This window comes from Pinus tabuliformis, chromosome 2_1 (assembly GCF_031772625.1).
Source record: "Pinus tabuliformis cultivar Carrire ecotype Pingquan chromosome 2_1, CPIR1, whole genome shotgun sequence".
Lineage (NCBI taxonomy): Eukaryota > Viridiplantae > Streptophyta > Pinopsida > Pinales > Pinaceae > Pinus > Pinus tabuliformis.
Genome location: NC_142299.1, coordinates 502,917,890 through 502,989,978, shown reverse-complemented (window position 1 = coordinate 502,989,978; position 72,089 = coordinate 502,917,890).

Below are 72,089 nucleotides of genomic sequence, written 5' to 3'. Positions count from 1 at the left end.
GTGTATGACTGGTTACATGTCATTATATGTCGCTTACATGTATCATTCTTGTATGCTAGTTACATGTATCATTATTGTATGCTTGGTTACATATATCAGTCTTGTAAGCTTGGTTTCAATTATTGTCTGTTTATCCTTGATTTTATGTGTTTATGCGTGTGTGTGCTTGATTACACATTGCTTATTCATGTTAAGATTTACATGTGGTGAAGCATACAAGAGAGTTAAGGTGGTTGTCATGCATGAGGTCATGGTATCCATTCTTGATAAGGTCATGCATTAATGACGGGACCCTAGCTAGAACGATGGTTGCATGGTTATATGCTTAGGTGTTATGTTTCTATATGTTGTCATGATTATGTTATACATGTATCACGCTAATTTATTTCTCTTGTAGACAAGGTATCTTCCCCGAGTCGTGGCAAGGTAAGTTGGTTTATTATGAATTGGTTTAGCTGACATGATATACCTTACAGGAAGAATATCAAAGATGGCTAGCAAGATGGTAGGCTACAAAGACTCTCCCTATGAATCAAATGAGTAGTATAGTGTTGGGAAATATTTCGATTTGGTACATACACTAAGCATATTAAAGGAAGAAATAAGAAGTTCTAAGGCAGATAATGATAGAATCATACAAGCATAGGAAAAGCTAGGAGAGGTAAATGCAGTGATATTTAGAGTTTGTCAGATTTACAGTGACAAGGATCACATTGAATCAGCTATGAGCAAGAGGATAGAACTAATGGGGCATATGGTAGTAGGTCGAATGGTGTTCATAGGTCAAATAGATATGACATGGTTAGAGATGGAATATTGTTTGACACTCTGGATATGAGAGGGTATAGACACATATACTATTCTATTTTTGGTTCATATAGGCACTATGATCATCATTGTTATCATCCTTATAGGAGGAGTGATAGGGGATACTTATAGGAAGAGTTTAAGAAAGAAAAACTACCTATAGTTGATGAAGAGGTGAAGAAATCTCAGCATGCAAAGGCATGGTTTCTTGGTATGAGGAAGTTCTTTAGGCTGCATGACTATTCAGAGAACATGAAAGCTAGAGTAGATACATTTAGTCTCAAAGGTAAGGAAGACATTTGGTGGGAAGATGTGAATAATGTTAGAGGTATACATAAGGAAGACTTGACTTGGAGTGATTTTGAGCACCTACTCAAGAAGTATCTATCAGAGAGATACTTTGATGAAAAGGAAAAAGAATTATATGAGATAAATATGGGATCTATGATAGATGATGAGTACACTAGCAAGTTCTTGGAGCAACTGAGATATGTGCCTTAACTCAAGGAAGAGAATTCCAAGATTCATAGATTCATGAGTGGGTTACCAATGGCATTCAAAGATATAATTGAGTTCGATGAGCCTAGATCATTGGAGGAGGCCATCTGAAATATAAATCATTTTTATGAAAAATCGAAGCATAGATCCAAGACTAAACTAGACTGGAAAGGTAATGCAAAGAATAAAGGAAAATGGGACAAGAAGCGAGAAAGACCTCAGGGCATAGCTAATAAAGAGAATGCAACACCATCTAAGAAGTTCAATGCATCTAACAAAGGACATGGATTTTGATCAAAAGAACACAATAAGGATGCGGGATGGAAGCCTATAGAGTGTTGGACTTGTGGCAAAGATCATCACATGAGAGATTATCCATAGAATCAGGGCGGTAGGCCTCATATATATAGTGTGCAGGAGGCACAAACTATTGGGGATGTTGGTCAAAGTGTTCCTCGTATTTATACGACATTGGATAAAAAATAGGAAGACCATGAGGCTTCTATCATTGAGATGGATGGCAAGCTTTGTGATCAAATTATTTCTTTTGATTGACCCTAGATCTAATTATAGTTATGTTAGTCCTGACTTGGTGGATAAGTGTGGTTTGAGTAAGGAATTTCATGCGTAATATTGGTTAGTGCAGTTGTCTATAGGTACAAAGAAGGAGAGTTCACCATTGGGTAAGATCTTGTGCATTTGATTTGAATGGTATTCCTACTGTAGCACATTTGAATGTACTACCATTGGGATCATACAATATGTTTTTGGGCATGGATTGGTTGTACCTTCATAGAACCAAGGCAGATTGTTATGAAAAATCCATTGAGTGTGTTGATGACAATGGATAACCGAGAGTCTTGCAGGGAAAGAAGAAAACCACATCAGTTAGGATGGTAACATCTATGCAAGCAAAGTGCAGTTGCATGAAAGGGTGTATGTTATTTGTAGTGCACATTTCTAGTGACAAAGGTAAGGTAGTTAAGGATGCATATGTTTTGAGTAGGTACCCCATTCTACAGTAGTTTTAGGATGTATTTCCTGAGGACATTACATAGTTTCCACCTCATAGGGAACTAGAATTTTCTATTGAGTTAGTGTGATGGGTAGCTCTAGTGTCTAAGGCACATCACAGGATGAGCACACTTGAGTTGGTAGAGTTGAAGCTACAGTTGAAGGAAATGTTGGAAAAGAGATACATTAGGCCAATTGTATCACCATGGGGAGCACCGGTTTTGTTTTTCAAGAAGAAAGATGGTACTCTCACATTATTCATTGACTACATGAAGTTGAACAAAGTGACCATCAACAATAGGTATTCGTTTCCAAGGATTGATGACTTGTTCAATAAATTGAAGGGAGTAGCAGTGTTCTCAAAGATTCACTTGAGATCTACATATCATCATGTACGTATAAAAGAGGGTGATATTTACAAGACAACTTTCAAGCCCAGGTATGGGCATTATGAGTTTGTTGTAGTTCCATTTGGTTTAACTAATGCTCCAACTAAATTTATGTTCTTGATGAATAGTGTGTTGCATCTGTACTTGGATAATTTTTTTAATGTGTTCATTGATGACATAGAATTTTATTCTAAATATGAGGAAGATCATTCCAAGCATTTAGCAGTAGTGTTTAGGTTGTTCAGAGAGCATTAGCTGTATTCTAAGCTTAGTAAGTGTAGTTTCTTTTAGACTGAGGTACACTACTTTGGACATGTTGCCTCGAATGATGGAATTGCATTAGATCCAGATATGTTAGGGGCCATCATGGAGTGGGTGGCTCCTAGGAATGTAGGTAAGGTGAGATCCTTTATGGGATTGACAGGTTATTACGGGAGGTTCATTAAGAAGTTCTCATAGATTTCTTAACCTACCACATCATTGCATCGAAAATTTAAGGAGTTTGAATGGACAGAGGAGTGTAAGACTTGTCTTGAGCAATTTAAGAAATTGTTCACACATGCACTAGAATTAAATATTTCACATCTGGACAAAGAGTTTGTAGTATGCACAGATGCTTACAAGAAGGGACTTGGTGGATTCCTTATGTGGGATGGAAAGGTTGTATGCTATAAGTTGCGAAAATTGAATGGGAACGAGTAGAACTACCCCACCCATGATCTTGATTTGGCTGCAATAATACATGCATTGAAGTTGTGGAGGCACTACCTTCCAGACAAGATATTTTTGTTGATGAAAGATCATAGTGGGTTGCATTATCTATTCGACCAACCAAATCTAAATGGTAGGCACGCTCGGTGGTTGGGCCCAATCAATGAGTTCGATCATCAAACATAATGAGAACAAGGTGGTTTATGCACTTAGCAGGTGGATACATGTAAATCACTTAGTAGTTATGAGCTCTTATGGGACAAACTTATAGGATAGGAAATTGCAAGCAAGTCAGCAGGATGTCAAGAATATGGAGATTATGCACAAGTTTCAACAAAATACCGGTACAGGCACATCTGGTAGTACAGATACATATCTAGGTATACACATAGATGGTATTATAGGTATAGGTATAGGTATAGGTACATGTAGTGGTACATGTACAAGTACAAGTGCAAGTGCACAGGATGTGGATGATTGGCTTACACAAATGAATTGGTTAGATTCAGAGACAAGATATATGTACCATATAATAGTGAGCTCAAGAAGGTGATTTTGAGAGAGTTTCATTTCAAACCATATTCCATTCACCCAGGTTATCATAAGACATTGTCCAGTAAATAAGTTTTATTATTTTTCGAATCTGAAGAAAGATGTAGTAGATTTTTTGGCTAGGTGTTTTAGTAGTCATGATGTAAAGGTAGAGTGTAAACACCCAAGTGGAATGATACAGTTGATTGCGATTCTAGAATGGAAATTGGAGGTCATTTCCATGGACTTCAACACAGATTTTTCGACAGTGAGATAGCATGATTACATCGTGGTTGTTGTGGACAAGTTGACAAAGGTTGCACACTTCATTCCAGTGAAGTCTACATTCTCAGCTAGTGATGTAGAACAAGTATTCATTAGAGATATGGTTAGATTTCATGCAGTTTCGAAGAAGATCATGTAAGACAGGGATTGAAAGTTCACTTCCAAGTTTTGGAGGAGTTGTTTGTAGGTTTTGGCATAGAGTTGGCTTTTAGTACAACTTATCAGTCGCAGAAAAATGGATAAACAGAGAGGGTCAACAGGATATTGGAGGACATGTTGAGGATGCATATGTTGCATCAACATTGAAAGTGGGAAGAGAACCTTCCACTGGTAGAGTTCACTTACAACAAAGGGTATCATGAATCTTTGAGGATGAGTCCATTTGAGGCATTGTATGGGTGGAGTTGCAATCCTCCCATCAGTTGGAGTGATCTAGTTAACATGATGTTGATTGAATCGTACATGTTTGTAGACATGGAACATGAAATGCAAGTAATCAAGAAAATCTAAAGGAAGCATAGAATAAGTAGAAGAGTTATGTAGATTAGAACAAGTTTTTCAAGGAGTTCTAGGATGGGGAAGAGGTGTACTTACGTATGAAACGAAAGAAGAGATCCCTACGGATTGGATCATGTACCAAGATGGCACCATGGTTTTGTGGACCCTTCAGTCTTGTTGAGAAGATCGAGCCAGTAGCCTATCGACTTACACTTCCTCCAAAAGTGAATGTCCATGATGTTTTCCATGTGCAATTTCTTAAGAAGTATATTAAATATCTTGATCATGTGATTGACTAGTCTGTATTGCAGGTGCACTTAGATGAAGCCTCAGCGTATATTACAAAAAAAAGGTGCTCATTCTCTAGAACCGAGAAATTTAGCAAGTTAAATTGCAATGGAATCACTTTGGGCCTGATGAAGCTACATGGGAGATCACAGATTAAATGAGGGATATGTATCCTTCCTTATTTGTTGGTTGAGGCAAAGCAGTTTTGGTATGGTGTTTTGGTATATGTCTTGGCATATGTTTTGAGTACATGTTTTGGTGATTTTGGTATATGTGCATACGTATATCGATGTAAATACCATCATGAGCTATTTTATAAAGCTCCAATAATAGGTATGTGTGTCATGTCATTATGATGTTATGTTTGTTATGTTTTCATGTTGGTTTGCTTCCTAGTAGGTTGATCATTGTAAATACTGCAAGAAGATAAGTTATAAAGATCCATCGAAAGTATGTTTTGCTTACAATAGTCTTGTGGCTATAGGTGTTATTGAACATCGAGGATAGTTTTCCCTCAAGGGGGAGGGTTTTGTAACATCCCTGGTGAAAATTCCATATAATAAAAGTTAATAAAGGAAAAATAAGAACCATAGTTGATGGGACACTTATGCCAAACTGAATGTTGGGAAAGAAATCCTAGTGTGTATGTTCATTTGGTTATTAATGGCTAAGGAAATTGGCAAAGGAAATGTCTAAGGCTTTGGAAAGGAAAAATGGAATTTTTGGCACATTTATTTATGAAAATAATGGAAACTAGGAGAAAAGCATGTTGAAAGGTCATAGGTTGCATGTGAGGAGGGAAATGGAGGAAAATAATGGAAAATGAAGAAAATAGAGGCCTCATTCATAAAAAGGCTTCTAAAGATTAGTACACAAACTTTTGTCAGCTCAGTTTTGGAGCTCTCTCATTATTTTCTCTCTCATACACTTGGGTACTTAGATTTCTCTTGGAGCACTATTGGAGGGTGTGGCATACTTGTATTTTTGGAGCAAGAAGGAAAAGGAAGGGCAGGAAAGCATAAGAGGACATTAGGATCAACATCTACAACAATGTTTTCTTGTAGGTACTAAGTTGCATGTATGTTTTCGTCACTATTTTTTCATGAAGGTATATGCATGCAGTTTATTGGTAAGGATCTGTCACTAGCATGCACGATTGCTTGGATTGATAGTGGATTTCACCCTAGATAGGCATGGTGATTTTGGGTTTATTTCCTTGATTTGCATTGGTTGGTTCTCATTTTTCTTGATCTTGGGTTGAGTTACTAGTCCAGGAAGCCTTTGTTGGACAAATTCTTTGGACGCCTTGTAACAAGTTGGGTTGAGTTACTAGTCCTAGAAGCCTTGGTTGGAAAAACACTTTGGAAGCCCTTGGTGGGTTGAGTTACTAGTTCTGGAAGCTGTAGTTGGACAAACTCTCTAGAGGCCCGGAATAAGTTATGGGTTGAGTTACTAGTCCTAAAAGCCTTGGTTGGAAAAATGCTCTGGAATCCCTGGAAGGTTTGGATAGATACGAATCTAATGATGGTTTTGTGATGTCCGAGCATGAGGTGGAATCACTGTTTTGATGGGTTGAGGTGGATGTCCTCTGGAAGCTCTGGATGGTTTTGGATTGATGTGTTCCATGATATCCCACATTCATGCTTAGAATATAGCATGGGGGTGAATGGATGAAGAGAGATTTAGCTTAACCATTCTAAGGTCGGGTGGAACGTGGAAGCCCACCCCAGGTTTGGATTTTGCATCATAAATTTGAGGCTATTTATCCTTGTATTTCTATGAGTATTATAATATTTTGTATGTGGATCATATGGCTATGATTTCACTAGTATTTATGCTGCTATTATGTTGGTTATGTATATGTTTTATGACAGTAGATATGTGGCTCTCATCATGTTTTTGCTGGTAAATGAATGAAAAAATTATCTATGACCTAATGGATAAAATGGAAGTTAATGTGTCAAGGCATCAATGGTTCTTAGTAATTCTTAGATAAGTATGAGACCCCTATGCTCATATCTATTATTTACATGTGTAGATTACATTTTCGTGATACGGTTGATGAAATTCATGTCATGGATAGTAAGGGTCCAATTAAGGTCTCATTCAAGTAATTGCATTTGTACTTTAATTTCCTTATTATCTTACTATTATGAAGGTGACATTCTATTCTGGGTAGTGAACTGGAGTCTAGGCCTAAAAACAGTGTCTCAAATCCTGGGGATGTTGGCACAACACTGAGCAAAATAATCCATGGACGTTGGCATGCCCTTTCATGAGAGCATTCAGAGCCTCTTAGACACTGGATGGCCTATAACATGGGAGAGTTTAAGGTTCAAGTTGTCCAAAATGTTAGTGGGACCCAGGGGCTGGTTGGCAGAAATGTTGGGTTAGTTTTTGAGGGTCCTAATGTTGATGTTGAAGGTCTATATGGTGTATTTCAATTGGTTCCACTTCCTTAATGTGATTTAGGAGGTTGAATCATATCATAGTGGGATCTTGTTGCATGTTTACCCTTGTTGGTCAGCTGCTTAGGTAGATGCGAGAGGAGGGTGTTACAAACACTCTAACGCCCATGTTTACAAGCTCCAACCTGAAGGATTCTTCAACAACCCATTTACCAGGTTCTACTGGACGAATGCTCTAATGCCCTACACAAGCTCCAATCTACACTAATACCACCCTACCACCCTACTCAACAAGATGTCACTTGCCCTAAAGGCTCCAAAATTCAGCTCACCACAATAGACCATGTTTCACAATTTTCAGGATGGATCCACCTATGCTTAATACATAACGAATTGTAACACTACTTCTATTCAAGAGACAAATTGTCAAATCTTTCAATACATGCTTAAAAAATTCTAGTTGCATCAAATATTTTCTCAATGAGATTTACTTCATTGTTCAACATATTTCTTTTGTAGAATAAACCCTTGAATGTCGATAATGCACACCTTCAACAACTCATAAGCCTTGAGCACCAATAACACCACTTTGTCTGCAATATTCAATGAGGCTCATTGTGTTAAAATTGTCATTGTACTATTTCTGGTTTCTTATCAAAATATTCTCAATATATTTAGTTTCGCAATATTTTAGTAACATGGCCTCTAACATAGTTGTTCAAGCACTAGCTATATATCACTATCCCAAACAATACATAGACATTATGTTCCACTAAAAATTCACGTATTGATAGAGGTTGTTAATGTGGATAACCTTCAATTAGATTCAGACATAGTATGCCTATACATCAGAAATAACAATGTAGTTGTGCATCAAATAAAGGTGTACTTAAGTCTTCAAAACAGCATGTGACATTGTCAAGTCTATCAATCTATCTTTCTTTTGTCAAAAATCGATTCCAAATTATTGATGTTACTTCTTAAATGTAGGTGAATGAATTCTAAAACCTGATAATTTATTGATCTAAAGAGGCCTTCAGGAAACCCTACTACAGGTAGTTGAAAAAGAAAAATTACCTTAACATACCCTTTCTTTTGATGCTCACGAATGTGACATACACCACTAGTAGCCAACCTGATGCCCATGCACCAATCAGATTGTATTAACATGATAATTTATCAAGTATAAGATTTAGAATGCCATATCTTCTTCTCTATATCAGATACAAGAAGGGAAAAATTTTATTCTTTAGGACATACCAAAATCAAGCCACATACCTGCTCATGAAAACAGACATTTTCCTGCACCATTTTATTGATGTGTTTAACCACAAAGACATATTACTTCAAGGCTTGGAATTTCATGAAATTCCCTCAAAACGAATTAAAATTATGCCATAAATTACTCCAAGATAAAACTTCTATCCTATCAAGATCGACCATAGCGAATTTCAGACTTTACGCCACATAGTAGAATCTCAGTAACAAAAACATTTCTTAGCATGATCCCCTAAGAACTAGTTAAAAAGAAAATTTGTATTAAGACTAAAAGGAGGCCTCAAGACTTGTAGCTTTTCCGAAGTAATTATCCTCAGAAAGTATCTGAATCTTCCAAAAATTATGTGTACGGAGATGCCCTATCACAAGCCAAAATTCTCTTCTACAACACCTTCATCTAGTTTCAAGGGACACTTTGGATTTTTCAAGCCTGGAAATTCCAATGAATACCCACAACCCAAGGATGAGGCGTTAAACTCAAGAAATTTTAGAACATCAATGTTCCAGAAATGCAATTGGTTATTACACTCTAGACAAGATCTCAGAGACCACTGGACTTTTCACTTGCAATCAACTAATAAGATTAGTACATTGGTATATCACATCCTGCCTTTTTAAGGCATTTGAGTCAGTGTACTACTAAAGAGAATTCTCATCCGGCATAAAACATTAATACCTCATCGACCATTCCAATGATCCAATTTCAACCGAAGTGTCCTCTGCCCAATTTCATATTCTGGAATTAAATAAATATGGAGCTACCATACACTCACGGCCTTGAACTATTGTTCTTTCAGCTTTCAGTGGTAACAAAGTAGCACACATTCCATTCTTAATTGTGTTAGGAAATTATATATTACAAAGAAATGGAACACATAAAATATTCGTGAAACACAAACATAGAAAATGAAAAAAAATGAGAGAGACAAAAATATATGTCATTCACCCGATTTGGGCTACGTCCACCGAGAAACAACCAGTCCTTCCTTTTATATTATCCAAAAAAATGAAGAGATACAACCTAAAGTCGATCTGCTGTAATTTCTTCTTTGCTCTCACACATTATCCTCTCTCTTTTTCTCTCAGAATACACATATTTTCAGCCACAATACAATTCCCTCATATATAGCGAGGGTTTCCTTCTAGGGAAAAAAACCCTAAATTAAACATAACTTTTACCGTCAGATCATCTGCCTAATGAACAACCCATATTGACTACGAAATTAGAATATTTTATCAGGGAATTTTACATCTATTTTTGTTTCGGGCGGTTGCCCCTGAACCCCCACTAGCGGGCTCATAAAAATCGTGGTTTCCCCCCTCGCAGTGAAAAAATGGCCTGTGTTTTCGCCCCATTATGAATTGGGGTCCAATGTAGTGATACCTCTAAATAAGGAAGATAATAAGGCTCCACACCTAACAAATCGAGTCAAACAAAAGTAAAATCATGCCTTCCAACCAGGCATCTCTTCCATGCTTTATACTTCTCGCAATTCATAATTTTGATAATTCTCTAACAAAGAAAATAGAGTTAGCCAAGTCATGTCTGGTTTCGAGGATTTGAAAAGGCCACATCTAATGAGAATCCCCTTGCATGCATTTCAAACATTAAATTGTGTATCTTTTCACATGGCTGATCTATGTTTTCTTTGCTTTATGAAGGGATGACACTCTAAACAGCCACCAGTTTGTGCCCAACAAAAACATAACAATTATTCTAGGAATTTCTAAATTCGACCCTACAAAGAATAATCTTGGAATCTAAAGAAGACCATTTAAAAACCCAAAAGAAAGTATTAAAATGATTCCCTTATCCCTTCTTTCACTTCAGTGAGAAACTTTAATCAAGATACAAATCAATGTCGTGCCACCATTAGGATATTCTGCTACTCCACATGGTTGAAATATTTCAAAGACAATTCTTCTTCATTTTTCATCTACTTTGAAGGGCTACTTTTCCTTTATATACATTTGGAAAGGCATTCATGAGGTCCATTGATTTTGAGGGAGAACAAATAAATTCAAATTTTGAATTTTCAAATTTGGAGCCAAAACCTCGTTAAATTAGGGTTGAAACAAAAAAATAATCGTAATTAAATTCCTTTGATGCCTTGGCCAAAATAAGGCTGCCACATACTATTTGATTTTTTCATTCGTGAAAAATCCATTTTCTCTACTTAAGGTTCCAGCTAATGATATATTTTTAAGTCGCTTTTTTTTTTGGGGGGGGGGGCCGGGGGGTGTGCAGGTTTGACAACGAGATGGAGCCACCAATTCTAATTCAACATAAATCTCAAACTATGAGGGCTCTCGTGGCATGCCATATATCATGAGAATAAACATGACAAGGAGAATCCAATGATGATAGTTTAGAAGGAAAATTCATTTATCCGCATCTTCAAATTCCTCAATAAATCTAGGCCTTCTACGACTTTCCAGGGCGTCTTGTCCTTTGGAGTTTCCAATTGATGCGAACTAGAGGAATATTAACAACATTGATTGTATCAATATTCACATCAATGGAAACACCATTCAACACTAGCTTAATCGATTATGATTTTCAATCTCACGTAATCCTATATAATATATTGTAAATGGTGAATTTAATACAATGAAAGCTAGTGTTAGGGCACTATACTAGCCCCATTATTTGGATTGTATATTAATGTATAAGGACACCTTCATTAAATAAGACTCATTAAATAGTTACTTAATAGTCATTCATTGTTTTGGATTTGAGGCATTTGTGGTTCATTTCTTTCAAGTTGAATCCCGGAGTATCCATAGTAATAATCGTACTTGTCAACGTTTCAAATCCCATTAGGGATCCATCATCAAGATAATTTCTGAATGATAATAGAAGAAGAGTTATAGTGAGAGGATAAATAGTGAAAGGATAATTTGATTTTAAGGAGAAGAGGTCGGCTTTAAAAAAATTATTTTCATTATTAATTATTAATTTTTATTTAATAATTATTTAATCATGTTTTTCAAGTTATATTATAATCTTAAATTGTATTTTATATTATTATTAAAAGATCCTTTAATGAATAGTTTTTTATTAATTATTAATAAGTTTCTTATTATTCGAATGTTATTATAATATGACTGATTTCTGTTATTAAGTTATAATTCATTATTATCCTTAAATTCTAATTAGTTTAATTAATTAATTAATTACTAAATATTATAATGATAAATTCATATTTGATAAAGATAATTAATCCTTTTGATTTTGTTATTAGTGAAAATTATTTTATTTATTATAATAATATAACTAATTTTATTGGATTTAACTAATTAATAGATATTATGATTAAATACTAATTGTTATTGTAGATGTCTTATTTTATTATAATTAATATAACTAGTTTGCTTAGATTAATACCCTTTTATTTAACTAGAATAATAATTAATTAATTCCTTAATAGTTATTGTAGTGACTAATTATTGTTATGTGTTAATTTTTTATTTTGTTTATTTAACTAAATGATTAATAAAATTATATAATAATTAATTCATGTTATAAATAATCAATGATACTAATTCATTATTATAGTTAAATTCCAATTAGTTTAATTAATTAATTAATTACTAAATATTATAATGATATAATTAATTCTTCTTAATTTTGTTATTAACCAAAGATAAATAATATAACTAATTTTATTGGATTTTAATTAATTACTAGATATTATAATTAAATACTAAATGGTATTGTAAATGACTTATTTTATTATAATTAATATAACTAATTTAATTAGATTAATACACTTTTATGTAATTAGAATAATTAATCGATTAATTAATTACTTACTAGGTATTGTTGTAACCAATTATTGTTAAGTGTTAAATTTTGTTTCTTATTTAACTAAATGACCAATAAAATTTTATAATAATTAATTCTTGTTATAAATAATTAATGATACTAATAATAACACTTATTATTATTAATTATTCTTATGAATACCTCATATTAGTCATGATAATTATTATTAAGAGTTATAATTAATAACTATTTTTATTACCCCACGGGGGTAGGCGAGTTGGTAATCGCAATGTGATGAAGTTCCTTAGAAAGGCGGGCTCCGTACTGAAGGTCACAAGTTCAATTCCCCGGGACTAACCCGACACTATGGAGGGGGGTAGGCGCAGCTCCCAGTGGTTATAGAGGTAGCGGTCAGAATCGACCCCATGTAACGCGAGTCGTGACGCTACCCCTATTGCCGATTCCACTGCATAAAATAAAATAAATAAATAAATAAAAATAAAAATAAAAATAAAATAAAAAACTATTTTTATTAATCTCTTCGGGTGTATTACTACTTTTATTTTTATTTTATTTTTATATAAGATTAGAAAGTTATAATAGGAGAGGAGCAGTTACCTGATTACCTGAGATGTGCTGGTGGTCCTAATCTCTTTTATTAAAGGAAGCCAACTTCCATTGATCTCTATACCATTGTCCCTGTTGAGATTTTGTGGATGTTTCATAATTTCAAGAGCTTCCCTAATCTTTCGTCTTTGATAATGTTCTTCTCTTGTGATAATTGCGGCGCTCTCCAAGCATACCTGATGTTTCGTCTTTGAGGAATGCTCTGCAAGGGCCAACGTATGAGACCTTCCATTCTTAATATCTACTCCATGTTGTTTTAGTATTTTCTATGAAGAGTGACCTGTTTCACTATTGTAACTTTTGTTGGGTGTGGAGCCTAATTATCTTTTGTATTCAAAGGTCTTAGCTGGATGTATACCCTAAGAAGATTGTACATCCCTCCACGTGAGGGGGTGCGAGGGGGACAAGGTGTTCAAGGGGGCCAATCCCCCCCAGCTAGGGGTCTGGGGGCCAACGGTCCCCTCGAGGGGGCTTGTGGGCAGTGCCCTCGAAGCTAAAAGTAGATGTAAAATTTGCCTTGTAAAGGTCTAGTAATTTCTAGTCAATCTGGGCCGTTCATTAGGCGAATGATCTGACGGTAGAAGTTATGTTTAGTTTAGGGTTTTTTTCCCTAGAAGGTAACCCCTCACTATAAATGACGGAATTGTATTGCGTCTATATATATCAGATTTGTATTCTGAGTGAGGGAAAGAGAGGAGATTGAGAGCAAAGAGGGAGTTACAATAGATCTGCTATAGGTTGTATCTCTTTAGTTTGCTGGATAATATAATAAAAAAAGGACTGGCTGTTTCTTCGTAGATGTAGCCCAGACTAGGTGAACAATGTATATCTGTGTCTCTCTTATTTTATGTCTTTTTTGTGTTTATATTTCTGCAATATTTTATGTGTTCCATTGCTCTGTAATATATAATTTTCTAACAACTTTATCCACAGGAACAATCAATTTTGTGAACTCTCTTGAGCTGATGTCTATCAATATCATCCTTGACAGACCTCATACCTTTTTTAATGGTTTTAGGTGCTGAGAATTGTGTGACTATGTCTTTCCTTTTAGGATTTTGGCAATCTTATCTATCACCCCTTGAATATAAGGTAGGAAAACCCTACCACACTAAGATAGGTCCTAGGCCTTAGGTTCATGAGATAACACCCTCCTTTCTGCTCTTGCTATAGCTTTCCTAATTTCTTTTTCTATATAGCCTATACCCTTAAATATTGAGGATAAATGATTTATCTCTTCCTCAAGATGCCAAAATTAGAAATTCAAAGGGCCCTAATGGCAAGAGTGTTAAGGACATCAAGCTTTTGGGACAGTTGATGGTAGGATTCAGCGTGGAGGTAGCTTTCTATGAGTTGACTTCCTAAAAAATTTATGTCCTAAAGAGCCATCCTCCTTTCTAATCATAAGAATGTCTAAGAATGAGATACTGTTGTTCTCCTCTAGCTCCATAGTAAATTTTATATTGGGAGAGATAGAGTTAAGGTGCATAAAGAAATTATCAAGCTCTGCTCTACCATGAGTTAATTTCAGGTTGGTATCATCTACGAATCATTTCCACCAAGATGGCTTCAAAGGGTAAGATTCAAGGGCTTTCTTTTCAAAGTATTCCATGTATAAGTTGGCCATAATTGACGAGATGGGTGATCCCATTGCCACCTCCGATGTTTGCTCATAATAACCTCCTTGGAATGTGAAAATTGTTGACTGCAAACAAATCTCAACAAGTTTTGCAGTTTTTGGGTCAGTAACCTCATTTATAACCAGAATGGCTTCATCCAAGGGGATCTTGGTGAATAACGATACCACATCAAAACTTACTATGGCCCAAATTAGTGAGTATGCTCTAATTATAAGTGGGCCCGTAGGAAATTAATATTCTCTATGGATAGTTATATATTGTTTAAAATATTATGTAATGTCTTGTCAAGAATTGTGAGTGTATTAGGAGTCTTTATTTTGGAGATTTCCCCCTTCAAGATGTAAGTGAACATGGCTATCTATTTTTTACTATCAATGAGTCTAGAAGGTGGATATATATTTGATTTAAAATCAACATTTTTATTAGTTTTTTTTTTAGAAAGGCCAAAGGTTTTGCATATTATATATATTTGCATATACCGCATAAAGTTTATTCTAACGAGTTTAATGTATCTAGAGAAGCTATTGCATTCCATTATTTTGTATGTCATAGCCAAACTAAGAATGATAGCATAGGTTTTATCATTTTATATTTTCATCATTAAATTGAACCTTTCACAACTAATTCTCTAGTGATTTTAAGATATTTTTTTGGGGTTCACAATCTTACTTTTTATTTTTTTTAACAAATGTGCTCCAACGTCTTTAAATAACACAGTGATATATGATTTAGCAGGTAAAATTGTAGTAGATGAAAAATAAAAGTTGTAAATACAAGTGGAGTCATGTTGTTGGAAACCCTTGTAATCTTTGTTGGCACCCCTTCAAAAAATACTTCTATGTAGAATCTCATTTCATCATACCTTTAAGTATATAAGAAGTCCCCTTTGTGTGTTATAAAGTAACCTTAGATAAGTTAATCGGCCATGTTGTTACTATAGTACAGTAATAACATAACTTAGGGACTCTCTAGTACCTGGGTAGTCAAGTAGTATACGTAACAAAAAGGATGAGCATCCTTACTCAATGGCTTATGATATTGGACGAAGTACTAATGTTGGATCCCACATATATAGTAGAGAACTATAGGACTTAACACTCCCTTTTTTTAAGAGCAATAATGCTCATGAAGGATAATCCCTATAAACCACCTCATACTTCCCTATACAACATGAATAATCTTTATTTAGATATATTAAATATCCTTGAAAATTAGGATAAGAAGCTGTAGGAGAATTTTTAAAACAAGTTTGATGAGAAGTAATGGTAGCATAAAAAGAAGAAAAACAAGATGTTGAAAAAGAACATTGATAATATGCTAAGCAAGAATTTTTCAAGCATGTTACCTCAAAGCATAAGAAGAGAAAAACATTAAATTGCACAACACATTAAGCCACACCATTAAACTGCACAACACATTAAGCCACACCAGGGAGAAAATTCTAACTTGGGACTATGTAACCACCCATAACCCTCTTCAGCTATACACATTAATAGAAAAATACATAATACTATATGATACCATCAACCTAAGATGGACTTGAAAATTTTGATGGATTTGATATGTCATTATGGGTCACTTAGATGGAAATTGGTTTTCTTTCTATTGCATTATCGATGTTGCACATAGCGTAGTCATTGATAAAAACCATTTTTAATGATGTTAGAGCAGATGCCTAAGGAAGAAACAATGTCCTAAAGGAAGTGGTATGATGGCCTGATCTCTTGCATATCCTTATAAGGTGAAGTCAAAGAGGTTAGAAGTTTATTGTTATATAGCCAGATCACAAAGAAAAATAAAAGATAGTTCAACGACTTAGAAATTATCCACTTCAAGGGGGAAACCTCCTTCACATTACATAAATGAACAATTCTTGGATGAGACAAATGATAATACCTCCTTAGTATATATATGAGTCTAAGGGGTTACAATATAATCAGAACCTATGTAAGAATAATAATGTAAGGGAACAACAATAACAATATGGGGCTACACTAACCTAAGTCACATGTTTGGGGTTCGAGTATGGGTTCAACAATCATTATGCTCGGCCTGTGTTCAAATATTTTGATGAAGCTTAGATGAGGTTCTCCATTAGGTTTGTTTATATATATATATATATATATATATATATATATATATATATATATATATATATATATATATATATATATATATATATATATATATATATATATATAGGATAAAATAGTAAGATATCAACATCAATAAACACAAAAAAATGCTATCACGAACATGGAAATGGCAAGGATAGATTACAAGCTTGAGTTGTCACATGAGGTTTTGAGTTTTGATCTATGGACTTGGTAAACAACTATGAGATTCGATGAGGTTCACTGAAGCTCAAAAAAAAGTTAAGGTTCACCAAAATTCAAACCTAAAGGTTGAAGTCTGTCAAACCTTGTGACATAGGTGGAATTTGACCACCAAAATTTAATATAGTAATAATTTATTATACAAATTATTAATGATTTAATAATTTTAAATATATGTAGATGAAAGACTCATTAAACACTTTAACAATAGTTTAAATATAGTAAATAATTATATGAAAATGTCCATTTATAACTAAAATTTATAAATCAAGTGCCTAAAAGTATATTTTAAACAACAAGAAATCACAATCTTGCTAGAAATTTTATTGCCATATTCCAATAGAAAAATCATCTTGTCGATTAGTTAAACTGCACCAAATTAAATTTAGGATAATAACAATTTTTTATTAACTAACAAATTTAAATTTCATCAATTAAAAATTAATAATGTAAAGAAATAATAAATGAATATTAATTACTTTCTTTCAAAAGGAGTATTAATATATTATAATTTATATTAATTTATAAAAATAGCATTTAACAAACAAAACAACAATAGTTAATATACTTAAATATATTTCAGATATGGAATGGAAACTAATTATATTATTTTTAAAACCACCCTAGATTGATCTTAACTTCGTATCTACCAAGCACTGAGAGGGAACCAATCTGTTTTCACTTTAAATGAGGTTTTTATCAAAATATATTTGATCCCTCTTGACGCTTGGTAGATCTGGAGTTAAGATGGGTCTACACTGGTGTAACATCGTCGCTAAAAGCTATGAATGTATTGCTTTATCGCAATGCAAATGACTCGGTAAATTGTGGGCCAAATAAATATCAAGCTGGATGGTAAATCATAAATGTAATTTTATGTAAACGAAATTATTTTTATAAATAATATAAGCCATGGACATCCATAAAATCAATGGAAAAAAGCTAAAAGAGAGTTTCATTTACCAAACATTTATAAGACAATTATTCCTCTCCTTAGAGATAAATAATGTTAGTTGGGATAAGGGAGCAAAGAGAGGGTGAGAGGGAAGAAACCCTAGGCAATCTTGAAGACTTGGTAGCTCATTGGAGGGCATCCAAGAGAGGAGTTGAAGTTTTGGCAAGAAGGTGCCAGTTAGGGTATTCTTGAGTTGGTTGGTTGCTAATGGAAGCCCTAAGATAGACCTGTGAGTGTGTGAGTTCTTTGGCTGGACTTGTACAATCTTGATGCCTTTGAACAAAACTTGTTGGGTCACTGTCAAGAAATTGGTATGGGAAGAAACTAGCTCGATCGAAGAATCTAAATTACTATACTACTTTTTGTTTGTCCTTGAATGGATATACATTGAATAATTTAATAGAAAATGTTGTTCTACAGTCGGTGTAAGACTATGTAACTTGTTGAGTAATTTTTTTGTACGATTCTGAGTATAACAAAGAGATATGTTGAAGAATTTTTTTTCTGCAATATCATGTAAGCCTGTGTAGCTTGTTTGAGAAATCATGTTGTATCTATGCAAGAATAGGAACGAAGTTTTAGTCTAGCTTCTAGGCTAGGATGGGTGAGAACCAACAGCCTAGAGGAAGCTCTAAGCTCTGCAAGAAATACTGGAGAAGTTAGATAGGTTTCTTTCCAGAATGACACAAATTACCCCATAATGGGGAAGAAAACATAAATTGGACTTATCTCCAATTTGAGACTAAAAGATAATGAAGGGATGTTATTGTATTGATATAGATATCAAAGAAAATAAGGATGGTTTTTTTTATGGCTCTTATATATAAATAAGTACTAACTAAAAAAATAGGTTAATTTAGTGGTTGATTTAGCAAAGTATTTATAGGACTCACATCTTAGAAAATTATGCACATTATTAAAGATAAATAGAATTGTTACAGATCTTAAGTCACTATGAGCCAAATTAGTTTCCTTGGCCAGTTGAATGGTGCAAGCAGCAGGACAACAATTATAAGCCCTTTTTCTTATAATCTTAAGGAGTAAGGCAGGTTGGTGTAGGCTCGTTTCGAATCTCCTAAACAATTAACAACCACTGAAACTTCAATGAGTTGTACGAAAGACAATATAACTATATAAAGTCTATAAGGACAAAGAATATATATATATGTAAACTAAAACACTTGTTAAACAAAAACTAATAATAGCATTAAAATAAATAAACAAAGTACTATATATATGAAATATGTAAAATATGTGTAAAACAACCGCATGGAATTATGGACCACACAGTCTAATAGCAATAATTGTTACAATTTAAATAATTGTTGAAACTATAATATAAAGTGGAAAACTGGAGTATTTAGGATAGTTGAAAATCTCACAAACCTAATGGTGTGCAAAAAGATATCATAGAAAATTATTTAAAACCAAGAAGAAAATATCAGTATAAGAAGTCATGACGTGTCGTCCGAAAGGGGTTTCTTAAAATCTGAGCAACTGATATCTCTAAATTTTGTTTTAGAATTAAAGAGCCTATTAATATAGATTCGAAGTAAAAGCCTCACAAAAGGTAATACATAATATAATGCCAAACACATTATTCTTCCATAAGACTACACTTAAAAGCGGATTGTTATATGATTGTTGAACCCTACAAGGTTCAACTCAATTTCATTAAATCATAAGTGAACTTAGGGTCGAATGCATTTACAGACCTCGAAAACACAGAAAACCATTTGACGAATCCTATATATTCCAGTAGGAATTATGAAAGGAAAAGTAACCCAAATAAGAACCTGGTCCTCCAAATAGTGGAAACTCCAGCAAAATGAAAGACGCAAATATTTTAAACCTACCGTTGGAAGTAACGAAACCTTCACCTGTATCAAGATAGAAAACAATTAAGTTAACATTATAACTCGATTTGTATGACAGTAAACAAAATTTCTAAGGAGTGCATATAACTCATAGGTTCCTAGTTAAGTTCTGGCACCACACTAGAAAATAATATTAAAAATTATTAATTATTCACTAAATTTTGTAGTGGGTTCATAGTAAACTTGAAAATTATACCTTTGATAATGAACTGAGAAAGTTGGTAGGGTTTCACTATGACCATGACTAAAGAGGGGGAAAAACCCCAATTTTGTTTCATTTCCAACCTGCATTGAATCTATCATGGTCCACTAAATAATGGAACCAAAAGGAATTAGTAGAAACAAGGTTTTTCTTTAACTTGAAAAAAAGAAGATGTAAGATTTTAATTTCTGAGTTTTCCTAATTACTTTAAACTCTTAACCAAGATCTACTCCTTTGTAAGAAATTAAAAATAATGCACAGCGGAACTTACTTTCCATGTTCAAATGCTCCTGGTCTTTGCTTGAGTTGTTGGCTCTTGAATCCTTCCAAGAGCTTGCAATCCTTCCAGTCTTCAATGGAGCAGACAATCTTTATGAGTTGATTGCAAGCCTTGGAGACTCAGCCCTTTTATAGCACTGCAAAACCCCAATCCTAGGGCAGCCTAAAATTTAGCTGAAACAAGTCTGTCTGAAATTTCAGATTGATTGAAATCAATCAATCAATCAATCAGATTTTGATTTCCTTATTCAGCTCAAATTTAATATTGCTATTTATTTTAATCAACTATAATCGGTCCATTAACAATCATAATTGATTAACATTAATCTACATGTATTTGAATCCAAATCCTTATTTTTAAATACGTTTAATGCCATGACTTAATTAATCACATTATTTGGCATATGAATGTAATCTTATTGACAGTAATTGACATTATAATCATGATGCACTATATGTCCAACTTAATTATTGCAATTAGACGTCTCTAAATCCAACAATCTCCCACATGGACAAGTGCAACCTTTTGATTATATGTCCTTAACTTTATTGCATGCAACTTTTCTGTCTTTACTTATCGTATTTCTTAAACAATTCCGTCCATCAATTATGCTAACAAAGGACTTAAGCGGCATTTGTCACATTTATTCGCAACTAAACTGACATAAATCACGCTGCCAACATAACTGAATGACATGAATCTGATTTGGACATATAGTTTAGAAATTACACGCAAGTGTGATTAGACGTGCCTATTTCTAATTGAGTCACCTTTACTTTACTGTATGAGGCCAAAAACTTAAACTTTAAAGAAAGAAATAATGAAACTGAAACTGAATGCAACTTGTATATATCATCAAAATTGTTTACAATTGCATTACATAGAACATCAAAAAAAAAACAGAACTTAAAACATATTCAGACTCCCACATTTTTCTAATTATCCTAAACAGATATTACACCCATACAAGCAACATGTTGGTGAAACTTCTTGGGTGGTAATCCTTTAGTAAGAGGATCCGCAATCATGGAGTCTGTACCTATGTGTTTTATACATAATTCATTATTCTGCACTCTCTCTTTTACAACCAAAAACTTAATGTCAATGTACTTCGACTTTGACGAACTTTGGTTGTTGGATGCGTATAACACTGCTGAATTGTTGTCACATAATAATTTGAGTGGTTTCTGAATAGAATCCACAATTTTCAGACTTGTGACGAAGTTCTTCAGCCATACGCCATGATTAGATGCTTCAAAACATGCAACAAATTCAGCTGCCATAGTGGAGGAGGCTACCAATGACTGTTTAGCGCTCTTCCATGACACAGCACCACCTGCCATCATGAAGATGTATGCTGATGTTGATTTCATGCTGTCGACACATCCTCCAAAATCAGAATCGGTGTATCCAATGACCTCGAGCTGTTCCGATCTCTGATACGTGAGCATATAGTCCCTTGTTCTCTTTAGGTATCTCAACACTCGCTTGGCTGCCTTCCAGTGTTCCATACCTGGGTTACTCAAATATCTCCCTAGCATTCCGGTAATGAACGCAGTATCCGGACGCGTGCATACTTGTGCATACATGATGCTACCCACGGCTGAGGCATAGGGAATATCTTTCATGAGGTTTTTATCTAAGTCAGTTTGGGGACATTGTTTCAGACTAAACTTATCTCCTTTTGATATAGGGGTATCTCCTGGTTTGCTGTTTTGCATGCCAAATCTTGTTAGAATCTTATCGATATAGTTCCTCTGGGATAACCTCAGAATACCTTGAGATCTATCTCTAAGTATTTCAATCCCTAGAACTAATGATGCATCACCAAGATCTTTCATTTCAAAGTTCTTAAATAAAAAATTCTTAGTTTGATGCAACATGTCTTTATCGTTACTGGCAAGCAATATGTCATCTACATATAAAACCAAGAAAATAAATTTACTCCACAGAACTTAAGGTATATACATTCATCTACTATGTTAGACTCAAAACCAAATGAGCTAATAACTTGGTGAAATTTATAATACCATTGTCGAGATGCTTGTTTTAGCCCATAGATAGATTTCTTAAGTCTGCAAACCATAGACCCTGCATCACCTGATACAAAGTTTTCTGGCTGCTTCATATAGATCGTTTCATCAATGTCACCATTGAGAAACGCCGTCTTTACATCCATCTGATGAAGTTCTAAATCATAATGTGCTACAAGCGCCAATATAATCCTTAAAGAGTCTTTCGATGAAACTGGAGAGAAAGTCTCTTTATAATCAATGCCTTCTTTCTGTGTGAAACCTTTCGCAACAAGACGTGCCTTGTATTTTTCAACATTGCCTTTAGAATCCCGCTTAGTCTTAAATATCCATTTGCAACCAACGGGTTTCTTGTCTTTAGGCAACGGAACGATATCCCAAACGTCATTGTCATACATAGATTTCATCTCTTCATTCATGGCATTAATCCACATTTGAGAGTTAGAGCTTTCCACAGCTTGTTTGATATTAACAAGATCATTTTCAAACATGCCAATGTCAAACTCATGTTCTTGAAGATATGCATAATCATTTGATTGTGTAGATCTTTTCTCTCTAGTAGATCTCCTAATTGGCACAGGCTCTAGATTTTCTTGAGGTTCATTTACAACTTGATCTTCAACAGGAGGAAGAACATCATTACCAACTTCTGACTCTCCCACAGGCCCTAGGCCATCAACATTTGTCATGTCAATGTGCGGGTTTGGGTTGGGTTCAGGTCCATTTGTGTTCTCTATTCCATGTTGAGTTTCTAACTGAGTTGTTTGGGATGATGAAGATTGCACATTGTCAAAAGATGTATTTCTAAACACAATCGGAATTTGAACAAAACTAGGACTTTGGTCCATAGTCTCATTCGCATTCGTCTCTTCTTCTTCAAAAATACTATCTTTTGTCATATCTCCCCCCACAAACTCATTATCCTCAAAAAATTTTGCACTTCCTGACTCGAAAACTGTATGTTCTGTTGGATTGTAGAATTTGAACCCCCTAGATCGTTCAGAATAGCCAATAAAGTAACAACTAACGGTTCTTTCGTCCAGTTTCTTTTTGCTTGGCTTATAGGGCCTAGCTTCACATGGACATCCCCAAACTCTCAAATGATTCAAGCTAGGCTTGCGCCCAACCCATAACTCGTAAGGGGTCTTGTTAGCTGCTTTAGTAGGCACTCTATTAAGTATGTATGCTGCAGTCTTTAAGGCTTCTCCCCACAAATTCTCAGGTAGAGTTGTACGAGCAATCATACTTCTCACCATGTCTTTAAGGGTGCGATTTCGTCGCTCAGCAACACCATTCATTGCAGGCGAACCTGGCAACGTATACTGAGGCACAATTCCGCATTCCTCTAAGGATTTTGCAAAGGGACCTTGACGCTGTTCTCCTGATCCATCATAACGACCGTAGTATTCACCACCACGATCAGAACGAATGGACTTTATACGTTTGTTAAGTTGTAGCTCAACTTCCGTTTTGAACTTTATGAATACGTCTAATGCTTCCACCTTTTCTTTTATTAAGTAAATATGACCATATCTTGAATAATCATCTATGAATGTGATAAAGTAACGGTCACCATTTCTTGTAGCCTTTGGAAAAGGACCACAGATATCCGTATGAATTAATTCTAAGACATCATTACACCTTTTTGCATCATACTTACGTTTATTAGTTTGTTTTCCCTTTATACAATTTACACAGTCACTTAAGTTTGTAAAATCTAAAGGTTGGAGAATATCATTAGACACAAGACGTTCTATCCTTTTCATAGAGATATGTCCTAATCGCTTGTGCCATAATGTTGCAGATTTCTCACAAGTTAATTTACGTTTTCTATTATCTATATGCAGTGCCTCTGAATGTGAAGTGTCTATATCTAGAAAATAAAGATTATCATAAGAAGACAGGATACCAGAAGCAAGAAGCTTAGAATCTCGACACAAACTGAAATTTCCATTACCAAATGAACACACATAACCATTTTTGTCCAAATAAGATATAGAAATTAGGTTCCTTCTGAAAGATGGAACCACTAAAGCATCAAAATTTAAATAAAATCCTGTCTTACATAATAATCTAAATTTTCCTATGCTTTCCACTTCTACTTTATTGCCATTTCCTACGTAAACGTAGCGCTCTGCCTCACTTGGCTTGCGATGGCTTAGGCAACCCTGCATCGACATACTGATGTTAGTCGTTGCACCTGAATCTATCCACCAAGTATATCTAGATACAGAACTTAAATTAACTTCAGAACAAACCAAAGCAAGAGACATACCTTTCTTTGCCAACCATGCATGATAGTTGGTGCAGAATTTCTTTGTATGTCCTGGCGCTTTGCAGAAAAAACAGTTCCTTTCTCCTGCTTTCGCAGAAGTATCTTCCTTCTTGCTTTTCTGCGCGGTATTGTTTGCAGCTACCTTGGTAGGTCCCTTTTCCTTGGCAGTAAACTTGCGCTTCTTGCCTTTACCCTTAGGATTAGATGTTACTACATGAGCACTTTCTCCCTTAGTCATTTTCTGTCTCTCTTCCTCCTGCACCAACCGAGCCTCAAACTCAGGTAGTGTCCACGTCTCTTTTTGACAATTATAAGTCATCTTGAATTGACTAAAGTTAGACGGGAGAGACAGAAAAATGAACTCAATGAGAACCTCATCAGAGATGTCATAATTATGCCCTTTCAAGGCACGTTGCAGTCTTGTCATCTCAATAACATGCTCTCTAACCCCTTCTTTTCCCTTGTATTTTATTGTTGCCAACTTCACAAAGAGTGTACTAACATCAGTCTTTTTACTCTTTGTGAATTTTTCTTCAAGGGCCTTAAGGTATTCAATAGCGCATGTCTCTGTATCAGGTATGATGCCTCGAAAAGTCTCATGGATCGTTTGCTTCATCACCATTATGCACATGCGATCTGAATGCTCCCATCTAGCAATATCAGCCTTCTCTTGAGGAGTTACCTCACTCTCTTTATTAGGCTTGGGGCGATCAAATCTCAGTGCTGTGTCCAATTGCATGATCCCTAAGACTAATTTCAGCTTTTCCTCCCACTGTTTGAAATTGTTCCCCATGAGGGGCTTAATCTGACTTAGACTTAACATTATGTTTGGATCTGAAAAGTTCAAGAACAAGAAAATAATTTAGATACGATGCGTCACGATTTAATCATAATTCTAAAATCTATCTAAAAGCATGTGTAAAACTATTTGCTCCATTAAAACTTTAGCCAAAACACCATTCAGTAATGAAACACCTTTGGGTGCAATCATTACCTTCAGGCAACCCTTATGCGCCAAACAACTTAGCAGGCGCCAACCCTCCTTTGGGAAAGCTAACACCCACGTCCATTGCCAGCACGTTGCTTCAACTTCTCATGAGTCATCCTTGCAATCGTCTTACAGAGAGCGGTTCGTTTGCGAACATCAATGCTTGACTCATGCGAAAACAACACATGTATACCAAACACCGTCTTTAGTTAGATTCCAAAATTATGTCTGTACCTATAGAATCTAATCGTCCTATATAGAATACAGTATCTTATGACACCTTTTAAATTTAATATGTCAACTATATTCATCAAAATAATTATTAGACTTTAGCAGTTTCTACAATGATTACCTTTTAGAAATGCTTTAATAATTTATTTAGAGAATACTAAATAATTTTATGGTTGCCATGATTAGCATCATTGTGATCAAATCCGAATTTTAGTATTACATCAATAATTAACGTTAATACAAATTTTATGCCATAATTAGCATTATTGTGATAAAATCCGAATTTGGTATTATATCAGTAATTAACGTTAATACAAATTTTTATGCCATAATTGTGATCAATTTAGAATTCAGTATTATACCCTTTAATTGGTGTTAATACCAATTTTAAACAATATCTAAATCCTAATAATTAGCCTAAATATAGCATAGTAATTATAGTAATTATCCTATAAATGTAAAGTGATCACTGCATGAGAAATATAAAACCTTTAGCATTATATATATATCAGGGCAGGCATTGGTACATATACAAACCTTGTCATGGATATGTGAAAATATTTAGAGTTTCTACAAATTCCACACACTAAATCTAAATATCTGTACTTTTTATATAAAGATGTTACATGTCAGAAATGAAACATGATAGACATTTTTGGACTTTAAAAAAAAAAAAACTTCGGGCATTACACTCAAGCTCTCGGACCATCCCTTATTACCCTTGAATCATCCTCATTACCCTTTAAATTTTATAAATCAATTCCGGTGTTGTGCTTGGCTGAAACTCTACATGGTTTTTTTTTTTTTTTTTTTTTTTTTTTTTTTTTTTTTTTTAAAGTAAATAAGAATTTTGTACAAGATTAACCATTATTTATTTATTTTTCAACTCACCAGAGCATAATTTTCAAAATAATAAACAGCACCTGGCCCTTTTCACGATGTGCCTGATAGATTTGAAACTCGATCCTAGCACCAATGTTGTTGAATTAGCGATATTATTGGCCAGTATGTGACAATGGATTCATGGGAACTGGTTTAAATTACCAATTGGCCATTACTCATACTTTTATTCCAAGTCTAGCTATTTTTTCTGTTTTTGCTTTGTTCAGTTAGTTGTATGATGTTTGCTCTGCAGTGAAATTTCCGCAGAGAAAGTATGTAAAAAAAAACCAGTGATAATAATCAGAAATTTTTCATATTTGAAGAGCCATTAAACGCTCAAAGAATTAAGGACTAATATTTTCGGAGGCAACCGTATTTTTTTTTAGAAATATGCATGCACATTAGCCTCTGTTTTAATAACTGAAGCCTGTGGCGCCCATTGGTAAAAGCTACAGATCAGCCGCCTGATTAAAAAAATGGCCTAACGTAGCTCTTTCAAGGCCAATAAAAACCCTAGATCTCAGTATCAGGCCAAATTTTCGCTTGATTAAAAAAAAAAAAAAATACAACTTTAAACAACGCCAGACCTGCCATGAACAACTATACAAGCTTCCCATTAAACCTGGGTCATACAAACTACTGCAGCTATTTAAAGCCATTAAAGCAGTGCTTTAATAACTCAAAATACGCCCAAAAAAAAAAAATGCCGCATTTTAGCCATAACCATTCAAAACCCAAGAAAATGGAGCCAAAAAAAAAAAAAAAAATAGAGTTTGCAACTTGTACGCAACCACAGAGTCAGCCATTAGAGACAGCACAAGGATTTCTTACATAAGGGTGCTCCGATACCAATTGTAAGATTTTAATTTCTGAGTTTTCCTAATTACTTTAAACTCTTAACCAAGATCTACTCCTTTGTAAGAAATTAAAAATAATGCACAGCGGAACTTACTTTCCATGTTCAAATGCTCCTGGTCTTTGCTTGAGTTGTTGGCTCTTGAATCCTTCCAAGAGCTTGCAATCCTTCCAGTCTTCAATGGAGCAGACAATCTTTATGAGTTGATTGCAAGCCTTGGAGACTCAGCCCTTTTATAGCACTGCAAAACCCCAATCCTAGGGCAGCCTAAAATTTAGCTGAAACAAGTCTTTCTGAAATTTCAGATTGATTGAAATCAATCAATCAATCAATCAGATTTTGATTTCCTTATTCAGCTCAAATTTAATATTGCTATTTATTTTAATCAACTATAATCGGTCCATTAACAATCATAATTGATTAACATTAATCTACATGTATTTGAATCCAAATCCTTATTTTTAAATACGTTTAATGCCATGACTTAATTAATCACATTATTTGGCATATGAATGTAATCTTATTGACAGTAATTGATATTATAATCATGATGCACTATATGTCCAACTTAATTATTGCAATTAGACGTCTCTAAATCCAACAGAAGATACTAAGGAAGCTATAATGTTTAGAAAACTTTGTGTACCTGGGCTAGTTCAAATAATGTCTGGTAAAGAGAAGAAAACCTAGGGTTTTTACACAGGGTCGAGCTACACACGACGAATACAGGAATGCAGAGATTAGGGATGACGCAGAAGGAGGGGTAGTTACCCCTTAACATCCTACCACAAATTTTGACTATTCTATTAGATCCTAAAACTTCAACGGTGGAGGTGATGCCATTTGCACGGATGGGAAATTGGTCACATTTGTGATGCATGATAGCAAATTGGTCCCATTTGTGATGCATGATAGTTGGGCTTCGAAAAATTTCCCAAGCAAATTCACACATTACTTTATAATCAAATCTGGAAGCATAGGCAGAAAGTCATGAGCTATGTAACCAAAGGTTATTATAACGTGTTAGGTTGAAATCATATATACATGTGGAAAGAAAAAGTATAATGACACTATAATTTAAACACTATATTGATCATTCGCCACCAAGGAATAACATTGCACGGTAACTTCAACTGATTATATAAACTTGCATAGTTGTAGTACTAGTAAGTGAAACCCATCATAATGAATGGCGTAAACAAATTATAAATATAAAGTTTAATTATTGATAGAATGAAATAAAAAAATACAAGGGTTATAAATAATCATGATATGTATAGTAGAATGAATAATAATAAATAAATAAATCGGTGTATTTGGGAATATTACAAGTGGTATCAAAGTTGAAGGGTTCGTCAGTGTGGCCTTATTAACAACCAAGTGATCCATAGGTTAAGGGTTAGCGATAAATCTGAAATGAGGAATAAAATAAAAAAATTTGTCAGAAGTCACAAAAATGAAAAATGAATAATCCTAGCATAAGTACAAAAATCATTACAAAAGCTAAGTCATCAGAATACTAATTGAATTATCATTGGGTACCCTTATCTATAAATATTGATGTGTTGGGTGCCTAGGAGAGCATGTGTGGACAACTTGAGTATTAATGTGAGTTAAATAGTAATTTATATTTCATGGCTATGGAGTAGTGAAATGAGATAAAATCATGAATTGTTAAGTATAGTGCGAAATAAAGCAGGAGATGCATATGTGTGTAACTGAAGTAAAATACCAAGATCTATACTATTAAACTATTATAAAATATCATATGGTTATGTTAAAACATATGGCATGGTGTGGTATGCAAGATCACCCTTAACAACTGAAATTTAATTCATGATGATTATCTGTTCTAATTGCAAGTCTTCCTATCATTTGTTCTAATTGCAAGGCTTTCTTTTAAGTTGCAAAAAAAAGAACAATATATTTCAACGCATAGTTTATAAGAGTAATAAACATAGAGATTATTGGAATTGGTAAAAGATATCATTGGTGTCAAGTAAGTAATATTTAATTGAGTATACCACATACACATGGAAACTGATTTCTTGGTTGATATAAAATACCTCTTTGCATGGAATGTTGACCAAGAACCTTACTAATACTTGGTAGTAAAATAATTTTTCTTATCATTATAAAAGAGTAATCTTACCTAAGTATGTGAAGTAATTTTATAAAGGAAATTTTGAGACTTGTAATCAAAGTGAGGGAATATACACATAATTTATAAAAGGTACTAGAGGAAGTCAAAAACATGGTAATACATAAAGCAAGATATATGATGTATAAGGGATATAGTAGACTTTAAGTGAGAATAAGTCTAATGTAATAATAACTAGCTAGTACAAATCTCATAATTGATACAAAAAAATGGTCCAAACTAATAGAAGAAATAATGAATTTTTGCAATGAAAACTCTTGTCATAAAGGGAGCCATAGAAAGAATGGCTACAAAAGTAGAGAAATTAGCACCACTATCAACGTGCAGGAAGGTAATAGTTAAATAACTAAGAAATTAAACAAAATCGCTGGATAAAATACTTGAACCCGTGAGATGGAGACAAGTTGTGATAAAATAATAGAAGAAAATGAGCCTAGGAAATAATAAAGTAAATAATATAATTGGAATCTTTAAGTTAAAAGGGGCAAGGTAATTATATCTAGGTTATTCCCCGACACCTAATAAACAAGGAAGGACATTAGTTTTTTGCCATTGATATCTACAAAAGGTAACCACATTATACTAAAATTTAGTAAGTACAAGTAAGATCACAATCGAAATATGAAAATTTGGTGAGGAGTACAATGGCACTAAAACATGGGAAAGGAATCCAGGTAGTTGTGAAAATTTTGTCCCTTATGTGTGCAGAGAGCTCAAGGGCTCTCTGAGTTGCAGACTTGTCATGCTACATCCCATAACAACTCACTAAATGGTCTATTTTGTAACTACCCTGTGACTAATAAGGCCGAGTGTAATTGAAAACAAAATAATAATAGAATTTTGATTAATTGAAATCACCATGGTATTTAAAAAATTGAGATAAGATGATATATGCTAAATTTTATGGGAATTTAGTCGAAATGTAGGAAAATTTATTAAAACCAAATGAAACAATTGTAATTTATGAAAGGAACTTTTAATTAGGTCCTTACTGGTTTGATTCCTTTACTTTAAAATTTTTTCCAACTTTGTAAAGATGAAAATCACAATATAAGAATATAAGTATATGTATGTGTTTATGTGAGACATATGACAACAAACATGTATTTCTAATATTTCATTGTCATAGCATACCTTGAAAATGGGTAGAGGATTAAGATAAAATGATGATTAGAGATGAGTAGATAACTCGGTGAGATAATGAAGGAATATGACATTTAATATTAATAAAATTTAAACATTAAAAAAAGGGGCTCATAGTATGTTAACAGAAGCATTACGAATTGGAAAGGATGGCATGCCACTAGTTAATGTTACCCGGATGAGTACCATAAACATTACCACTATAAATATAAATGAATTTTAGTCAAGTGAGTGACTAGAATGTTTTTTTCCTAAAAAATTTCATTTCGGATGCCATATTAAAGATTTCTCGTACACCCTAATTAATAGTTGCAAAACAAAAGGACGTAACACCAATACAAGGGTTAAGAGTAACTTATGATGAGTTAGGCCAGCAAAATAATGTTGGAAAATTTTGGATTTAAGAGATCTGTGGCTTGTATCTTTTGAATCATTGACCGGAGAATCCACAGTTAGAACATTTTTGCACCAATGTTTCAAATCCCAAATGGGATCCATCATCAGGATGTGCATTTCTTATTTTCTTTCATTAATTTTAAGCATGACAAACAATTCCAAGTTGTGATCTAAAGTCATGATGGTGACTCTATGAATATTATCATGTGCTTTTCAATTTAGGTGGTATTCGGAGAGAAAAAAATTATGATTAAAAACTTTTACATGAAAATACTGACAGATAAATAATATGGAAAAAATCAGACCTACAGAATTAGGATAACCCTTGTCATGGAAATGGTAGGATGAAGCGGTTTGTCCTAGAACCTTGGTAATGTTTTATGATGGCATTCTGGGATAATGATGGTGCCTAAGGAATAGATATTTAGTTGCAAGCCATCATGGGGACAAAGTAAGGAATCTCCCATGAAATTTAAAAAAAAAAGAAAAGAGGAGAATACTAGGTATGGCTAGCATGAAATGAATAGTTAATCCCATGTTGAGCTAAGATTGTTGTTTCTTTTTCTTTAAACAATTTCCAAGACCCTATAGGTTAAAGGTATTAAAGTAACTTGTGGATGAAATGAAGTGAATGACATTCCAAGAACTGATATATGTAACACAAGTATTATAATAAACTATAGAAGGAGTGTGGGATAGTTAGTATACATAAAAATTCCATGACCACATATGAAAGTGAATTGTGTACAATATTTATCCATCAACTTGACAAAGGGGCCAAAATTGATGGAATGTTGACTTTGGTGTTGCGATGAAAGAAACACAGCAAGAAATCCAAGATGGACATGAAGGAGATGTTTGGACAAGTAGGTAGAAATATATTCATATTGAACATGGCAAGAAAAGGAGGTTGTCCTACACTCCACTTAAGTATGATTAATGCATATGTAACATAAAACCATAAGAACATAGTAACGCTACTATGTATGATAATTTACTAATTTTAATCAATCTTTATTTTAATTAAAAACAAAAAAAGTAAAAGGTTTTGTGACATTATTGCCATGTGAATAGTTAACACTTCCATGAACCGAAATTTATAATAGAACCATGTGACAGGGTCTTTGGTAATTAGAACAACCACTACCTAAGTAAAAATGATTGAGGTTGTTGTTGATCATCTATAATAATTCTTCTATCTCCTATTGGGTGCAGGTTGCTAACCTTGCGGGGTGGTGAAATATGTTGATGGCATTGTTGAATACATAAGCAACAATTGGTGATGTCTGTAACAGTGTTTGAAATACATATATATATATATATATATATATATATATACAAATGGTAGAAACTAATGATAGCCTTGATGATGGTGAATGTGGGTCAAATCAAATGATAAGTTCTTGATCTAACCTCTATATATTCTTATTTGGGCAAAATTCATGATGTAGAGGTTAAGTGGAGAAGAGGTACTTCAACTGGGAGAGGCTACCTGGAAGAATAATATTAAATGCGCGAGGCATATTTGAGCCTACTCTAAAGATTAAGAAACACTAAGGATAGTGTTTCGTTTGGGGGATAGGGGGAAGATGTAACACCCCTTGGTAAAAGTTGTGAAAGTTTTGTTTTACCGCAGATGAATTGGTAAATTGTGGGCTAGATAAAGGCCTATGTGGATGGTAAAACTTAAATGTAATTTTATGTAATTGGATTTTATTTTATAAAAAATATAAGCTATGTACAACCATAAAATCATGGGAAAAGTGTTAAAAGAAGTTTCATTTACCATATAGTTATAATATTTATTCCTCTCCCTAGAGATAAATAATCTTAGTTGGGACAAGGGAGCGAAGAGAGGGTGGGAGTGATTTGTATCTCTTCAACTACCATAATTAACCAAGATCTTTTACTTTTGTGATATTAGAATAATTTCATGGAAAAGAGTATGAAAAAACACATGTGCATACTGTAAAAAAGATTAAACGTAATGACAACCATCAAATCAAGAAAACGAATACATTGATAACGGGGTTCACCAAGTGTGGATTACGTCCTCGGGCCCTGGTGTCTAGAGTTGGGAGGTAGCTTCATTAAATGTTGTAAGATGATGATGAGTACACAGTACACTCTTTGTCATTACAAGGATAGATTATCTCAACCAAAGTGGCATGTCTCTACACAAGAAGTTCTCCCTATAGGAATTCTCACTCAAATGGTCCCTCCTACAGCATGACAAGCTAATAAATTCTCACAAGACGTGGCATACAACTATCCCTCAACATAATGGTAATCAGGGATCTCAAAAATAAAAATAAAATCTCAACAAATCAGAAGAAAGACATGGCATAAATGAATCATTTACCTCCACTTTCGTGGATGCACGAAAAATGCAAAGCTCAACTAATGAGACAGACTGCACTATTGCACTCATGTCATGGAATCGTGCCAAACGACTACAATTTGGCCCCTTTATAACATTGGCAAATCCTAGACCCTCAGAAATCTTGAAGATTCCCCCAAAGATTCCATCTTGAAGATGGCCAAAAAATCTGTTGCTCAGATGAAATTTCTAAGCACACCACTGTGCTCCTTGTGAAATTATGTGAAAAATAACTATAAAGTTGGCATCATTCTACCTCTGTCAAAAATCAGCCCCCAAGGGAATATTTTAGATTCCACAAGATTACGAAAATATTATTTGTTGTTCCACGCCTGAATTTATGCTACTCATATGGAGAAGAAAACTACACAGTTAGACTCCTAGTGAGAAAACGTGAAAAAATGACTATAAACTTGTCAAATTCTGAGACTGGCACTTCTGGCCCTTTAAGGGAATCTTTTCAGCATCTTATGGATTCCCCGGCTCATGGCTCCACTGTGTCTACTGCTCAGGATTTTGCGCCTAGACCCTCGCCACTCCTTCAGCAGTATCCCTGTCGAATGGCACGAATGGGTTCATATATAATTTTTAGGGCAGACTTAACAACAAATGAGTCGTAGCCTCATTGATAAGTTGTAGCGATTATTGTGGGGGTAGGCTGGATTCAAAATATGGCCACAACAATTTTAAAAATTGGCAAACATTTTAATAGGGGTTGTTACATATGTTAAATTTTTATGGCATGGGCTAGCGGTTAATAAATGAACGTAAATACAAATGTTGCTTTGTGGTTATGCGTTTATGGCATACGCTGCTTAACGTGTTATATGTTTTGGAGTGGTTGTATATGGGGCCTATTGGAAAATCAATGATATTATATTAAGGTTTGATTCTCCTTTCTTGATAATTAATTACCATATTATATGTGTATGAAGATAACAAAACAAGAGACACAAGATATAGGCACGTGCCATGGCAAAACCCCCCTCAAGGGAAAAACCCAGTCAAGAAAATTTTTATTTTCAATAGTATTCTTTGAGCCTCTTTACCCTAGACTAAGACAAAACTTTCCCTCCACACCATGTTAGCCTCCCAGATCTTCAACCCCTTCTAGAAACTTCGACTAGGTAGTAGCTTCCGGTAACAACGAAATCTTAGGATACCTCTATTACAGGGAAAAGTGTCTACACAGAACTGCTTATCCCACTAAGGTGTGATAGCTACCTTAAAAAGCAAACAAAGCAAAGCTATTTTCATTTTTCCTTTATGAAGTATAGTTGAGAGAAGAACAAAGAATACCAACCTCTGTCTTGCGCTAATCTCCTGATTCGATTCCTCTCTCTCTTGATAGTCTTTCGTTACTTGTTCCCTTGCACGCCCAGCTTCACAGAGTTCCTGTAAGATCACAGTAGCATAGCACTATACAAGAACATGGATCTATTATCATAAACAATCTAGGATCAGATGTAAATTGACCATACAAATGCAGTAAACATAAATGACACAACGGTATGGAGGAAAACTTGAATAGCTTTTATTGATAAACAAGAAAGAGCCAAGGGGAGTTACAACGAGTTGTTCTGACCCAGCATCATCCTCTCAGCAAGGAAGCCCCTCTTCACCTCATACAAAGCTTAGATCACCCAACAATCTGATGTTGTCTCAAGAAACCAACAACAATTCCTTACAATATGCAAAATTCCAGCCTCTGGATCTCTAGGATGAGGGATCCATATATAGGTATCTATAAGGGAGATGAGTCAGCTTGTGATTTGTTTAGTGTCTTCCCACTGATATTTCTTGCTTCCATTTGGAGATTGATGATCTCTTACTCATCCTTTGTCGAATTCAGAGAGGCAAGTGTCACAGGAGAAGTTTCTGGAATTTTCCATGCCTCTCCACCTCGTGGAATGACACTGCCATTTGTCACTTCTCGCCCATCGCACCCCATAGAAAGGCTTTTTGAAATTCAACGCACCCACACAGTGTGTTTAGGTGAGATGCAATGCACTTTGCCTATGGGGCAGCTGAAATGATCCTGTTTTGACCAATTCTGAGCATTTTTTCATGGAGAACTTCTGGGATAAGCTGTAATCAGTTGACCTTGTTCCTCTAGGGGTTAGAACAACACTTTTAGGGACTTAGGAGCCCTTGATTTATGGAAATTTCATGCATGGGGTTGTAGTGCCCAAAAATGTCTATAACAGTTGCCCCCTAAAGCATGAGGTCATTAATCTTTTGATGTCAGGTGAAATGCTTTATTATGAGGATCCAGAGTTCTTTCAAGCTGGGAGGAGACCTGTAATAAGATACAATACAATACATTATCTTCATAATATTTTCATGATCTAGCTGAGGCAGGCATTCCCATGCTCAGCTTTATAAATTCATTTTCATGTACATAGGATAGACAATCGTCTGAGTGTAGATTGATGATTCTAGTAGAGCCATCATCCCTTTGATTGGATGATTATCTGTGCAGCAATGATATACATTTGATGTCTTTATTTCCCTGAATATATATCACAGCCCGGATGGATGAAACTAGATCCGGGGTCTTCAATCTTGTTCGATCTTCACTCAAAGTACAAGTCGATCCATGTGATAGATGTTCTAGAGTCGAACATGGAAAGACATCGCCTGATTACTAGCCAATGATGTAAGCTGTTAACAGGCACGAGAGGAATCACCGATAATGATAATGACCCTCATGGTACTGCAGTACAATTCACATGGTGTGAATAAAGGACTTGGCGTCGAACACCACGCAAAATCTTTCGGTCGAAGGTCATTGATGTAAACCTGTCGTCGGAAGTGAGAAACTTGCCATTGAGGCATGCAAGCTACAAAGTACTGAATGGGGCGTTCCTAGATCGACTTCTTGGATAATGAGCTGATGTCGACAAGAAGCAATGTGTCACAAGAGGGCCTTAATGAATCCCACATCAATGACACGGAATGGAGCAAATGATTTTAATGGAGGTGAAAACGATCTGGTGATATAAGGTTCAGGGTGGCGGTCATGAAAGAATGGAGCGTAAATGTATTGTAGTGGGTGAGACACAGGTGAATTCTCTGAATGACTTCTCTTGAACATATCGGCGACACTAACATGATGGATTGGTAGCATTACCCCAAATGTGGATGGTGTGATGGGACCATGGCGATGTGACCGGTGAATGAAACAACCCAACCCGACTTGGATGCGGAGTGAAAGTGTCATGTTCAAGAGCGACTTGCTACCAACAAAGTTTCTTCAAGTTTTCTTCCCAATTTTACCACAGTCATTGCTGACCAGTACCTCTTTATTTTTGTCAAGCTTGAGGAGGATAACATATGCTTTTTCTATAATTTTCCCTTCGGGCAAATCCATCGCTATGTTTTAACGAGCCTAGCGATAGTGAAACTCGTTCTCATCTATAGACAAGTTTGTCGCTATTAAGTTTTAGCGAGTTTAACGACAAAGATAACTCGGTCCTTTTCAATTTTAGAGTCTGAAAAGGAATGTAAAGGTAACTCCAAAATTCCTTTTTTGTCATCTAATCCCTTAAGTCCGAAAAAGTATAAAACAATACAAAAGGGATGAATTTTTGATACTTTTAACGAGCCAAACAAAACAAGCGCTCGATCTTTTTGTGTAATAATCCCTCAGGTCCAAAAAGATTAAAATCTAAAGGAGGGATAGCACTTCCGGTCCCTTTAATGAGCTGGAGAGGCTAATGGCTCGGCAATCTTTTCATATTTTACGAGTCAGTTGAAAAGAGCTTAAATGAGACTCGTCTTTTGAGGAACGAATGATAAAAATGGGTAGCAGCTGATTCCAGGTAAGGTTTGGAATTTTCCAATCACGGCAGTGTTACAAGGATGGCTAGTGAGATCACTCTTCGCAGTTGTTCCTCAAAAGGGGTAAACAATCAAATGGAGGTGAATGATCGGCCAATACAGAGTGGAGGTGATGGTGAGAACATGACCAAGGCTTTTAAAGGCTGAAGTACTACATTCACGATGATGATTTACCGGGAAATAGTTCATTTTTTAATGAGCTTAAACGCGGGGGGAAACATTTTCTCATGGCTTATGTTTATTTTTTAACGAGCTTGAACTATGCGCTAAAACTGCTCGATATAATGGTCACTTCTTGACTTTACCATAAATAGCTTTGTTCTTTCAAATATTGTACTGTATTTTCAATTGCTTCATCAAACTAGTCAGAAATGAACAATATATGTTTGAAAAATGAGTTAGAACACTAATATTTTACTTCGAACTGCGTAAAATGTAATGTAAAAGTGCTTTTACCTCTCATTTTACCATTTCATTTGAACTTTGGTTTGTTGGAGCTTTGGAGGTGCTTTCGCCCTTTGATTTTCATCAACTGATTTCGGGAGATTCTGTGGATGATTCTCGGCGCTGTCTGGACCAGGTAGGAGCTAAACTTGAGCTCTTTCATTTCATGCTTTCCATTTTGCATTCTGAGCTTGATTCCTGGTTTTGCTGAGCCTCTGGGGTTTGAAAAACTCACCCTGTCTTCAGCGCACCCTTTGTGTATCGAAAGGTGCGGTGGATGTTGGCCTGTCTACTAGCCATCTGACATGCAACGCACCCAGAGCACTACTGTAGGTGCGATGGGCGCAAAGAAGGAATTTTATGTACAGTTGTTTATGGAAATTTTGCCTGTTTCTTACCAAAATCAGGATCTAACTCTTCTCTTGTTTGTTTTCAGAGATCTTTGGAGCAAGATGACTATTACATGGCGAGAATGTGAGCATGAAGAAGAGGAAACACTTTCCTTACATGATCCGGTTACAGTAAACTCACTGCGGAACTGTGGCTTGCTGAAGTTTTTCCACATTTCTAGCATGAGACAACAAATCAACTTGCTGCAGTATTTTCTCGATGCTTGGGATCCTACCAACTAGGTGTTCCAGATTAGGGGCAAATCCATCCCCTTGACTGTAGTGGACATCTATTTCTTGACTGGCTTGTCGAGGCGGGGTGCCCCCATCTCTTTATCAGGTTCGGCCCGAGGAGGTGAATCTGTGAGAGATTATGTTCACCGGTATTGCAGAGAGGGATCTCAACCGAGTAAAGATGGCAAGATCATCATCCGTGATGTCACTGACAGGTCCCTCAGGACTATTCTGTTTACTTTTGGTAGGATGGCTGGTGGTGCGGCTCTTCATGTAGCCAATCGATCTTATATGCAGTATGCCTTGGAATGTCTCCAACCGAAGGTGTTCAACTGGTGCGACGCAGTACTTCTTGTGATGAAAGAACAGTTGACCAAGGTAAAGAGTGGGAGGTTGAAGAACTTTGGCTATGGTTCTATTTTGACCACCTTTACCTTGGAAAAGATACCACTGATGCAGCCGCAGTATATTGCACTCAATTTACCTTCACTGACTGAACCACGTATGCAGAGATGGGTCGACCATATGTCTAGGCATGCTGGTCAGTCTCAGATTTCATTTTCTGATACCTTCTTCTGGTGGTTTGATCATCAGGAGATGGTTTATTCTGAGTACCCATACGCTGGTATGGACTTCTGGGGTGACCCAGACTTAGTACTGTCGGCTGGCGAACAGTGGGGTGCCATTGGTAAATTCTTTGACCATATCCCTGTTTATCATTTTTCTTTTATAATGTCCTTGTGCTTTATTCTGTCAAGACTTAGCCAAACTCATGTGTTCATGCAGATGTTGGTCCCGTTTGGCCAGTAGTACGCCTGAGAGTGCCATCTGCCGCCCCAGCAGGACAGGCTATTGGAAGGGCTATCCTTCGCGACCTTGATGTGGCTGAGACTCTCACAGCATTACAGGAACAGGTTGAGGGCCTCACTCATGGTATTCCAGCTGTGAGGACTGACGAGCTGCCCTTGAGGTTGCAGCGGCATACTATTGGCGTGCCAAGATGATGGACTCGGCTCTTACGCATGATCGCACAGGCTGTGACTTGCTATCACGAGCATCATTAGACTAGGGTGCCCCCTAGCGTTTTGAGTTTTGGGTCATCTGACCAATTTTGTCTTGGTCACAAAACATTATGTGTAAACCATAAATAGTCATATATATATTTGATTTTCGGAGTTTTATTTTGGTTAAGTTACATGATCCAAATGCAAATATTGATGGTATGCTTCTTTTTATAAATGTTGCAAATTTCTATCTAACACATAATTTGCCAATGAGTCAGTTAATGTGTTTAAGTTTCTGGAAATATGCTAATATTGAATAAAATCAAATTTCCTTTCCAAAATCTTAACCCTTAGGAACATGTGATAAATAGCTAGATTTCGGATAGAGTAGATACCAGTGAGTTGTATTATGACGAGTTGCGAGTCTAGCCTGACAATCAGTCAGCGTATACCATGTGTGATGGCATCAGAGAGAAGTTCTATCAACGCGCTATATTCAGTGATGTTATTCGTTGATCGACCAATACATACCCCTCTAAAACTTACTAACTCGCCACTTGGATCAAAAATGGCCTAGGCCGCGGAAGATAGGTTCCACAAACTAAGACTCGTTCCATCGGCATACCCAACACATGACTCTAATAGGTTTGACATCTGCAATAAATGTAAAAAGTGGATTACTCGACCAAAACAAACACTTTAGCGAAAACAAAAACATAACAAAAGCATACAGGTTACTATACTGAATCACGCATAGTAACGCTTGAGGTACAACCCATTACGAGGTTGTGCCAGTGGAATTCCATCATAATCCATTAACTCGTAGGCTCCTTTTGCTAACAATTTCTAAACAATATAGGGGCTGATCCATAAAGACTTGAATTTCCCTGCTCCCAATTTATCGGATTCTTGGTCATAAAGCAATACCAAATCACCTTCTGAGAAGGCACAGGGTTTAACAATCTTGTCGAACTGCGCTTTGACTCGTTTCTTATGGGCTTCATTGGCCAAAGCGGCATCACGATGAGTTTCATCCAATTGGATTAGTTCCAAGAAACAATCCTCCTCTTCTGAAGTTCCAGGGAGAAGATCAATTGCGAGTTTGAGGGACGAGATTTCACACTGGATTGGTAAGACTGCTTCCAGGCCATATACCAGTTGGAAAGGTGTAAACCCGGTTGCATTCCTTACCGATGTTCAGTAAGCCCACAAGGCTGAGTATAGGATTAGGTTCCAACTTCTTTTGTGAACTCCAATCATCCTTTGCAGCATGTGCTTCAGGACCTTGTTGATTGCTTCAACTTGTCCGTTGGCTTGTAGGTAATATGGAGTAGAGATGTCGTGAGACAACCCTAGTTTGGCAGCTAATTCGACCATCATGTGATTGCGAAAATGCGATCCATGATCTGTGACTATAGCTTGTGGGATGCCGAATCTGGCGACTACATGATTGAAAAAGAAGAGGGCAGTTGTTTCACCAGTATTATCTAATGTAGGCATCGCCTCGGCCCATTTGGTAAAATAGTCAACCGCGACTATGATATACCCATGCCCCCCAGTCGAGGTGGGGTTACATGTCATGAAATCGATGCCCCATTTGGCGAATAGCCCGACAGCAACTATTGGCTGCAAAGGTGTGGGTGGTCTTCTGGTTTTGCTATCGAAAATTTGACAAGCATGGCAACTTCTGACTGTGGTTATGCAATATTTGAACATTGTTGGCCAAAAGTATCCTGCTCGTAAAATTTTCTGTGCTGTAGCATAACTGGATTGATACCCCCCACACGTGCCTGAATGGGAATCATTCAGGACTTTTTCGGCCTCCCAATGGGTGAGGCACCTTCTCAGAACCGTGTCGATACCACGACGGTAAAGTGTATCACCGACGATCATGTAGTCTTTTGCTTGGTATCGAATATGTTTTTGTTCGGAGCGAGAGGTATTTGGCCTATATTTTTGGGTTTGGAGATAAATCATTATATCCCCATACCATTGATTGCTTGAAGATATCAGAAACAAATTTTCGTCCACGATTGTTTCTTTGGATGTTTCATCGTTGGACGACGACGGGAGATCGCATAATAATTCCGTGAAAACCAGGGCTTTCTTTGACTTGGATTTTATAAATTCCAGATCAAACTCTTGTAGAATGGCTATCCATTTCAAATATTTGCCCCCCAGTAACTGTCGCGACAATATATAAGTCATGGGGTTGCAATCTGATAGAATGGTAGTTTTTCGAAAGAGGACGTAGTGTCGAAATCTTTGTATCACTTGAACAGCTGCGAGCGCTAGCTTTTCAACATAAGAATATTTTCTTTTTGTATCATTTAAGTTCTTACTTAAATAATACATAGGATGTTCAATTCCATTGTCTTCTTGAACTAAAACCATTGTGATGGTTGTATCCGCTGCAACCAGATACAGGTTAAAGTCTTTTCGATAATCAGGAGCGTAGATTAATGATGCTTTCATTAGGGATTCTTTTAAAGCATCAAAGGAAGCTTTCGCAACCTCATCCCAGACAAAGGGTACTTCCTTTTTCAAAAGACGCGTATAACCTTTAGCAAGTTGGGCATAATTTCGAATGAATCTCCTCAGAATGTTTGCTTTCCCTTGGAGTTTCTGAATCTGAAGCAAATTTGAAGGTGGAGGCAAATTTATGATTTCCTGAACCTTACATGGGTCGAGACGAATCCCGTCTTTTGAGACTACAAAGCCAAGTAAATGACCAGAGCTAACACAAAATACACATTTGTGTGGATTGAGTCATATTTTGTAGTGTCGACAACGTAGAAATATCGCTCTTAAATGCTGCGGATGATCAGTCCGCTTTCGCGAATGAGCCGGAAGGTCGTCGAGGTATGGTTGAACGATTTTTTTGATGTCATGGAAGGCATAATTCATTTCCCTCTGAAAAGTTTCCCCTGCGTTCTTTAAACCAAAGGGTAATTTTCGATATGTGAACGTGCCCCACAGGCAGATAAATGTAGTCTTTGACTAGTCCTGTGGGCGGATGTTTATTTGATTATACCCGGAGAATCCATCCATTAATGAAAATATTTCACATCCGGCGCATTCATCAATTATCTGGTCGATGAAGGGTGTAGGGTAGTTGTCTTTTGGACAAGCTTGATTTACTTCCCTATAATCGACGCACACTCTAATTGTTCCTTGTTTTTTCATAACAGGGACAATAGTCGATACCCAATCGGTTAGAGGAACTGGGTAAATGAAACTAGCATGGAGAAGTTTTTCAACTTCTGCCTTAATGGCAGCGGCTTTCTTGGGGTGCACCTACCGTAGCCGTTGTTGTACTAGTTTGACATATGGATACATCTTGATTTTATGTTCAACGATACTCGAGTCAATACCTGGAATTTCACTATATAACCAAGCAAAGACATCCCTGTATGCGCAAAAAAGAGCGTTATATATTTCCAGTTCTGAAGGAGAACAACATTTGCCAACATAAATATTCTCTACAACATCTGTTTTGGCCGAGATATTTATGGCGATAGTCTCTTCAATGTTGGACAAGTTTCGCTCGAATCCACTGTGTTTACAGTGTTTGATAGGAAATCAAAAACTGAAGGATGATAAAGGTCATCAGAAGTATTTTCTTCAAAATCCGGAAGAAGGGAACGATGGTGGTAATCATCCCATGGTGCTCCTTCAATTACCATTGATTGAACAATTCCTTCGTCGGTGACATGCACTTGCTTCCAAGGATCTGAAGGGGTACCATATTCTTCATACCTATCTATCCAAACGCTTGATGAGCGTTGATTTGGGTTTGCCTCCCATGCTAGGAACATTGATTGCTACAATATTTCTGTTGGACTTGGAGGCAAAACCTGCGCATGATCCATGTCGATATCGTTTTCTGAGATCTTTTTAGAAGATATCATATTGCAGGTTCCTAGCAATGCTACTTCCACCAAATTGATTGGAGGTGGAAGGGTGAAAGTTCCCATTAATATAGGATCTTTTAGTAGGCCTACTCCGATATTTTGAAGTGAATGGGGGCTTCCATGGATCATAGGAATGCTTCCCACAGCTTGAGAACCATTGGGCAGGAAGTTTTGTTGATCGACGATTGTAATCCCTCCTTGAAAGGGAAATGCAATCTTCCTAAAATAGGTCGACACAACAGCAGCCATGGCATATATCCATGGTCTTCCTAGTAGAATGTTGTAATCGAGATTTCCGTCGATTACCTCAACATCTATTTCTACTATTTTCCCTCCTAGTTCAACCTTCAAGTTACTTAGAATACCATATGGGGTATATGTTCGTCCGTCAAATGCTTTTAATGTCGTCGAAGATCGCGACAAGGTTGAAGATCCTAAAGTTTTCCAGCAACTCATCGACATAATACATGTAGATGCCCCCTCATCAATAATTGTTCGATGAACAGTTTTGTTGAGGGCTTTCACTTGAACGAGGAAAGCTAGTTGAGCTGGTAACTGAGGATCGTATCCTTTATGATCGAAGGATACAAGATTGGAATCCTTTGGGTCTATCCCACCAATGGCTGATAATAAAGCCTACTTTTGGGATGGGCAATTTGTAGTACCTCAAGAGTCGACATAGTGGATGGCGATTGGGCCAAATCTTCCACTATATTATAATGTTGTGTTTCTCTAGCACGAGGATTAAATGTCAACTTGTGTACTACTCCCTTTGGTGGTTTTATTGTCAATTCAGGAATGATGGGCGGTGCAACTCCTGTCGAAGTTGTTGTCAAACTACTAGGTTGATCTTTATCCTTGTTGTTCGACAGCTGTGGATTCCCATAATCTTTGTTCCTTGTCAATATCAAAGCATCATTTTGCTGTTTGGAAACTGACAACATCAGCACTTGAGATGGGGAAGCATTTCCACTGTCAACCAGATTTGTTCCTGGATTTGGAAACGGATCAGTTAACACTGCCGAGGTTTTTGAATTCTTGAAGAATTTTTTAAGCTCAGCTCTGTGTGGAAAATCTTTTGTCCAATGATCCTCATCACATATCATGCATGGATATTTTAGTTTCCTATTTCCAGGAGGGTTTGCAGAATATTTTTCAGGTGATGATTCTTCCTGTTTCCTCTTCTTCCCTTTGCCTTTCTTCTTGCCCCCTGGTTGCTTGGTTTCTTTGCCTTTATCTGTCGATACGACATTTACTTCCGAGGCAAGAAGTTCCTCATTTGCATTTTGACCGGAAATCTTACGGGCCTTTTTAGATGTAGCCTTTGTCGATTTCATGTCTGTTGCGGAAATCACACCATCGCCGGCATGAGAGTCATTGTTAGATTTAGGAGAAGGAGGAACTGAGAATTCTGGTCGAGGAGCGTCAAGTATTTTATCGTAGAGCGTGCCAGACTGAGTGTAAGTCGAGTCCGAATATTGCGCACGAGCGATAACATGCTCTTCTGTGACGACTCCCCCTTTTGCCACATCTTTTGTGATGGAAGGCAATAATGAATTAATAAGCCATTCAGCTAAAAGCTGATCGGTAACATACATTTTCACCATTCTACGATGACGTCGCCACTCATGTATATGATCAGATATGTGAGTGACCGTCGTTTGTTTGAAACTGGTAAGAAGTTTTGTTCCCATTTCGTACCTTATTGGTAACTGAAAATGGGTTAAAAAGGTTGTGGCTAGGGTACTGAAGTTATCGAATGAAGCTCTAGGCAATTCGATATACCATTTTGCTGCCGGACCAGTTCATGTCCTCTAAAAAAGGCGAAGCCTAATCGAATCATCGTTTAGGGTATTTGATGAACACCACAGATGAAAGGTGATCACATGATTCGACGGATCTTCACCCGGATTTCCATTAAATTTAGGAATATATGATGGAAGTTTATGTGGGATCGCTGGCCACTAAGGGGCGTAAGCGATTGGATCGTTTGTTAACCGATTTAAATAAGGTAACTCTAAAGTTGCCATGAATGGTAACTGTTGATTCAGGTTAGGTGAAGCATACCCAAGATAAGATGGGATTTCCTGAGCAGTTGGTCTTTGCATACCAGCATAATGCATTTCATGCTGGTAACTTTAGTAAGGTTGGTGGGCATGACCATTGTAAAATGGTTGATTTTGACGGTTTTGAATATACGGCTACCCACTATTTGAAAATATTTATTGCTCAGAACCTTGGTATACTTATTGGAACTGCGGTTGTTGGTATTGTACTAGCCATGGTTGTGAAGCCATGTGTTGTTGCCCGATACTAACTGTTTGACCAAGATGAGGGGTAACTTTACCCGTTTGAACCTGTGTCATTCCACCAATCAGCGATTGTGGTTGAGTCGCAGGGTCAAGGGGCTGTTGCATTACAACTTGAGAAACCTGAGGTTGGCATACAACATGCAGCGCTTGAACTTGCGACACCGTCACAATAGTTGGCGTAGTTGGTATACTTGACATAGGTAAGCATTGTTGCATTGAATATACAACTCTTGGTTGTTGAGGTAGTATCGGTACCCAACCGCTTGAAGTAATTCCAGCATAACCCGAATTTTGTTGTGAACTCCCGTATGACTGTCCTCCCGAAGGGGATAATGAAAAGGCATACTACCCCCCATACGGTGGTAATCCGGTACTTAAGGGAATGGTTTGCCCTTGAGGGCCGGACTGCCAAAATTGACCTCCAAATGGATCAATTTGTTGAGACTCAACATAAGAGTTTCCAGATATTATTCCGGATGAACAAAAAGGAACAGACCATACCGTCGAAATGGCCCCTGAGTGGGTGAGAGCTAGTTGGGACAAATGGTATACCGGCGAACATTGTTGGAGTGATAGCAGGGAGTTCTGCCGTTGCTGTGTCAGACGACACAGTCCTAGATGTTGACGGTTGTTTAGACATTTCTAGTCTATCAAAAATATTACCTAGCGATTCTACAGGAGCTTTCGCTGGCGGTAGACTAACTTCTGATGAAGAAGGATACAGAGTGATCTCGACTCCAAATTTCGATCAAGTACTAGATGGAGTATCTTCCACAATCTCTTCTATAGCAATCAGACCAGGTGGATGGAGTAGACCGTCAAGTCCGTAGAATATTTCTGGTGCCAAAGAAGGTATGGAATCTGCAGCGACAGATGTTTGAGGAGCAACACTCTCTGAACCAGTCGTAGATGGAACTGGTTCAGTGACACAAGTGTTTACCCTCAGACTAGGATCAGTACCACTGTCCTTCTGTGGCTGTTGAACTTCTTCCGTAAAGGCACGGCTACCAGAAATGTTTGGAGTAACCGGAGTCTCTGATGTTGTTGGAACACTTGTTCTAACTTTAACAGGAAATTTGGAACCGGTTAAACGAGTTCGCTTTGTTCATACTAGCTTCGATTCCGGAGACAAAGACAGTTGACTCGTAAGCCTCCATGAACGACAGGGTTTCAATTGACTTTCTTCCACGATTGCGGATTACTCGATCAACTAAAAATAAAGGGGAAGTATGTTTCCGAATTAGATTAATTTTAGACGCTTTGACACAACTTGTTTTTTCAATTTTTAAGAGTCGACAAAAAACAAAAGATGACTCTAGTCGCCTTTGATTTTTAATGAGCCTGAAGTGACAAGTGCTCAGATGGACCTTTTCCATTAAGGAGTCTGAAAAGGAACGAAAGGAACTGCTCCGGAAATCTAGGTAGAGGGATTACCAAACCAATTGCAAAACTGCAGAATACTTTTTACGGTACGGTAGTCAATCTTCCCGAATGCTGTGTTCAGTGCATTGTGATCAATAGGGCGGCAGACATGGCTTCCTATGGATAAAGGATTAAGCCTATTGTGGTCTCGCAAAATATACTCGACGGTACGTGGGAGCGCAAGTCCATACTGGCACTTATCGTCTCAAAGTGGAGGAATCACCCAACCATCAGTGAGAAAAACAGTTACTAGGCTTTACGACGCCAGAATACATCTCTAGCCTAGACTTCTAAATGTTGTGCGTTAGGTTCCAAAGCGTTGTTAGATTCATTGAATTTATTTTATAGTTAATCTTGTTTATGAAGTTTTCCTTTCAGGTTCACCGCGAGATGTAGTATAATTCCTAAAATGCAATCTAAGATAATAAACAATCTTTTTATCTTCTTTGTGCAATGAAAATCCTAGCTACTAAGGAAAGAAAGACATAATTCTTTCACAAAGAGCAAAGAGCACACTCTAAATGCACTTTCCTAAATCAGACAGTCTAAATGCAAATGCACATGCACGTATTTGTTTTCGTCTTTCTTAGTATGTAAATGGTAAAAAGAAAGTTGATGCACAAATCTAAATTTCTTTTCAAGCGACAGTTACCAATAAGTTTCTTTTTGAAATAAAAAATGGAGGCAATCACAACACCTTACGATTTGGAAATGAATACTTGTTTTCGACACTAGAAAAATTACAAATTCAGACCAAATACAATAGTAACAGGATAATCGACTATCTACAGCAATCAAATCTTTCTTATGCCTAAAAACGACGCTTGCGACGCTTTCAAATCAAAGGACGACAGTACGATTACTTTACTTTTGCAAAGGAGAACTGAAAATGACCCAACAAACACACAAACACATTTACAGTTCTTTTGTACAAAGGAGGCGTAATAACAACAAAGAAAAGGGGTCTCAAACAGAGATATACTGATCACAGGCAGCAAAATTCATGGATAGAACTGGAAAGTATGAACTACAGAAACCAAAATTGAACAATGCCTAGTCTGATTAGTGCACTTGTAACACAGGGAATTTGAAATGCAGCATACCTACTACACTCGGGAAGTGCGCTGAATTTCAGATTCACAGAACAGTACATGCGTTGGGCCAGAGACGAGACTTTGCTTGGGTTCTGGGTCACAGTTTGCAGTTCAGTTCATGGGTTTTGGCCAAACAAATGGTAATAAGTAATGCAACAATCACGGGTAGATCTAAGGAGGTTCTAAGAGCTATCACAAAGGGCAATCAGAGAGTTTGTGAATCAGTTGTTTAAGTTATAAACAAATCCCGGAGATTGATTGAAGCAGCATCTATGCAAATGCAGTTCAAAAGCTACCTGGCTCGACTTCAGGCTTCGTCTGTAAGTTTATAAAATAGACAACAAGGAAGATAAACAAACAAACTAATTCGTCCCCAGTGGAGTCGCCATTTTGTTACAGGGAAAAGTGTTTACACAGAACTGCTTATCCCACTAAGGTGTGATAGCTACCTTAGAAACAAACAAAGCAAAGCTATTTTCGTTTTTCCTTTATGGAGAATAGATGAGAGAAGAACAAAGAAGACCAACCTCTGTCTTGCGCTAATCTCCTGATTCGATTCCTCTCTCTCTTGATAGTCTTTCGCTACTTGTTCCCTTACACGCCCAGCTTCACAGAGTTCATGTAAGATCACAGTAGCATAGCACTATACAAGAACATGGATCTATAATCATAAACAATCTAGGATCAAATGTAAATTGACCATACAAATGCAGTAAACATAAATGACACAAGAGTATGGAGGAAAACTTGAATAGATTTTATTGATAAACAAGAAAGAGCAAAGGGGAGTTACAACCAGTTGTTCTGACCCAGCATCATCCTCTCAGCAAGGAAGCCCCTCTTCACCTCATACAAAGCTTAGATCACCCAACAATCTGATGTTGTCTCAAGAAACCAACAGCAATTCCTTACAATATGCAAAATTCCAGCCTCTGCATCTCTGGGATGAGGGATCCATATATAGATATCTGTAAGGGAGATGAGTCATATTGTGATTTGATTAGTGTCTTCCCTCTAATAGTTCTTGCTTCCACTTGGATATTGATGATCTCTTACTCATCCTTCGTCGAATTCAGAGAGGCAAGTGTCATAGGAGAAGTTTCTGGAAGTTTCCATGCCTCTCCACCTCGCGAAATGACACTGCCATTTGTCACTTCTCACCCATCGCACCCCATAGAAGGGCTTTTTGAAACGCAACACACCCACACAGTGTGTTTAAGTGAGATGCAACGCACTTTGCCTATGGGGCAGCTGAAATGGTCCTGTTTTGACCAATTCTGAGCATTTTTTCATGGAGAACTTCTGGGAGAAGCTGTAATCAGTTGAACTTGTTCCTTTAGGGGTTAGAACAACACTTTTAGGGACTTAGGAGCCCTTGGTTTATGGACATTTCATGCTTGGGGTTGTAGTGCCCAAAAATGTCTATAACAACTTCGATCTCCTAAACCAGACCATGAAACAGAGAGAGAGAGAGAGGGAGGCACCAAAAATTTGATTTTATTCTTCTCTAGAGACTCCCCCAAAGTCACACTTTTTTCCACCTCCCGGCAATAGGGACTCCCCCAAACTCACACTTTTTTCCACCTCCCGGAAATAGACTTCGCACTTCTCCAGCTCTTCTTGAGATATCGAAGTTTCTTAAGAATGATTGCTTGAAATGACTTCGACCTCCTTGTATATATAGACTTATTGTTGGTCAAATGAGGGTCCATAGGCCAAATCAATCTCTCTTAGGCCGACATGATGTGGAGGGTACATAATTCATGTTTGACTTGATAGAAAACCTTTTTACATGATTCAAAAGCCTAAGAAGGGTCTCTTCGAATGTAAAATGACTCTATAAACTCAATATTAATACTAGGAGTCCACAATGGAGACATTGACTAATATAATGATGACTGCATGAAACCCATGCTTTAATAAGTCATTGCTACAATAGTGAAAAATATTTTCCTTATTATTTTTCCAAGTACATTTCGTAATGACTCAAGTACGTTATTGAAGACAAAATATAGTTACATTTTCTAACACTCCCTCTTAACGAGGGAGGTATTCATAATGTACATATACAATGGGAGATGTCAAACTATATGAAAACATGAAGAAATTTTAGGCGCCACAATGACATGGGCTAGATTCCTGACTAATTAAATCTATCCAATGAGTCACTCAACAATTTAGGCACCGCAATTCCATGGACTGGATTCCTGACCATTGCAATCTATCCAACCAGTTACTCAACAATTTAGGCATTTCAATTCCATGGAATAAATTCCTGACCAGCGAAATCTATCCAAGTGGGACTAAGATGGACTCAAGCTTTCATCCCCTCTAGGTACCATCAATCTTACTTGCTAACAACCAACCCAAACATATAGGTGGGTATCCAAAACAAAGCTCTATAATCAACACCACCTTTTCAACTTCAGGATCCAAACATCAACATAGAGCATCATCCTAATGTCTCCCAAATAATTATTCACTCGCAAAGCCTCAACAAATCTCTTCCATTTCCTTATCATCAATACAATCGCCAATATCCAGCAAACATAATAGGTTCCTTAGATATTCAAAGTTCTTATTAGGAAGAGCCTTTCTCACTATCTATGCTACCTATTCATGTGTCGGGACATACTCTAACTTCACGATCCCATCCTGCACCAACTTACTAATAAAGTGGAACTTATTATTGATGGGATTTCCTGAGCAGTTGGTCTTTGCATACCAGCATAATGCATTTCATGCTGGTAACTTTAGTAAGGTTGGTGGGCATGACCATTGTAAAATGGTTGATTTTGACAGTTTTGAATATACGGCTACCCACTATTTGAAAATATTTGTTGCTCAGAACCTTGGTATACTTATTGGAACTGCGGTTGTTGGTATTGTACTAGCCATGGTTGTGAAGCCATGTGTTGTTGCCCGATACTAACTGTTTGACCAAGATGAGGGGTAACTTTACCCATTTGAACCTGTGTCATTCCACCAATCGGCGATTGTGGTTGAGTCGCAGGGTCAAGGGGCTGTTGCATTACAACTTGAGAAACCTGAGGTTGGCATACAACAGGCAGTGCTTGAACTTGCGACACCGTCACAATAGTTGGCGTAGTTGGTATACTTGACATAGGTAAGCATTGTTTCATTGAATATACAACTCTTGGTTGTTGAGGTAGTATCGGTACCCAACCGCTTGAAGTAATTCCAGCATAACCCGAATTTTGTTGTGAACTCCCATATGAATGTCCTCCCGGAGGGGATAATGAAAAGGCATACTGCCCCCCATACGGTGGTAATCCGGTACTTAAGGGAATGGTTTGCCCTTGAGGGCCGGACTGCCAAAATTGACCTCCAAATGGATCAATTTGTTGAGACTCAACATAAGAGTTTCCAGATATTATTCCGGATGAACAAACAGGAACAGACCATACCGTCGAAATGGCCCCTGAGTGGGTGAGAGCTAGTTGGGACAAATGGTATACCGGCGAACATTGTTGGAGTGATAGCAGGGAGTTCTGTCGTTGCTGTGTCAGACGACACAGTCCTAGATGTTGACGGCTGTTTAGACATTTCTAGTCTATCAAAAATATTACCTAGCGATTCTACAGGAGCTTTCGCTGGCGGTAGACTAACTTCTGATGAAGAAGGATACAGAGTGATCTCGACTCCAAATTGCGATCGAGTACTAGATGGAGTATCTTCCACAATCTCTTCTATAGCAATCAGACCAGGTGGATGGAGTAGACCGTCAAGTCCGTAGAATATTTTTGGTGCCAAAGAAGGTATGGAATTTGCAGCGACAGATGTTTGAGGAGCAACACTCTCCGAACCAGTCGTAGATGGAACTGGTTCAGTGACACAAGTGTTTACCCTCAGACTAGGATCAGTACCACTGTCCTTCTGTGGCTGTTGAACTTCTTCCGTAAAGGCAAGGCTACCAGAAATGTTTGGAGTAACCGGAGTCTCTGATGTTGTTGGAACACTTGTTCTAACTTTAATAGGAAATTTGGAACCGGTTAAACGAGTTCGCTTTGTTCGTACTAGCTTCGATTCCGGAGACAAAGACAGTTGACTCGTAAGCCTCCATGAACGACAGGGTTTCAATTGAATTTCTTCCACGATTGCGGATTACTCGATCAACTAAAAATAAAGGGGAAGTATGTTTTCGAATTAGATTAATTTTAGACGCTTTGACACAACTTGTTTTTTCAATTTTTAAGAGTCGACAAAAAACAAAAGATGACTCTAGTCGCCTTCGATTTTTAATGAGCCTGAAGCGACAAGTGCTCAGATGGACCTTTTCCATTAAGGAGTCTGAAAAGGAACGAAAGGAATTGCTCTGGAAATCTAGGTAGAGGGATTACCAAACCAATTGCAAAACTGCAGAATACTTTTTACGGTACGGTAGTCAATCTTCCCGAATGTTGTGTTCAGTGCATTGCGATCGATAGGGCGGCAGACATGGCTTCCTATGGATAAAGGATTAAGCCTATTGTGGTCTCGCAAAATATACTCGACGGTACGTGGGAGCGCAAGTCCATACTGGCACTTATCATCTCAAAGTGGAGGAATCACCCAACCATCAATGAGAACAACAGTTACCAGGCTTTACGATGCCGGAATACGTCTCTAGCCTAGACTTCTAAATGTTGTGCGTTAGGTTCCAAAGCGTTGTTAGATTCATTGAATTTATTTTATAGTTAATCTTGTTTATGAAGTTTTCCTTTCAGGTTCACCGCGAGATGTAGTATAATTCCTAAAATGCAATCTAAGATAATAAACAATCTTTTTATCTTCTTTGTGCAATGAAAATCCTAGCTACTAAGGAAAGAAAGACAGAATTCTTTCACAAAGAGCAAAGAGCACACTCTAAATGCACTTTCCTAAATCAAACCAATCAGACAGTCTAAATGCAAATGCACATGCACGTATTTGTTTTCGACTTTCTTAGTATGTAAATGGTAAAAAGAAAGTTGATGCACAAATCTAAATTTCTTTTCAAGCGACAGTTACCAATAAGTTTCTTTTTGAAATAAAAAATGGAGGCAATCACAACACCTTACGATTTGGAAATGAATACTTGTTTTCGACACTAGAAAAATTACAAATTCAGACCAAATACAATAGTAACAGGATAATCGACTATCTACAGCAATCAAATCTTTCTTATGCCTAAAAACGTCGCTTGCGACGCTTTCAAATCAAAGGATGACAGTACGATTACTTTACTTTTGCAAAGGAGAACTGAAAATGACCCAACAAACACAAAAACACATTTACAGTTCTTTTGTACAAAGGAGGCGTAATAACAGCAAATAAAAGGGGTCTCAAACAGAGATATACTGATCACAGGCAGCAAAATTCATGGATAGAAATGGAAAGTATGAACTACAGAAACCAAAATTGAACAATGCCTAGTCTGATCAGTGCACTTGTAACACAGGGAATTTGAAATGCAGCATACCTACTACACTCGGGAAGTGCGCTGAATTTCAGATTCACAGAACAGTACATGCATTGGGCCAGAGACGAGATTTTGCTTAGGTTCTGGGTCACAGTTTGCAGTTCAGTTCATGGGTTTTGGCCAAGAAAATGGTAATCAGTAATGCAACAATCAGGGGTAGATCTAAGGAGGTTCTAAGAGCTATCACAAAGGGCAATCAGAGAGTTTGTGAATCAGTTGTTTAAGTTATAAACAAATCCCGGAGATTGACTGAAGCAGCATTTATCTACTTTGCATTTGCATAGCAAATGCAGTTCAAAAGCTACCTGGCTCGACTTCAGGCTTCGTCTGTAAGTTTATAAAATAGACAACAAGGAAGATAAACAAACAAACTAATTCGTCCCTAGCGGAGTCGCCATTTTGTTACAGGGAAAAGTGTTTACACAGAACTGCTTATCCCACTAAGGTGTGATAGCTACCATAGAAACAAACAAAGCAAAGCTATTTTCGTTTTTCCTTTATGGAGAATAGATGAGAGAAGAACAAAGAAGACCAACCTCTGTCTTGCGCTAATCTCCTGATTCGATTCCTCTCTCTCTTGATAGTCTTTCGCTACTTGTTCCCTTACACGCCCAGCTTCACAGAGTTCCTGTAAGATCACAGTAGCATAGCACTATACAAGAACATGGATCTATAATCATAAACAATCTAGGATCAAATGTAAATTGACCATACAAATGCAGTAAACATAAATGACACAAGAGTATGGAGGAAAACTTGAATAGATTTTATTGATAAACAAGAAAGAGCAAAGGGGAGTTACAACCAGTTGTTCTGACCCAGCATCATCCTCTCAGCAAGGAAGCCCCTCTTCACCTCATACAAAGCTTAGATCACCCAACAATCTGATGTTGTCTCAAGAAACCAACAACAATTCCTTACAATATGCAAAATTCCAGCCTCTGCATCTCTGGGATGAGGGATCCATATATAGATATCTGTAAGGGAGATGAGTCATCTTGTGATTTGATTAGTGTCTTCCCTCTAATAGTTCTTGCTTCCACTTGGATATTGATGATCTCTTACTCATCCTTCGTCGAATTCAGAGAGGCAAGTGTCATAGGAGAAGTTTCTAGAAGTTTCCATGCCTCTCCACCTCGCGAAATGACACTGCCATTTGTCACTTCTCACCCATCGCACCCCATAGAAGGACTTTTTGAAACGCAACACACCCACACAGTGTGTTTAGGTGAGATGCAACACACTTTGCCTATGGGGCAGCTGAAATGATCCTGTTTTGACCAATTCTGAGCATTTTTTCATGGAGAACTTCTGGGAGAAGCTGTAATCAGTTGACCTTGTTCCTTTAGGGGTTAGAACAACACTTTTAGGGACTTAGGACACTTGGTTTATGGACATTTCATGCTTGGGGTTGTAGTGCCCAAAAATGTCTATAACAACTTCGATCTCCCAAACCAGACCATGAAACAGAGAGAGAGAGAGAGGGAGGCACCAAAATTTTGATTTTATTCTTCTCTAGAGACTCCCCCAAAGTCACACTTTTTTCCACCTCCCGGCAATAGAGACTCCCCCAAACTCACACTTTTTTCCACCTCCCGGAAATAGACTTCGCACTTCTCCAGCGCTTCTTGAGATATCGAAGTTTCTTAAGAATGATTGCTTGAAATGACTTCAACCTCCTTATATATATAGACTTATTGTGGGTCAAATGAGGGTCCATAGGCCAAATCAATCTCTCTTAGGCCGACATGATGTGGAGGGTACATAATTCATGTTTGACTTGATAGAAAACCTTTTTACATGATTCAAAAGCCTAAGAAGGGTCTCTTCGAATGTAAAATGACTCTATAAACTCAATATTAATACTAGGAGTCCACAATGGAGACATTGACTAATATAATGATGACTGCATGAAACCCATGCTTTAATAAGTCATTGCTACAATAGTGAAAAATATTTTCCTTATTATTTTTCCAAGTACATTTCGTAATGACTCAAGTACGTTATTGAAGACAAATATAGTTACATTTTCTAACACTCCCTCTTAATGAGGGAGGTATTCATAATGTACATATACAATGGGAGATGTCAAACTATATGAAAACATGAAGAAATTTTAGGCACCACAATGACATGGGCTAGATTCCTGACTAATTAAATCTATCCAATGAGTCACTCAACAATTTAGGCACCGCAATTCCATGGACTGGATTCCTGACCATTGCAATCTATCCAACCAGTTACTCAACAATTTAGGCATTTCAATTCCATGGAATAAATTCCTGACCAGCGAAATCTATCCAAGTGGGACTAAGATGGACTCAAGCTTTCATCCCCTCTAGGTACCATCAATCTTACTTGCTAACAACCAACCCAAACATATAGGTGGGTATCCAAAACAAAGCTCTATAATCAACACCACCTTTTCAACTTCAGGATCCAAACATCAACATAGAGCATCATCCTAATGTCTCCCAAATAATTATTCACTCGCAAAGCCTCAACAAATCTCTTCCATTTCCTTATCATCAATACAATCGCCAATATCCAGCAAACATAATAGGTTCCTTAGATATTCAAAGTTCTTATTAGGAAGAGCCTTTCTCACTATCTATGCTACCTATTCATGTGTCGGGACATACTCTAACTTCACGATCCCATCCTGCACCAACTTACTAATAAAGTGGAACTTACTATTGATATGTTTCATCCTTGAATGAACCAATGCATCCCCAAACATCTTGATATAACTTTGATTGTCACAATTTATCACAGTAGGACTCAGAGGCTTTTCGAAACAAATCTGTCAGAAGCTTCCTTAACCAAATAGCCTATTTTCCTACTTTACATTTAGCCACATATTCTACCTCAGCACTACTCAATGCAATGGGATCTTGCTTCCTACTCATACATGAGATCATAGCAGCTCCCAGACTAAAGCATTCTCCGGTAGTTCTCCTTCCATTGATCTCACTACCATTCCAATCAAAGTCTATGAAGCCAATTAGCCTGAATTCCTTACTATTATACTTTAGGAAGTGATGTATAGTGCCACGAAGATACATCAATATATGTTTGGAAGACAACTAGTGATCATGATGATCCTCCAACTAAAACTAACTAAGAAGTTTCACTGCAAAACATATTTCTGGCCTAGTATTTACCATATCCATTAGGGAGCATAACAAATATCGATATGAGGTAGGATCAATGAGACTAGAGTTGGAGCTCCTCAACTTCTTGAGGTTGGTGATCATAGGAGTAGTCATCAGCTTGGAATCTATCATCCAAAATTTCTGCAATAACTTGATGATGTAATTTCCTTACCCCAAATATATCTCCCTAGGTCTCTGGCATACTTCTAGACCTAGGTAGTAATGCATCAATCCTAGATCCATCATTTCAAATTCGGCTCCCAACATCTTCTTGCATTATTGAATTCTTCTTTCTACACTTGTGATGAATAGATCATCCACATATAGTAGAATAATGATGGGTTTACTGTTTACGACCTTGATGTATAGATTTAGATTAGCAATATTCTTCTGAACCCAATTCTAAGTAGATATGAATCCATTCTTGCATACCATTCCCTTGGTGATTGCTTCAAGCCATATAGGGCCTTCTTGAGTCTGCAAACATGACAGTCCATGCTATTCTCTTCAAATCCTTTGAGTTGTTCTATTTACACTTCCTCATCAATCGTCAAATTTATAAATGTAGCCTTAACATCCATTTGATGGATTTTCCACCCATTATAGTAGCCAATGAAACCAACGATCTAATGGTAGTGTAACTTGTTGTAGGTGAAAATGTTTCTTCATAATCAATATCTTCATTTTGAGAGAAACCCCTTGCGATGAACCTTGCTTTGTACTTATTTATACTTCCATCAACAACATGTTTGATCTTATAGATCCACTTCAATGTGACAACTGATTTTTCGTTACATCTAGGAACGATCTCCCAAACCCAATTCTTCATGATGGATTGATATTCTTCCTGCATAGCTTTCTTCGAAAGCTATATATTTTCAAATTCCTTAAATGTAGAGGGTTCAACTTCAATTAAATTTGTCATATATGTAGCATAGTCAGAATATCTCTTAGGTTTGGTAATTTCTCTGGAGGACCCTTTTACAACTTCATATCCTTCATCATATTCTAATGTAGCTTTCAACCAATTTCACCTCTTCCTTATGATTGGGGTAAGCATCGATTGAATAGGCTCACTTGGTCCTTCTTCTTCAACATTTGTAGCAAATTTCTCATGATGAACTTCTTCTTCTTCAAATACAGGAACTTCTTTGTCCTCAGAATCACAATGATATATTTTGATTTCTTGTAAGATTCATTTTCATCGAATATGACATCCATGATTACTTCAGTGTGTCTTCCTCGCTTTATGTAAATTCTATATGGTTTTGAGGAAAGACTATAATGAATGAATGTTCCCTTGATACTTGTTGAGTCCAACTCATTTTTCTTATCTTTTGAAACATGGATATATGCTAGACTTCCAAAGATATGGAGATGATCCACACTCAGATTCTTCCCTGTGAATACCTCCTCAAGCATAGTATTATCAAGGCTCCTATGAGGACTTCTATTTTGAATGTACACAACAGGAATCGCTACTTCACCCCCTAAGTACTTCCTTAGATCTTGATCAAGGAGCATAGTTTGAATGCCTTTTTCAATCTACCTTTTATTCCTTTCAGCCAATCCATTTTGTTCTAGATAGTAGGGAATAATGAGCTCCATCTTAATACTTGCATCCTTACAATATGCAATAAATTTTTTATAAGTGTATTCCCCACCATTTTCAGACCTCATAGTTTTTATCTTTCTTTTGGTTAGGGTTTCTAATTCCACCCTAAACTCCTTGAATTTATCAAATACTTCATCTGTACTTTTGAGTAGGTAGAACCATGTCTTCCTTGAATGATAGTAAATGAATGCTACATAGTAAACATGACCTCCCAGTGATTTGTCAGACATGGGCCCACACACATTGGAATGGATGAGGTCTAATATTTATGTAGACCTAGTTTCACTATTATGAAATGGATTTCTAGTATGCTTCCCCATAGAGCATCCCTTGCACACACCTTCATGATCTAACTTCATATTAGGAATACCATGAACTAGTTGACTAAGAGCAGGGATGACCCTATAATGAATATGACCATACCTTCGATGCCATAGTTCAATGGGACTTATTTCCATATGAACCAAAGCTTGAGGAGATGGTGTGATAACCTGATAAAGGCTTCCTTCATGTAGTTGTAATTTTGAGTCCCTAGGGGTCAGTCTAGAAGATATTGATTCCTATGTTGTGAGTTGGAATCATGATCCAAATGTGTCATAGTCAGTGTATTATGTCCTATATATTTGTAATTCTTGTGATCGATAACATATTGAAGAGTGATTCATGTTGTGTGTAATCACTTTGATCTCTCTTTTATTTTTCTAATATGGTATCAATGTGGGTACTGGCTTGACTCCCTCAAGGGAGGGCCAGGAAGGTGGGAGATTTGCAAAAAAAAATTGATTAGGTTAGAGTAGTGTAGATGTGTGTTTGATTTTGTTTCATTATTGTGAAGATTTTTGTGTAGATTTGTCCTTGTCTGCAGATCTAAGTTCGATCTAACTTGTAGGTGTTCGTAAAAAATATCGGTGATTTCTTGCAACGTAAAACCGTGGACCCTTTCATTCATTCTGCTGAACTGAAAGGTGGTGTGAAATTCGTCGAAGTAGCCATAGATCGGGACATTTCTGCTCAATTTGTCATAGTGGGAATGCTTGTTGTTAATGGTGGTCTCACCAGCATCAGATCATTGTGGCTGCAGCCATAGGTGGTATTGATTAAAGCATTCAACAAAATTGATATTGCATCCTCAGCACTGTGTTTGTCATGATGGTTAGATCTCGTCGTTAAAGGAAAGATCGCTCCTAGTATCATCAAGTTCTTCTATCAACGAGCTTGCCAATGTTATAATCCATCAGATCTCATTTCGCTGGTTGTAAAGGGTAATGCAAAGCTTGGGATCAGTACATTGAGTGGAAGTCTCCTCAGTTCTCTATTTGGATCCATCATAGAAGTGAGATCCAATTCTATCACAAAAAATAAACTCGAGGGCACTATAGTCTAAAATGAATTCTAAAATCTGCAATGTGAATTTCTTAGTTAGTGGATTATCCTCTTTTAAAAAATTTGTGTAAGGCCCTGGATTACTATTAAAAGAAATGTTGCTAGCCATGCCTCAATCAAAGGTTGCGAGATTGAATTTTTGCCACACAAGAAAAGGTGTATCAACTAGTGGTATATTTTGTATTGTTCATCAAAGAGAGTTATGTTGTCAACAAACACACATATGAGCAGAGTTAATTGTTTTGTGATTTTTATGGAATGTAGGGAAAAATTCTTCCAGTTTTGTGAAGCTGATGCAAAATCTTCAATTTTTGGTGATATCTAGTCCAAAATATGTTTTTAAGATGTTTTATGTAGCTATTTAAAAAAAAATGTGTGAGAGATTATTTTGGTGTTGTGTGGTTTTATTGGTTATAAAAAGGATTGATGGTTCTTAAACAAGAAGCCCCAGTGTCAGAAATGTCAATTCTTGCATGTTAGTAATTTGGTTATGAAAAGGGTTAGCGGTTCTTAAACTGGATGCCTTGACATCCGAAACATCAATTCTTGTGTAAGGTCAAGTGGTTTGATCAACTCTTGAGCACGTTCCATATCCAAACCTCCATCCTATCAACTGATGGATAGTCGAAAGTGAAATATATGACAGATGGTGGTTGGTCCATAGGATGGTTCATTACTTGACAGATCTTATCATGCAAGCCCCGACGAGCCGATTTGTTAATATTGTTGATCCAACAAAGTTCATCAATGATGGTCTGAGGAAGTTACGTCTTAAATGGAGGTCAAGTGACAAATTGAAGATGTGGTGAAAGAGCAGTGTTTGCGAGATTCCAGAGTGGATGTCAGTGTTGATGAAGAGAAGTCAGACATATATTTATTTATTATTGTTGTAATATGTTTTCCATGTAAGTGTTAAGGAAGGGTGTTGAAAGTAATGCTTCCATGTCATATGTAGTTGTCATTGTGAGTCCCTAGGCATTAGTCTAGAAGCTATTAATTCCTATGTTGTGAGTTGGAATCATGATCTAGATGTTTCATAGTCAGTGTAGTATGTCCTATATATTTGTAATTCTTTTGATCAATAAAATATTCAAGAGTGATTCGTGTTGTGTGTAATCGCTCTTCTCTCTCTTCTATTTTTCTAATATTTATTAGGTAGATCCATGTGTTCCTCGAATGATCATCAATGAATGTTACATAGTAAATATGACCTCCAAGTGATTTGTTAGACATGGGCCCACACACATCGAAAGGGATAAGGTCTAATATTTCTTTAGACCTAGTTTCACTATTATGAAATGGATTTCTAGTATGCTTCCCCACAAAGCATCCCTTGCACACACCTTCATGATCTAAATTCATATTAGGAACACCATGAACAAGTTGACTAAGAGTAGGGATGACCCTATAATGAATATGACCATACCTTTTATTCCAATGTTTAATGGGACTTATCTCCATATGAACAAAAGCTTGAGGAGCATAGAAAATTTTAGGGGTGAATGTTCGCCCTTTGGCAAAATTAAGGGGTTTTAAATTTTTAGTGGGCGAATATTTTGTATCATAGTACATTTTTACAAATCACCTCAAATAGCCCACTTATTTTAAGGGAGAGGGTAAAAAAGGTAAATTTAGCCCTTGAAATTAGGAGTTACAACCTTCCATTCGCCCATTTTCAAGAATAGGTTTTATTTAAGTGAATCCTATGGGCCAAAGGCCCAAATACCATATTTATAAAAGAGGTATGGTAAATTAATAAAAATATAAATAAATGAGAGGTATGGTAAATAAATAAAACATTTTTTATATTTACTCCATAAGTCACCTTATATACATGCAAGGGTGTAAACAAATAAAAATATAAGTAAAGTGGAGGTATGGTAAATAAATAAAACGTCTTTTTATACTTAGTCAAAAGGTATGGTAAATAAATAAAAATATAAATGAACTAGACGCATGGTAAATAAATAAAACCTCTTTTTAAATTTAGTCCATAACCCTCGTTCTATTTATGAAGGCTGAAGAAAGAGGTTTTATTTAAGTGAATCCTATGGGCCAAATACCATATTTGTAAAAGAGGTATAGTAAATTAATAAAAATATAAATAAATGAGAGGTATGGTAAATTAATAAAAATATAAATAAATGAGAGGTATGGTAAACAAATAAAACATTTTTTTATATTTACTCCATAAGTCACCTTATATTTACGAACACTCAAAAAATGCGTTATATTTATGTGAAACCTATGGGCAAAATACTATGGGACAAATACCATGGACTAGATTGTTATTAATACCATGAAAAAAAACATTATTAACCCTAATATTAGTATTAATAAAAATAAAAATGGCACATGGTATTGACCCATGGTATTCACCAAAATGGCACATGGTATTGACCCATGGTATTCACCTGGAATGTAGCCTATTTAAATGGGAGAATTAAACCAACATAGATCCATCTTTACTTTGGATCTACTAACCCCCGAGGGGTATCAAATATCATGATATGCAAACTAGCGTAGAGTGAAAAAATATTTGATCCGATCAAGAGTAAAAATGGATTTTGTAATTTAATGTATGTTAAACATTTTAGCTTGGTTAAAATAAAAAATAAAATAAAAATCAACTATTAATTTTATTAATTTTTATAAATTACTAATAGTAATTTTTAAGCTCCAGGTTTATGATAACCCATGGTATTGACCCATGGTAATACCATGGTATTCATGTGAGCATAGACTATTTAAAGGGGAAATTCTATCATCTTAGATCCATCTTAATTATGGGTCTACCAAGTGCTCAGAGGGATAAATAGATTTCATCCCCCTAAGAGTCGTAGATGTGGAGTTAAGATGGATATAGGTTATTTTTTATGATAATGAAGATATTGAATAGAGTTAGGAAATTATATTGTAAAAACATCTTAAGGTGAATGGTTAAAGAATAGACATTGGACAAGTATATTTGTATACTTCTGTTTTAAACAAATGCAAGGCTAAAAGGAATGGATTGATTGCACTAGTCATCCTTCTATAACTTTCCAACATATGCTGGAGTAAACAAATTGTAATTTGGGTAATTTTTCTAATTGCAAATAGGAACATACTTGTGTATTGGCAAGGTGGTTACGAGGTCCCTAGAAGTGATGAATTTGAATTTTTATTAGTTTTATATATAGTATTAGGTTTTTTCTCATGCTTTCTGTGAATGGCACGGGTGAATTTTATCCTACACCCACTAGGTTATCGATATGTAATTTCGGTAATTTTGATTTCAAAAGATATTTTAAAGAAATGCAATGATTTCATTTGTGTCTTTAATAAACACAAGATTTTATAATTGAGTAAAATATTCACCATGCCTGGTGAGAGATTCGCCAAAAAATTATATATACATATCATATTATTGATAAAATCGCCTTCCATTTTTCCTATATACCATGGAGATTCGCCCATTTATTATACATGTAAATTAGGGGGGGTTCTTAAAATTTTCCCTGTTGAGGAGATGTTGTGATAACTAGAAAAAGGCTTCCTTCACGAACTCATATAATCCTAGCTTTATCAATACTAGAGTATTTTCCCCAAACCAAAACAAAATAATTTTTTCCCCTTTATCGTCTAAACAAGATATAGAAAGTAAAATCTTTTTCAAACCTAAAACATAGAGAATGTTGTTCAGATGCAGCTTTGATCAATTATACAACTTCGATGATTTTGATCCCATAATAGAATAACTTTTGTTGTCACCCAATTCCACTACATCAGAGGATGGCTACTTTGATAGTGTATGAACTTTCTTTCCTTCACCTGTCATGTGTCTCGATGCTCCACTATCAATGATCCACACATTGCCATCAAAAAGAGAACCAATAAGGGCAGCCAAGAATCCTTGAATATTGACCTCATTGAATAAGTAGTAGATGACCTTCTTGATCTATTTTATAGCAAAATTATAACCCAATCTTATGTATTTCATCACAGAGGGAGAATCCATGCCAACAAAGTGAGCTTTGGCTTCTATTTACCTTAGCTCTGATACCATGTTGGAAAATCAAATATATTATATTAGGGTTTGATTCTCCTTTCTTTATAATTACTTGTGACTATTTTGGCATATTTTACTTGTTTATTATCTTATCTTTCATCAATAAATTACCATATTATATGTGTATGAAGATCACAAAGCAAGAGACATAAGATATAGGCAATGCCAAAGAAAAACCCCCATCAAGGTGAAAACCTAATCAAGATAATTCTTCCTTTCAATTTTATTCTTTAAGACTCATTACCCTAGACCAAGATTAGAATTTCAATCCACATCATGGTAGCCTCCCATATCTTCGACCCCTTCCAGTAACTTTGAATAGGTCGTAGCTTCCGGCAACGTGTAGCTTCCGACAACAGTGAAATATTAGGATACTTTGATCTCCCTAACCAGACCATGAAACAGAGAGAGGGAGACACCAAAAGTTTGATTTTCATCTTCTCTAGAGATTCCCCCAAACTCGCACTTCTTTCTACCTCCTGACAATGGACTTCACACTTCTCCAGTTGTTCTTGAGATATAAAACTTGCTTGAGAAAGATTATTTCAAATGACTTTGACATCCTTGTATATATAGGCTTCTTGTGGGTAGAATGAGGGTCCATAGGCTGACTCGATCTCTCTTAGGATGACATGATGTGGATGGTACATAGTTCATATTTGACTTGATACAAAATATTTTTACAGGATTCGAAGCCTAAGAAGGGTCTCTTCGAATGTACAATGACTCTATAAACTCAATATTAATCCTAGGAGTCCACAATGGGGAATTTGACTAATATAATGATGATATAAACATGAAATCCTAAGTCATTGTTACAATAATAAAATTTCTTTTCTTTATTCTTTTGACAAGTAAATTTCATAATGACTTAAGTACATTATTGAATAATGAACAGATTTACATTTGCTAATAGGGCCACCGCCAGTGGGCCGACCCAGGGGTTGGCCCCAGATTCATTGGTCAATGGTTTTATATGTTGCAATTGTTAGAGTCCTATAGTGATAAGATTCATAATTTTGAATTCGCTGAGGTTAACTCTTGTAATATTGTACATACTTTTGCTTTCTGCAAATTTTTTCTATATTAAAATTAAAAAATGTAAAGAGGGTATGTCCTAAAAGAAATATCAAAGGACAAGAAAAATAATAAAATATCAAAAAATGAAAAAATATGAACACCAAACAAAAAATAGATCATGAAAGTGTGCAATTCCAAGTGCCATTTCCTTTTACTTTAATGTCTTAAATAATGGATTTGTGCAGCTTGTCATCAAAGCCACAACCCATGATAGTCAAACTGCTTAATCTTGACTACCTCATGCTTTGAATTTCATGTTTATAGTTAGAGAATAAAAATATAAGAAAATAGTTTAATATTGGCAGATCATTAGGTAGGTAGAGAAATAAAAGGAGCTTATCAGTTTAATCTAAGCCCTTGGAAGATATAAGGTTAGAAGTAGATAGTTTGTTTTATAAAAGAAAAGGAAAGAAAAGGGTTTTCTAGCTTAAGTGCACCCACCAAAGTGAAAAAAAAAATTAGAGTAGGTAAAAGGGTCAGTAAAGAAAGGCTACAGAAGTACAATTCATTTGGAGCATAAGCACTACTATCATACTTAACTGTGTTTCAAGTGTGCAAGAAAAGTTATCAATGGAAAAAGCATGCTCATAAGCGGATTTTCCTAACTCCCCCTTCACCCCCACTATATATTCACTAATTTCCCTTTTACCCCTTCATGGCTTATGAAAACCCCTTCCCCCTCATTTTTAATCCTGCCCCTTAGTTTCACACATTTTCCTAGTCAATTACTCCTAAAATCCATTCCCCTAAATGTGAAACCCCTTTCCCCCTTTTAAAATCATGTTTTCACTTCAATAATTACCGAAAAAACCCCTCTAAACCCTTTATCCTAACTCTAAAAACCCCCCACTTCACTAACTCCACCACTTAACCATTTTCCCGACTAAAATTGAGTTTAACCTACCACCCTAGTGAGGTAAACTAACCCCACTACCCCTAAACCATAATTAAGACCCATGTGTCCTGATAGCCTCTGCCCCATCCACCCCCAGATCCAACGACCATCGTCCATATTGTGCTTGCCCAATGTCTAACCTTTAATGGTCCGAGAGAACATGATATGGGTGTTTTTGCTTGGGGTCCATTTACCTACGTGTCGGACTTTAGCATATATCGCGTTCCCCTCACAAAATACTGCCCAACCCCCATAAGCGGTGCGATGGCCTTCAAAACCACATCCCCACCAAAATGAAAACCAACACTATTCATAAAACATTTACTCCCTGCCATTTTTCGAACCGTTCACAATTAAAATCCTTCTGACCACCATTTTTTCCCTTTTTCTCTCAAATTGCACGACTGAACATCTAAATCACCTGTGCCTTCTAAACTCCTATGACTAGCTCTCAACTATCATAGCCTTTCGAAGCCACACTGCACGCCATCCTAGATACTGAAGCCCTCTACAAACCCCAATTGAAAACCAGTTGCAGCCCCAACTGAAAATTCCAGGTATTTGATCAAGAACCAAGAATTACCCTCTCTTGAAAGAACATTAAATTATTAAAATAACTGAAATAATTTGATTAAATTTCAATTTAATTGAGACTCTCCCATTCCCAAAGTACCAGAACCCCAACCTGCAAACTACTCATACCTTACCCTACTTACACAATTACTGAAATTTCACTTGCAAAGCCATATAAAGCCCAATTTTACATAATTTATTACAAAGATGGTTGCCCCGACCTCTCTGGATGTCAGACCAGTGACAACCCCTCATTTAGACATTGACCATTTGGCAGTGGCAGAGATGGATTTTCAAATTAAAGACACAGTGACCCAAGACAACCTTCTAAGAATACATTATTGCACCAGAGATAGGTTCCTAAACCATTTTGATAACATAAACATTTGGGAATCAAGTTTACCTATTTATACATTCCTAGAAGTCCATCTGTTCCCAGACATTGTACATTTCTACCATGCATGTTACATCCCTAGCCAAAGAGCTATAATTGACCCAAACCAGAACTTTATGTTTTCAATTACTGTTGAGTTTATTAACCAGATGCTTCAAATCCAATAGCCACAATTTGACAACTTTGTCCACTGCAAACTTTTTGGACATGTACACCACATTGGACCTAGCTAAGATCAAACAAATATTTTATAGATTGGAAGGAGAATAATCGCCATGATCTCAAGCATCCTAGGATTCACATTAGATGATTTTATGGACGAGATAATCATCAACTTCTTGTCCATTTTCACTCCATTCCAGCCTCATTCCATAATATATGACTATGCTCAGTTCATTACAGACAAAATGCATGAACATATCACTAGATTGCCCACTGAAATAGTCTTCAAATACTCTTCAATGTTGTTTCATATATTCTTGTATTATCAAACAGACAAGTTCCCACTGAAGATTTAGAAAACATATACCATGGGAAAGGAAAGATCAGTCATCTACTGGACACCCCTGGTCCAGAGATATAACACAACATTCACATACAAAGATATCATAGATTGTTTTGTTCACCCTGTCATAAACATGTTGAATTCTATCACTCAACCTAGAATTAATACTAAGATCAAGACAATACTGCAACTAGCAAAGAATAGCAGAGTAGGAGACTAGTACCTTTACCAGAATCATACTGAAATTACGATCTAAGGTTGTGAGTTACCCCCCTACAGATTGCCTAAGTATCCCCCAATGAGAATATTTGTCCTGGAATACTTAAGGCAAATGATAGTTGCGGATGAGGTCAACTTCCTAGCTACTATGAAGAAGATACAATTTAAAACGAAAAACCAAATTGGCCCTTTCATCTGCAACACCAAAGAGGCTGGGCCTGAAGCTGATAAGATACTCCAATAATTCAAATTCAAGAATAGCATCATCTAGTATTATGACCCTCATGGGGTTATAAACAAGCTCAGACAAAATGTCAAGTTGGGACATTACATCCACTACTAGAGGCTTGACATAGAATAGTATCCTAATCAGTCAAAGTGGGTAGAGAACACATTGATAGATATGGACAACACAGTGATGGATGTGGACAATACCATGATTGAATTGGAGAAACAATTTCATCAAATCTTGTTCTTCCATGTCCCAAAGTTGGAAGAGCCAATTAATATGCATCCCATCATTCAAACTCCAGTCAATGAGGATAAGAATCCCAAAAGAAACAGGGAGGAAGCATCAAGCTCTACTGGGCAGACCACTGATCATCATTTCCAACTAAGAAAAAGGCCCAAATTGACTCCTGTGTTTGAACAGGGGAAAACATTGCATCAAGAGAAATGATTGATATTGATGCAATGGGGCAAAGGAGTAGACAAACAACTGAGACTGCTAAATCAACATAAACACAACAACCCTTTTCTTCAAACACCCAGATTATGTAGAGACAAAAGATTGTGTATGTGTCTTCCTTTGTCAGGCCAGCTGACAAGGAAGCAAATATTAAGGAGAGATTCAAGGAGATTAAAATGAGGAATGAAAAGCTAAAGGTAGACACATATGCGAAGTACATGCAGATGACACCACCGATTCAAAATAGGTTGATGTCAGCTTTTGACATCAAATAAGGAAAGATGGAGGTGTCTTTCCTGCAACCTACTGTACAGCAGCCTAAAACCACAATAGACTACAAGAAGACCAACTTTGAGGTCTTAGCCAAGTATGTGCATCCCATAGATCAAATAGAATTTCACAAGAAGACTGGAGAGATGATCTACTCCACCCTCATAGTAAAATTGATCACAACATTCAAGCTCAAAGACTCATTAGACAATGTGACAACATAGTACAAACTGGAAAAACAATCTTCCAGCGACAAAGACACAAGGATCAAATCCTTAGAAGACTTGATCATTGAGTTGGGCCATGACCCAAAGGACATCAAGGCTACTAAACACTTAATTAAAAAGAAAAATGAAGACATTGCAACCCTTAAGAAACATCTCAAGCTACCTCAGTCGCAGCACCCTCAAACAAAAGAAGTCCTCAAAAGCCAAACAAATCATCAAGAAATGATGGGCTTGGTGCTACAACTCAATGACCAGTTGAAGGAAATGGAAAAGGAACTAGATATCTTGATCCAGCTCAAACAAGCTGGTCTAGGCCGTGCTCCTCCAACTATCATTCCTACAGTGACCACAACTGTGCCTTCCACATTGGCAGCAACATTAGCTCCCACTAGTCTAATGGCCACTTTACTGCTAGCGAAAAAAACAACTAAATCAAGGAAATGGAGGAATTGTCCATTTAGACAAATGAAATGAACAAGTTAAAAGAGAAACTTACCAGATTGGAGACAGATTGCAGGTTAGCCCAAATCATGCATAAGGAAGAACAACAGAAGGATACCAAAATGAATGAGAGAGTAAAAAGCCTAGAGAAAGGGTTGACACTGAGTGAGACTTTGGGAAAGGCCAAACAATTGTTATAATCCAATATCATTGAATTTATAAATGATATTTTGCCATCTATCTAGGTCATTTTTGAGTAGATAGACTTAATCAAACTGGATACAGAAGCCATCTAGAATGTCAACGAAGAGCTTGGAGAAATTCCAGAGGAGGGAGTAAGGATTATTCAATTTGTCAACTCCAAGAATAAATATGAGCTACAAGAACCTGGCATACTTGACAGGACAGGTACCATTTTGGAATTCAAGAGGAGCCCAGCCAACAAAAATTTAATGTTAAATTTAGAAGATAAGTGTCAAATCATGCAACTAGTCGTTGCCAGGTTTATGACCAAGTTTGAGCTTTTGAGAGAAAGGGGACTACCTAGTCGCTTAGTAATAAATGATAAATTGATGACACAGGAGGACTACAACAATAAAATCATAGAAGTATTAAAAGAATAGACAAATAACTCATCAATGAGTGGTATACCAACTAGCAGAGTATTATACTAGACTTTTGAAAATCTGTCTTACCTTCAGCATGAGGTGAAACACTTATCTATTAATAACCCTACTTTTGCCAAATATACAGAGGCTGATGAGATATATATGAAAATGCTCAACATCTAGTTACTATATGAAGAAACACGGCAAAAACTTTGTGATTTACTATAGTAAAAGCACAGTAAAAATATAAGTGTACAGTAAAAAGTAAACGAGCATCGTAAAAGGATGAACACAGGTCAGCACAATCAAAGTGTATTAGGTGAAAGAGTATTAGATGAAAGATGAAAGTCAAATAGATTATCTAGCGTGAAAGCCAAATAGCCTTCCAGCATAAAGGGCTAAAAATAAAAGCATAAGAGCCAGCAAAAGCAAAATAACAGGGACATCATTAAAGAGTTCAATAGATGTCTCTATCTTCTTGCAAGATATTTTCCTTTTCCTAGATTTACTATCAAATTAGTTTGATATATTTTGTAATAAACTTTTTGTATAACTACTTCACAATTCTAGCTATTGTGTGGATTATTTTAAATTTGTAGAGTTATTGTGATCTTCAACCTAAGGGTGATTGTAATATTTTCAAGTCAACAAACTAGAGCAAGTAATAAAATCATTTAGCTAGAGGATTCATGAGATGAGCCATTTGCAGTGAAGTAATTTCTTTGTGTTATTGTGTTAACTTTATTTTTTGTTTTCATAATCTTTAATGTGTTCTAAAATCTAAATGAGTTAATTGGAAATATCATACAAAATTTGTTTAATTACACTCTGTTTTGCACAGTAATTTATTTACATGTTTTCTTCTGATACCCAGATTTGAGAACCCTTAATTTCTCTCCCATCACGGCTAACTTCTTCTTTTCCTTCCAACATCTGGCCTAGGGAACCCTTAGTTGCTCCCTGGATCTGATTTGAAGCCATTCACCATTTAGCCTCTGAGATCTACAGTAACTCATCTATCTTGCCATATAGACCCTATTTTTAGAACTGAATCTAACCTTGTTTGTCAAAAATTTGATTCCATAGCCCAATGGTAGAAGCCAATCCTCTTTCAATATAAGTACAGTGATCCCACCACCAAATTTTCAAAACAAAACCCAAGTACAAGCAATAACTAGCCTAAAATCATCTTAACTAAAACAAAGTTAAATTACAAAGAGAGAGCCCTCTCTGAGCATCAGGAAGGCTAGGTCCTAATATCCAATAGTGGTTTGTGGTTACCTTTTGTTTTTCTTTCTTCTTACCTGAAAATAATTATTAGAGTGATAACATTTCTCGCAACCATACTGGGGACTTCAATCCTTAGTCTCATAAAACTTTAAGGAAACCTTAAATTTAATATTGAGCCCCTTAAGGTCATTATCTAAAGTAAATTTTAAAAAAAAAAGCATAAAACAATTTAAAAACATAAAATTTTGGCTCCTCAGAAGATTCACTATACTAGGGAAAGCCCAGATCCAAACCCTGCAATTATACTTGATGACCTAGACAAAATTCTAAGAAAACCAAAAAACCAAGAAACTCAGGAAAGTAGTAGCCAGCTAGCCAGAGCCAATTCACTCCCTAAGGAGTTGTCAACTTTAGAGGAAATCCCTTTTGATTTGTGAGTTGACCTCTCATTATTTAGAAGTAAATCTAAGAATGGTATCCATGAAACATTATTAGACCCTGAGTTTACTCAACTAATTGAATAAAAAATGGTTATCCATCGAGATTTAGATAAATATGCCTTGGACACTTTTGACAAGTTAGAAGCTTTGACCTCTACGTTGGTTAGAAATATAGATAGTTCTTACCTTTAATAATTTGTTGAGCTAGATGCCCTTACTGCTGCTACCTATCAAATTTTTGTGTAATCTTCAGTCACTATAAATACACCTTCCTTCACCACATCTTCACCAATTGTATCTACCACAATCCAATCACATAAACCAGTTATTAATAAAAAATCTTCATTATCATCTATTTCACCTCCATTAGTACAAAGCCCTTCTTCAACCATTACAACTTTACCCTATAGTCAAACCAAAATTACATCAATGGCAAACTGATATGCTCCTCTTGTTTTAC